Source organism: Anser cygnoides, chromosome Z, assembly GCF_040182565.1.
Source record: "Anser cygnoides isolate HZ-2024a breed goose chromosome Z, Taihu_goose_T2T_genome, whole genome shotgun sequence".
In the NCBI taxonomy this organism is placed as follows: domain Eukaryota; kingdom Metazoa; phylum Chordata; class Aves; order Anseriformes; family Anatidae; genus Anser; species Anser cygnoides.
In genome coordinates, this window is record NC_089912.1 from 55,994,132 (window position 1) to 56,066,220 (window position 72,089).

At 37.5% G+C, this 72,089-nt stretch overlaps 3 long non-coding RNA genes across 8 annotated transcripts; 1 reads left to right on the forward strand and 2 right to left on the reverse strand.

The window, feature by feature from the left end:
* Window positions 1-13,332: 13,332 nt before the first annotated feature.
* LOC106037304 (uncharacterized) lies at window positions 13,333-16,094 on the reverse strand. The gene is made up of 3 exons (XR_001207935.3): window positions 15,296-16,094; window positions 14,298-14,478; window positions 13,333-13,693 (listed from the first exon to the last, which is right to left on the reverse strand). It is a non-coding gene; the product is annotated as an uncharacterized lncRNA (long non-coding RNA).
* LOC106037289 (uncharacterized) lies at window positions 15,774-37,560 on the forward strand. 6 transcript variants are annotated; one of them, XR_001207925.3, is made up of 5 exons: window positions 15,816-15,867; window positions 24,424-24,468; window positions 25,626-25,775; window positions 27,720-27,815; window positions 37,419-37,560. It is a non-coding gene; the product is annotated as an uncharacterized lncRNA (long non-coding RNA). The 6 variants fall into 6 exon arrangements; XR_010827769.1 differs by having other exon boundaries at window positions 25,626-25,681; XR_007158826.2 differs by having other exon boundaries at window positions 15,820-15,867; window positions 25,630-25,775.
* Window positions 37,561-49,990: 12,430 nt separating this feature from the next.
* LOC106037302 (uncharacterized) lies at window positions 49,991-56,958 on the reverse strand. The gene is made up of 3 exons (XR_001207931.3): window positions 55,939-56,958; window positions 50,630-50,707; window positions 49,991-50,274 (listed from the first exon to the last, which is right to left on the reverse strand). It is a non-coding gene; the product is annotated as an uncharacterized lncRNA (long non-coding RNA).
* Between the last annotated feature and the right edge of the window lie 15,131 nt (window positions 56,959-72,089).

Sequence of the window (72,089 nt, forward strand, 5' to 3'; positions counted from 1 at the left end):
AAGTCCATTAAAACCTTCATCCTAGAAGCTTGATTCCTAACAACCTTGAATTGATGGGGAGACATTTTTGGCCCAAATATGACTTAGGAACAGCCTACAGGGAGAATCTCTTGAGGATGCTAATACTAAAATATATCATTATTATACCTTTTTCTTCTTCAGATTTCCGAGTCTAAAGGAGGATGCAAAGGACCATGAATTCTCATCTAGGTGAACATTATGCTACCAAGTGATCCCCTTTTCCAAAGGAGTTCCTACCTCGACCCTCCAGCTCATTGTCCTGATGTTCTGCTCAGCCTGGCAGACTAAAGCTGCAGCAGGGTCCAGAGTCTGTCACTACATATAAGTTGATTTATTTCGTACTAATGAAAAGTTTGATATAAGACAAGATTTAAGGCAGGCACATAAGGTGATTTGTAAAAATGTCAACAGTGCCTAAGATGACAGTGGTCTCCACGTGCACATTTCTGTGGTTACAGGCTGATAACAAAATGACAGAAATTCACCAAGTGCCTCCGTAAATCTCTTTACTGAAACAGCAGTGCAGGAGCTTCCCAGGAACTGTAACATTACAGATGCAAAAGCTTAATCTCTCCCATTGCTAGCCTGCAGCTAGACCATCACTGTAGGTGGTGCTGTGGGAAGAGTCTATTGGCAGTCAGGTCTCCACAGGGGGAATAAGGGAATAAGTAACAGGAAGTTACCATGCTTCACATACCTGACCCTCCTCCTACACCCCCGCCCCCCCCAAAGGAATTTTTAGAGATGCTAAAATGTTCAAAAAAAAAAAATCCTTTTTCTTCTTCCCAACCTCTCCCAAGAAGGAAATCCATAATGGAATGATTTAATTCTCAGTGCAGATTTTAAGTTTTCATTGTGAAATCAGTGATGATATATATACACATATATAAAAAAAAGGAAAAAGAACAGGAGAAAAAATAAAAAAGAATATGGACACATTTAAAAGAAAGAGAAAAGCATTGTAACTGAGATATTGTAACTCAACAAAATGTAGGCAAAAATAAAGGTACAGAAGGAGGAAGAGAGACTATTCTAGATTTCAAGGAAAGATAAAGATGCAGTGAGGAGATGTAGATGTAATGGATTTAAATTGCAGCAGGGAAAAGAAGATTAATATCGGATATGAAGGAATTAGGTAGAATACTTCCTTTTTACAAAGAAATTGGGTTCTCAGCATAAGAGAAGGAAAAGGAAAAGAAAAAGAAAAAAAAAAGAAAGGGGAAGGGGGAAGGGGAAGGGAAAGGGGAAGGGGAAGGGGAAGGGGAAGGGGAAGGGGAAGGGGAAGGGGAAGGGGAAGGGGAAAGGGGAAGGGGAAGGGGGAAGGGGAAGGGGAAGGGGAAGGGGAAGGGAAGGGGAAAGGGAAAGGGAAAGGGAAAGGGAAAGGGAAAGGGAAAGGGAAAGGGAAAGGGAAAGGGAAAGGGAAAGGAAAAGGAAAAGGAAAAGGAAAAGGAAAAGGAAAAGGAAAAGGAAAAGGAAAAGGAAAAGGAAAAGGAAAAGGAAAAGGAAAGGGAAAGGGAAAGGGAAAGGGAAAGGGAAAGGGAAAAGGAAAGGAAAAGGAAAAGGAAAAGGAAAAGGAAAAGGAAAAGGAAAAGGAAAAGGAAAAGGAAAAGGGAAAAGGAAAAAAAGGAAAAGGAAAAGGAAAAGGAAAAGGAAAAGGAAAAGGAAAAGGAAAAGGAAAAGGAAAAGGAAAAGGAAAAAAAGGAAAAGGAAAAGGAAAAGGAAAAGGAAAAGGAAAAGGAAAAGGAAAAGGAAAAGGAAAAGGAAAAAGAAAAGAAAGAAAAGAAAAAGAAAAAGAAAAAGAAAAAGAAAAAGAAAAAGAAAAAGAAAAAGAAAAAGAAAAAGAAAAAGAAAAAGAAAAAGAAAAAAAAAGAAAAAGAAAAAGAAAAAGAAAAAGAAAAAGAAAAAGAAAAAGAAAAAGAAAAAGAAAAAGAAGAAAAAGAAAAAGAAAAAGAAAAAGAAAAAGAAAAAGAAAAAGAAAAAGAAAAAGAAAAAGAAAAAGAAAAAGAAAAAGAAAAAGAAAAGAAAAAGAAAAAGAAAAAGAAAAAGAAAAAGAAAAAGAAAAAGAAAAGAAAAAGAAAAAGAAAAAGAAAAAGAAAAAGAAAAAGAAAAAGAAAAAGAAAAAGAAAAAGAAAAAGAATAAAAGAATAAGAATAAGAAGTTACTGAAAATATCTGATTTTATTTTTTGGTGGAAAAAATTGTGCTCCCACAAGAGCACATTTTTTTTGGAACTATAATTACATATTGATAAATTCCAACCATATTTCCACGTGGACACCAATTGGTTTACAACTGGCTTCTGAAGGGCTTTTTTCAAGAGACAGAATGAGCTTCTGTCTCTCTTAGAAAGGCTTCTGGCATTGGAAGTCTGGCGAAGCATAGGCTGGAATTTTTTTCAACGGAGAATATCCGTGTCGTGAAATCCTCTCCGTGCTGGAAAGGACTGCCTACCAGCCCATGCTAGTTTTGCCTGTAACAATACTTCGATTTCATGTGTAGTACTCTTTGTCACAAATCCAAGTAGCTGCCCAGAGAACTCACTTAAGACTGCACAAAGCCAAGAACACCTATGCGTGCAAGTTGTCAACATCTTCTTGTGTCACTTAAAAGAAAATGCATTCTACATTAATTGATCTTGTACAGAGTATAAATCCTTCATCACCGTGCACCCGTTATCGTCCATTAATTGCTTTCTCATCTGTGGGTAAGACAGAGTAAAAAAAAGGAGCATCAGGCCTAGTATGAAATACCCAAAACACATTTTGTCTGCAATTATTTTTTTCATAATACATACAAATTAAAGGTGCTCTCAAACTTCAGATAAACAGTGCAACTCTTTGTCATCAATGAAGCTTATCATTATTTCAAAACCAGTCAGAAGCATGGTAGTTTAGCAGCAGAATGGCTAACAGAATTCAGGCAATCCCAGTTATTAGATGACACCTTCAGAACCTTTAAAATAGCCCCCAAATCTGTGCCTATACTTTAGAGTGGCTGATGCTGAGATGAACAGATTTAGGGACTTATTCTTAAACCATTTGATGCATATGTTAATTAATATATTCTATCAAAGAGCAAAGGCCAAAGTCAGCAGAGTGCTTATGATCTCATCTGCCCAGCACAGTGCTCATGCATACACCGACCTTCGGGATCTCAGGTTCTCTAGTCAGATCCCAGGGCTGCTGTAAATGCGAAAATGAAGAGCAAGACCACAACTGTGAAATTTGTTACTGTCCTGGTTTTAAGGTAGCCATTTTTCACCATGATGGGACATCAGGGAGAACATGGAGACAGCTGGGGTAGACCCTTTACAGCAAGTTCTCTGAACTGAGCATATTTACTGTACATATCAGTCATAACGATGTGCTCCTGGAGCATTACAGACATCCTGGCCAGAGAGTGTTGAACAAAGAATATGGATATAAAATGGGAAAAGGTGTACGTAAAAAAGAAAGAGACAGTAGTATACACAAGATATACAGTTACTCCTGAGAGGGCAAACCAAAACTTAAGATGAACACATATGGAAGCAATGATGATCAAATGACCTTTCCCCGGGTTACAAGTTTGATGAAACCCCTACTAACCCTCATTTCACAGACTTTTCTCCTTCTATTTGTCCCTGGAAATACAAAGAATTGATTTTACAAGCTGAATTTCCAGGATCTACTTTTCAGAACTACTTTCATGATCTATCAGCTATTGATGATGTTCACTCTAGAACATGAGGGAAGATTTTCCTCTCCCTCAACCCCTCTTTCCTTCTTCTGGTATAGACAGACTGCCAGACCTTTTCCTGTTTCTTTCTTTGCTTACTTATATATATATATATATATGTATATATATATATATATATAGAGAGAGAGAGAGAGAGAGATACACATATATATACACACACATATATATACACATATATATACTATATACACATATATATACTATATATATAGTAACTATATATACACACACTATATGTATCTATATGTATATATAGTATATGCATATATATGTGTATATATGTGTATATATATAGTAACTACATATATATAGTATACATACATATATATAGTATACATACTATATGCTATATATACTATATATAGTGTATATATATAGTATATATATATTAGTATATAGTATATATACTATATATTATATATATACTATGTATATAATACATATATATAGTATATAGTATATATACTCTATATATATAGTTACTATATACATATATAAACATACATATATATGTGTGTGTATATATATATATATATAGAGTAACTTCCACTTCATGTTGTCAAATCCTGAGTAACAAAATGTAGGTAGCTGGTCTGTTCTGAAAGGGCTCTCCTTAACTCTATTTTTGTAACTTCAGATGAACGATCCATGGTTTTCATGGAAGATGTAATAAGTTGATGGCACTTGGGATATTATTCCTGTTACTGTTAAGGTAGAAAGCACAATGTTGGTGATTTACTGTGTCGTATAGGAACATCGCTGAGGTTTCTTGCTTCTTTTGGGGAGCTTGGCAGCAGTGACGTAATTGGCTGACCCTTTGACTGAAGTAAAGGGACTGAAGTAAAAGTACATATGATACAGTGAAAGCATTGCCATATATTATGCCATACCTAACACACACTGATTGTGTGAATTGATAGGAAGGTGCACATAAGGAATACAAAGAAAAAGCTTCCAAGAAAATTAAGATCAGGTGCCATGAGTGGGGAATCTAATATATAATTTAAACAAGTTCTGATCATGTATTATATAAGGGTAGCACAATGCCATAAGATTTTAAGGTACTTGTCTAAATAGTTCCCTAGATATATTTGACAAGCTACTTCTTCAGAAGACATGAAAACAAGTTTGAGCATTAGAGCAGTGGCTACATCATGTGTGACACTACAAGGGAAGGAACAGGTGCTAGGTTTAGATAGGCCTTTTAGGCCAAAAATATGTGGGATGAATCTTACTGTAGGACACAAGACAAAAGAAATCAATGGAGCATCTCAGATGCCTAACACAGGTTGAGATGCACGACCATTTGGAGTTGCCAATTTTGCCTTTGACTCAAAAGTTACATTAGGACAGTCTTAAAATTTAAACGTAAGTTGCAATTAGTCTGCAGGAATCTAAATATCTTAGAACTTATGGAAAGAACAAAATATTTATGATGTAACTGATCATGTTCACTTTTAGATTTCTACAGTGGAAGTCTACCTCGGAACTAGTCATGTGGGCTCCATTATAGTCTAGGAGCATGAACACATTTTTCTGATACATCCTACACATTTTCTTAAGAATAAGATGAATCGCAACCTTGTTTCCCTCATTGGCTGGAGTACCGAGACAAAAAGATATGTGGCAACCTCACTAACGTCTACATTTAGTCAGATGAACCCTAGCCTTAATGACCAAGTGGAAGCTAGCACACTGTCTAAAAGCTATTTGGAAGTGTCCACATTATCTGAATTGTCTTGATCAAATAAAAGTAGGTTAGTGCCTCAGTTTCCAAACTCTTAACCAAGTGACAGCTGGCTCCCTCAGGAAGGATGCTAAAATTTGACTGAAGATGGAGAATGAAAACCATCACTTTTCAGTAGAAGGCCTCTCTAGGTCATTTGTAAGGCAAGCTGAAATAATTTTCTTGAACGCAGATTGCAGAAAAAGATTCCAGTCTTCAAAGACCATTTTTTGTTGTTGTTGTTGTTGAAAACATACATTTTTATTGTAAGTAACCACTGCTGAGTGACAAGGGAAAATTCATATTGAAATATGTAAAACATGTTTTGAATTGATTGATTTTCAAGACCACTGAGTAGACTGCACAATTAGATTGACATTAACAGATTTATTCCATTTCCATGATTCTGTCCAAGCTTTTCAAGCTGTTGCATAAAACACATACACACACACACACACAAAAAAAAAACACTTCTAAACTAATTGAAATAAGATTAGGCATAACACTAATGAAATTAAACATTAAACATGAATTTAATAAATATTAATAAAATAAAAAATAAAACCGATTATGAAATAATATTCTATCTAATCTTTCTACCCATCTAATCCATCCATCTAATTTATACACAACCTGTGGAACCAGATTTTCTTTCAGTGTATTCTCCCCAAAACCTGATACTATTTGGAAGACAGGCATACATATTAATTGTAGTGTATGTTACAGACAGAATGCTCACTCTTTCCAAAAAAGTCATAAGCTTTTACATCTGTTTAGTTACCATGAAGGTTATAAAATAGATAAAAGGTTCTTTGCTCAATACTTAGATTTTACAGACTACATATTCTATGTAAAAATGGGGAAACAGGAAAACATTTTGCTTTGGCCTGTTACTCGATATTTAAGGGGGCATATTAGGGCTCACAAGCATAGCCAAATATTACATCTTTGTGGACACTTTTCACCTCATACATCGAGGTGCCAGAGGTATAAAAATGGAAGCAAGCAATCATTTTAGCTTTGGATTCTCAGTTCAAATACAGGGTGTCTACACATACTGCTTCTACAATTAGCAATCCATAACAAAGAGAATGTTTTGGTCAAAAAGAAGGCAGCTGAGAAAACTGCAGATAAAATGAAAAAAAAAAAAAAAAAGAGGGAGAAATAATTGCAAAAGGACAAGGTGTGAAGAAGGTGTGAATAGATTCAGAACAGAGATCAAGAAAGGGGAAGGTCAAGATATCAAAAGACACTAAATGATAAGAAGTAAAACCAACTCAATGAAGGTGTTCGCACAACTCCTTATCTGCAACTGTGCTATAATGTTGTTGCATCTGTCTGTTCCATTTCTTCATATTTATTGTGTAAATGATAAGTTTCTACAACCACATTTCAGCTTCTGTTTAAGTGGGCATGATTTTAGTATATTCTGGATACTCAAGATATTTGGCAGTGACAGATGAAAAAGAAATCTAGACAATCTAGAGATTATTTTTTCTATACACTGATTTTTTTTTATTTTTTATTTTTTACCGTGAAAGTTCCCTTCAAAAGGAAGTGAACTTCTTTACATGAAAAATATGAACTTCTTATATGAAGTTCTTTATTTTTCTTTATATGACAGATGGAGTTTAGGACCATGGAAATTGATCCAGTTCCCTCTCTGAAATCTAAAAAAATAATAAAAAAATAAAAACAAAACAGATAAACAAAAAAAAAACGCTTATTTATTCTCCTTTCACTAAAGCCATTCTGATTTATACCAGAGTGAGTGTATAATAAGTAAATAAGTAAGAAGGGAATAAAGACCCAAAATATTTTACTTGCTTCCTTCAAAAGATTTGTTAATAACATCCAAGTGAATATTACTATGTATATAACAAAAGTTTTTAAATTGTTCTTGTATGACTTTTAAATGTTTAAAAGATTTTTATGGGAACTAATACGACTAGAAATTGGTTTCCATGGGTCATTACTGAATTTCATATGCATTAATATATGGTTCTTATTAACTACTACAACATATGAAAAATCAAAACTAACATGTTTTGTCTCTTTTGTGGGAGGAACTAGCAGCATAATTTCACTGGTTTCTGTGGTATTCAAAGTTGGTTAATTTCAATGGCATAACTTTTTGCGTCTCTTGTAAATAATTTGAAGTCAAAGTTCTCATGCAAGCCATGAGGCCCCAAGATATGTAAAGCTACAGCCAAACAGTAAAGTATTTTGATGCAAATTGAGTTTTCTGTGAAAATTAATGAATCTGAGACAGATATACACTATGTAGCAAGATTCCCCCAAACCGAAAATAGAACAGCAATAAAAATGCCAAGAAGTGATAAGACAGCAATAACACATGAGAGATTTTATGTATCGCTTGGAAAAAATAGTTACTGTAAATGAGTGGGTGTTCTTCTCATGCTGCATTTTCCCTCCTTCTTTCCTTTTTTGTTTGTTTGTTTCATTTTCCTTGATTGCTCAACAGAAACATGTCTGCAAAATGATGGATTAATTAAAAGAAACATACAGCTCCAGTTCCCACCACCACTCTCTCTTTAAAAAAGGAAACAACTTCATCTCTATAAGATTCCTTCCAAAGTCCTCATTATTACAGTGTGGTGGGCTTTGAAAGTCATTTACATAATAGCTAACAAAAAATGTACTCAGCAATACACTGAGCCCACTAAACACGGGAGATAATTACACCAGGAGTATGATATTCCACTGCCAGCTCCATTTTCAAGATACATTTATTTGCCCTGTACACAGCCCTGAACAACCAAACAAGCATTAGCATACCGTGTAGGTGTGCACTATTACAACTTACATGATGGGGGAAGGGAAGAAATACAACACACTATTCTTGGCATATATGTACCACCTGAATGGTATTTTTCATTATCTCCTGCACTGGGAACATTGTATTATTCCACTGGGAAGTCATAGTGAAGAGGATATAATTATCAGCAAAGTAATGGGGATCCTCTTGCTAATGGCCAGCTATTCAAATATCTCAATATAATCGCCTTGCCCAATCTCTCCCCATTGCCTACTCTTCTGGAGAAACTCATCATTTTCTCCACTTACTCCAGCATAATGAATTCATTTTGCATTTTCTTTGTGAGAAATTAAGAGGAATAGCAATGTAATGTGTTGACATTTGAAATGCAGCATAGAAAAGTTTAGACTGGCAATTTAGTTTAATCGCCCACTAGCAGAGAGGCTGCTTATTAAATTAATTCTTGGTGTACAGGACATGTATTTCTCAGTTGATCTCTTTCATCTTTTTCATCCACGACCCAGTTCATTAGAAAGAAAGCAAAACCAAATACATGTCAAGCATTTTAGCCTCTATATTACCTTTTATGATCATTGATATTGACGGAGAGGATGAGTGATGGGTGAAAGTAGCTACATGCACCCAAGAAAACACAGCTGAAAAATGGTAGAAGTTACCATTAAAAGTACCTTTAAGATAAGTCTACATAGCAAAGTACTGATCATTCATTGCTATAAAACCTCTTTTGGTACTTTTCCCAAGAGGATGAGTTCATCCCTTGCTTCCTGGTGCAATTTCAACATAGGCATTCACTCCTGCTTATGCTTACTTTGAAAATTTAAAAGGAAACAAAATTATTCCCTCCCAAGATCAATTCTGTAATAGTTATTGGGAGTGGTAGAAAAACAGCTTCACAAATTGGATTTTTGAAGTGGAGACATCAGAGGAGCAGCTGGGCATATCTTGGTGGTATTTTTTTATTTTGTTGTTTTTGCAAAGATAAAAATATTTTACACAAAATACGAACGTAGGGTATGAAGTTGTGCTCATCTGAGCTTAAGATGTCACTGCACTCTGTAACTTGTAGAAAACAGTGGAGATGGGCAGGTCATTCCAAATGAGGATAGTGAAATAATTCAATTTCTTCCTACCATATAAACTTCTGGGTAACATATATTGCATCCATAAAATAATTAACAAAATTAATGACTGATATTTTCATAGTCTGGAAGCCTTTCAAGTGCCTCAAAACAGTAAAAATGCACTTTATTTTCAAGTGAGCAAAAGCACTTTTAATGTGCTTTTTTAATGTGAGTAATTTTGGAAAACTTGAAAAGGTAAACATCATTTAACTTCTTCTGACTTGATTTCAATTAAAAAAAAAAAAAGCAAAAAGCAAAAAAAAAGCACGGTTTTAAATATGCAGTTAGCCCTACTGTTAATGAGATAGTCTACATCAAGAAATATTACCTGGAAAAATATCATCATTTCAAAAAGAAAAATACAAAATAAACCTCTCAGGTAATATAGGTTGATGGTAGTGTAAGAAATAGAACAAAACAAAATGGAATAGATTGTGTTTTCATTGTATAGGTTGCAAAAGACCATCAGATCATCAAGTCCAACTGTCAATCTGACCTACCAATTCCCATCATTAAACCATATCTTTTACTGCCACAATTTGAATGTTTTTATCAAGGAACTTGATATTAAAAAAATACCAGAGAGGAGAAGCCAGTTCTTTCTTACCATTAAGTTCAAGGGAACATTAGCAGAGATTTCTAGAAAAAAAAAATATGGAGAAATCTGGGTATGGTCAAAGATTTTCATCACTTCGTGTGATGCACTATTTCAGAACCTTTCTAGATAACAACCTTGCTGGCTGCCTGCATATCTGAAGCATATTGCTGTTCCTGAGCAAAAGACTGACCAGGACTTACACCCCCCATCATCTTGAAAGAAATAGAACAAATTCTAAATTCTTCTCACATCACCTTATTTTACATTGGCAGATAATTCCACTGGCTTTACTGGAATTACTCGTGATTTACGTTGATGGAAGATTCAACTTCCATGGTTTTATGAATTTCTTCCTCTGGTAGTTTTCTTTTTTTAAAAAAACAAAAGTTGTGTGCTGTGACTTTCTGGCTTAAAACCCCCCACAATTTCCCACAAATATTATTCAGAGCTCAACACATACTATGCTGGAGCAAGATGCCAACAGCAGGTCCTTAACTAAGCTGTTGATTTCTCAGAATAAAATAGAGTTTTCTGCTTGAAAAGTCCTGCAATTTCCTCTTTGTGCCAACAAGCCTGTTTTCTCCCTCTCTCTCCTTACATGTACTCTGATATTTTCTTCTCTCTTGCAGTTTCCAAGTCTCTGAAATATTGGCATTTTTTTTCCCTTGCTGAGGAGCTTTATGAGTATGCAGGCTGCTCGCCGTTATTCCAACCTGCTGTACTTAACCCCTGCAAAGGAGACACACTAATTTTCACATCAGAGCCTACCAGTTTGTAAACTTGTCTTACACCATTAATTTCAGGAACCTTCCAATGTCTTTCAATGGGAAATTAGAAGTGAAACGTATTTACTTTGTGGAAACAGCGGCCATGCCACTGACAAAAGCAACAACTCATACAACTGTTAAGTTGTTAAGAATAGAATTTCTTCAGTTACAAATGCGTACATTGTCAATGGTGAGTGAAAGGAAGAGGCAAAAGGGAGAGGGGGAGGGGGAGAAAGGAAAAGAAAAGGAGAAGTGCCACAATAGGCTCCACAACTTTCTGTTAGTCAAAACCTGTCAGCATCCAGCCTGCATTTCCAAATGACTATTGTTAAAAAAAAAAAAAAAAAAAAAAAAAAAAAAAAAAAACAGACTGGTTCTATTGTTCATCTCCTAAAGAAAAAGAAAAAAAAAAAAAAACTTTTTAAAGGCTATTTTTAAAAGAGCCTATTTAAAGTTTTGGCAGAGCAGGGAACCTAATTACTATATATCATTTTTTCTAAATGTAAATGAGAAAGAAGTTAAAGAATGAAAGAGAAAAAGAATTCATGGTCTTTCTGGGTTTGAAAAGCCCCCCTGCTGCTTACTGCATCGCATTTTTATTGGTCCTTCCTTGGTGCAATTAAATCCTAGGGTGCATTTTCTCCATTGAGAGTACAGGGAGACATTGTGGGCACGATGGGGTGCTCTGGTGAACTGCAAACCAGAAGGCAACAGGTCCCACGAAGAGGACAGTTATATTGTGGCATCTGCTGATCACTGCTGCTTCTGCCTCAGAATTAAAAAGATTGATGAGGGAAACACAAACCCAGACCCTACCTGCTGTTTGGGACAGGTTCTGACATAAATAAATATTCCAATATAATATAAATAATTCCAAAGTAAACCAAAAAACAAAACAAAAAAAAAAAAAAAAACAACAAACCACCACACACAATACCTGAGGATCCTGAATCCACAGAACGGTGCCCAGGGGTTACTGCCATACAAACGATGTTATTATTAAGAGATGACTAGTCAACCTGATCTGAAGTCACCTATGGGTGTAATGGGTCCATGGAGGACACTAAGTGGCAGTGACAGCAGTGCTCAGTGCAGTGATGGTCATGGACCCTTTTCAAAGTCTCCACATATTTTTCTTTTCTCCATCTTTCTGTTTCACAACTTCAAGATATTTCACCTTTTCCTCATCCCCTCTTCAATCTGCAGGGTACTCTGTTCCATCACTACCCAGTTCCTCATTTACATTATGCCTATAGATTTTTAAGGCTAAGTTGCTGTCTGTCCCAAAGAGAAGAAACTACATTCTCATGGTCATGCCCTTCAAAAGACACTCGGGGGGGAGCATCAATAAAAAATTAGGGGGAGAGTTCAATAAAAAATGAACTGCAAAGATGCTCACCTGCTAGATTTGCACAGCAGTTCTCACTGCTGCCATTGTACAGCATTTGCCTCTGTCTCAGCTGGATATTTCTTACCTCGGGATATGTACAGAGGTACCCTAAGGCATCCCCCCCAGGTCAGGATGTAGAGTTACAGACAGAGGGATAATGAGGAGCCACGGGCTGTGGTGTTTTTCGGCATGCTCTTGTCATGCAGTTCTCTACATCTCTATTTCAGCAGGCACTGCTGAGTGCCACATCGTGTCTCCCTGTCAGGATGGTTTGCTGGATCAGGCCACAGCCCCGACACAGCATGAGTAGGGCTGGTGGAAGGGAGAAAAAACAAAAGAGACGAGGATACTTACAACTACTTATATTTTTAATTCTTCTTCTTTTATTTTTATTTTTTTCTTTCTTACAGTATTTATTGTTTGTATTTTAAAGCCTGGGTTATGATTGTATCTGCTAGTTATTGCTAAATCGCCCTGTAGGAGAGCTCACTACATGAGGGTTTTTTGTTTGTTTGTTTGTTGGTTTTTTTTCTCCTGTTCGTAGGTTTACTTAACTCCATGCCTCATACCAGCTATGCTTTAAGTCAGTCTGTGTCTCACACTGGCCATGTTTTAATTCAAAGACTGAACCCACCGGCACCATGTTGTTTCAGTGGCACACATCAGGCTCTTATTTTATAGAAGTGCCAGTTATCCCAGCTGGCCCCCTGCTCAGGAGCCTGGATAGGAGAGGTGTTTGCAGTCACAAGTGATATGTGTTAGGTAGGAAGAAAATTCACTTTTGTGTATGCTATCTTGTACAGTCATTTAAACATGATTTGGTACATTAATCTCTACACATCTTTTTCTTTTAAATAGGGTTGTCAACCCACCATGGTATATATATGATTTCCAGCTTAAGTAAATAAATTTGGCAGAGTTTTTAGGGGCTCTTAAATGACTTAGTCACAGATGGTTTTGATGGCTATGTTTATAGAAATAAATTATAAAAATCCCTGGGAGTGCTCAGTCACACCGAGGCCAAAAAGCACAAAATGACTTGCGTTCACACTATTAATCCATACACTTAGCCCTAAGAAGAGGGCAGATGCATTCAAACTGTCTTTTGTGCCTTTAATTGTGATCATTGCTCTGATCAGCAGTGCAGAGGAAATATTTGGGAGTGCGTTGGTTGGTCTGGACAGAAACCAGGCCAGGAACACTTCTGACAGCAGTGTAAAACAAAACAAAACAAACAAACACATTAAATGCACAGAAGTTTAATGATTAATTTACTGATACAGATACAGCCAAAGTGACAATTCAGCAGGATGTTCTGATGTCTTCTTTTGATTGGGGGGTGAGAGGAAGGGATAGGTGTATAAAGACATATCTAACTACCTTAATGCATGGCTTGTTCTTTTTCAGGATATTCTGCAGTAATCATTTCCTCAGACTAATAAAGCTAAGGATAGTTATATTTTGTTTTTTCTTTTTTTTTCTTTTCTGATTTAGGCATTGCAGAAGGCCCAAATGATCTTCTCATCATCTTTCCTGAAACAATGAGTTTATTCACATATTTTTTAAGTTACTATTATATCAGAACCCCCCCCCCTTTTTCTTTTTTTTTGGTCACAGTTAGATTCTGAAAGGAAGATAGCAGGACTGATCTTGTCCAGGACTAAATATTCAAAGTGTAAAATAAAATGACTTTAGGAAAAGCCCTTTTCCCAATTACTTCTACTCATAGAGGAATTTTCCATTATGGCTCTGAAGCTGATGCAATTTTTATGCATTATAAGGCCACACTCTATCAATTTATTGCCCCTCAAATGAGTGCATTAATATTGATGGCAACTAAACATATTGCAAACATGTTCTGCCCATTGATGCCCTGGAATAGAGTCATTATCCCATTTTATTCTCACTGCAGTGGTGGTACTGGTCCGTACAGGGAATAATCTGAAAGAAGAACTCAGAACCAAGTGTCTTCTGAGATCAAAGGTCGTATCCACTAGTAGCAGTTCAGCTCTGTTATAGATTCACAGTCTAATATTTGTCCCTGACCTCTTGAAATTCATAGCAACTAAGAATAATTATCCCAAAATACATTTGGGGACTGTGGTGGTAGCATTCATGGATATACACACTTACTGACCTCGATGGACATATGCCATGGAGTCTCCAGTGCCTATTATTCACATCCTCAGGACAGAAAGGAAAGGACAGTTAAACATGATTTCCCACTATATCAGTTTTCCTACTTAGCTCTGTAGATGCTTGCTTGATGCCCACGAGCCTGAAAGGAAGCAGTGATCTCCTGATCCTCTCCAGAACAGCTGCAACAGAACAACAGAAGTATCTCACTTGCTGGGCCATGATTTGGAGGAGAAAGAACAGGAGATAAATACACTTGATGTATCCAGAAGCCTGAGAGGCAAATCCACACCTTTGTTCTCTCTCAGTACCTTAGGTTAATAAAAAAACCTCCTCCTATCATCATCCCACTTGCAAAGTCCAGATGTTATATATACATAAATAAATATATAAATTCTGTGCACACTGTGTATTTTACATATATTTAATATGCACTTTATATATACACCTATGCACATATAAATATGCACTAGCAAAATCAGTATATTAACAAAGTCTTTTGGTCTTGCATCCTATGCAAAGTTAGGGGGCTTTCCATATGCCTCAAGGATTAAATACACAGGAAGAAGTCAACTTCTATCTTGAATTTCAGGTTTTTGAAGCCACCATACATAACTTAACCAAAAAAAAAAAAAAGGAAAAAAAAGCAGGGGCTTTTTGTTTGATTGATTGATTTATGTTTTTGTTGTTGTTTTTTTCTTTTTTTTTTTTTTGGTCACATTTTTTTTTTTTGCAATCTCGCTTACAGAATTTTATTCCTGGGTTTTCTAGGGGCCTTTTGTAAGTAGAAGAAACTGAAAATAATACCGGCAGGTTAAGTACATGAAATAAGAAGCTGGGGGGAAAATAAAATAAAACAACAATAATAATAAAACCCTCTTAGCTTGAAGGTTTAGAAACTCTCTGCAACTACCTCTGGAAGAATGAGTAACATCAGGGTCATAAGAATACTTCTGACCACCTGCACGTCAGGAAAATAGCTGCCTCCTTTTTTCTCACCTCTTCTTACTGTTACTGCCTCAAGGTTGGGCTGCAGCTGGAGATATGCCTTTGATCCGAGATGGAGAGAGCACTTGTGCAGACTGCAATAGCAACTCCTACACCTCTGAGAAGCTTACACCTGGTGTGGGGACTCCAGCCCATGAAAAAGCCCAAGTGTAAATAATCTTATTCACAAAGACCACTCCTTACAGTCTTGCAGTCCTGTTCTAGTACATAGTCCATGTCTGTGTCAAATGCAAGCTGCCGCTTTTAACCATCAAATCCTGAATTCATTTTGACCCTCTTACTTGAGGGACCTTGCCTCTATGTGACACTGGAACACCTGGGGTCCAGTGAGCTCCTGTCATGTGAAAGCTTCTCAGGATATTAATTAGGAACAGGACCACCAAGGTTTTCTCAGTGAGATCCTCAACTCCAGCACCTAAAGGGTATTTCATTCCATTGGTACCTTCACAGCGCATCACAATGCTCATCTGTTCCCCCGGGGTGACAGCAAGAAACATCACAATGGATGCTGTGATAATCAGTACTCATTGCTGTGGGAGGCAGGGACCTGGTTTCCAAAGTTTGTAAGTTCAGAGAAGTCTTATATACTTAATTAAGTTCGGGTTGGTGTGATTTTTTTTTTTTTTTTTGGTACTAGGAAATGCCTTGAGTTTAACATAAGTAATTACCAGCTTGAAGTAACAGAAATAAACTTATTTCAGCTGCACTGTGAAGGCAAGAAAAAAATTTGACCCATTAACATTGTTGCGCTGTGCCCATTAAGTATTATTTTGATGTTGTCTTTCTCTCTTATCAGTAGTGCTAATTATGAAGCATTATTTGTGGAGTACCATCAGTGTGCTCAGTGTTGTAATCAAGCAATCAAGCCTGAACTGGGGAAGGATGTTCTCAAGTTGGAAAAATTAGCTGAAAAGCAGAGTGGGAATTTGGAGCTACGTATTCTCGTGTTCGAAAGCTGCAGGCAGAGCTTCCACCAGAGACCAACAAGGAATCATTGCAGGGGGCCTCATTAAGATCTCGAGTCAGCAAAGCACTTAAGCATGTGATGGAGTCAAAAAGATTTAAGAACTCAGTTAAAGTTAAATGACAACTCAGGGTCTAAATCAGAAACAACATACGTTATGGTCTATGTTGCTGGAATATTGTCTTTTCTGAAAATAAAGATGTGAAGAGGTTAGGCTTTCTATAAAGTCAGTTGTGCTAAATGTAGCCTCCCAAGTTCTACCTTCTAGCAAATCTACTAGCAAAGCTAATTGTGATGATTGTGAATTGCTAATTGTGAAGCTACTAGAACTGCATGAAAATAATCTCTTGTTTTCCTTTCCTTTCACTTCTATTCCCCACCCAGATTTACTCTTGGTTACATCTTCCCTTCCTGTACACAGCTTTCCCACCCCTTAAATGGAGGAGACTGCTGTCAGTGCTTGTTGCAATATAGTCTGAAACAGAGAGATCAACAGATCTGAATGTTATGGAATAAACAATATGCCTGAAATTAAATAAATAAAGACAAATATATAAATAAAACAGAAAAGCAATTCAGAATAGATTGATTAGGGAGGAAAAAAAGCCCCTTAATTTAAATCTTAGTAAACCAGGTATAATTTATAATTTTTTCCTTAGGCAATTTAATCACTTCTCAATAACAAAACTGATTATTTAGCCACAGACAGTTCTGCTCAGAGTAGTCACTTTTATTAATAAGATCCAGTCTGATCTGATTAGAAAACAAACTTCAGGAACATCTCCTATTACCTTCCATTCATCTCAGCAGCAATTTAAAGTGCCACTGATGCCTCATAAAAACAAAACAGATAAAAAGCAAAAACAATCAACCAAACCAAACCACAACAACAACAAAAGTGAAACATTTTAGGAGCACTCCCACCAATATATTAACTTTTCCTTTTTGCTTCCCTCCCTGCTTTCATTGTGGCTACTCAAAAGGTACACATTTGTAGATGACAAGGCTGTCAATATTGCACCTTTTGTTTCAAGTAAAAGGAAACAGAGAGATGAGCAGCTGCCTGGAAAGGATGAGGATTTTGCTTTATGAATGGCACAGGAAAATTTTTCAACAAGCTTTAAATGAGAGCGATGTATAACCTAGGTTTCTCATTGGAGGTACTGACCGATATACTCCTGGAGCATGCTCATTCCTTCCTTCCTTCCAAAATGAACTGTTTTAAAAACAAGCACTCTACAAAAGCAAAGCTGTGTCGCAGTTGGAGTACCAAAAACACAGGCACAGCTTCTTTTACTGCCGCTTTACCAAGGATAGCATTGTTTTCACTCCTGAGTATGTGCAGCTTGGAAATACACCCTCAGATTCTTGTGCGTGACCTTTATTTTCTCTTTGTTCTCCTGACTTCAGGCATGGGGAACTCCTAAGCAGAGTGAAGCTGCATTAGCAGGTTGGAATTTGACATACAGAAAGTGATGGGCAAAGGGGAAAGAGATATAAAAGAATCATTTAGGTTGGGGAAGACATTCAAGACCATCAAATCCAACCATCAACATTGGTTTACCAAGTTCCATAACTAAGCTATGCCCACTAGTGACAGAATGCAGCTGGCAATGTAAAATAATCTTGGGGGAAATAGGATGGAGAAACCAAGGCATCACAACTCTTTCAAGGGTTCAGAAGAGAGGAAGCTCTATCTTCTGAACGATTTTGTATCTGTGCTCTTAACAAACATAACTGAGTGAGCCACATCCACACCCATTAGTTAAATGTCTAACCTCCCTCTCCAATCCAGCAGCTCGCCCAGAAGAGCAGTGCCAGCCAAAGGCTTGTCTTCTCACAGAAACAGTCACAGTAGAAGATCCAGCAGTAAATGAGCAAGGAGAGTAGTTCCTGGCTCCTCCCAACCACAAAGCTCAGTGCTTGCAAATCTTTGGGGTACAATGCTGCCTCTCAATCAACTACTTGTAACTGCTTTTATCCTCACTCTGGTACCAATTAGTACCTTGTTAGCCACACAACTGCAGTGCCTTCACCCAGAGGTCACCAGACCTCATGGGCCTAATTCTCCAGTCAGTGCTCGAGACCCAGTCAGAAATCACTCCATTAAATCAACAGCTTTAGAGAAGCCTAAATAAAAGGGGAATGAGGTGATCTGCAACATTAACCCCTTTTCCTCTCAGTTTTTCAGCACATGCACCCTTCATCCATCTGTCACTACTGCGAAAGCAATTAGCTAATAGGAGCGTTTCTTCTAATCAGGGCTGGGCAACAGCAAAAGCAAGAACAAATGCAACTCCTGGGCTATTGTAGTGCTCCTCCAAATCCTTCTGGAACTACTACATTTTGGGAAGAGTAGTCAGGAAACTTGACTGATGTAGTAACCGAATCAGCAGTATGCTAAAAGTTGTGTATCTAAATAAGTCATTCATGATGACTGCTTTGTGTTTTGGCCTCATCAAAATTCAGGCCTACTGCAGAATGGGGAGAAAAGCTCTGGGAAGTGAAATGAGAGCAGGGAGAGACAAATGTAAATAGAAAATGTGTTTCTGAATAGTGCTGCAGGGACTAGTCTGAATATAAGCTACTGGTAAATGATGGTGTTTCACTCAAAGAAGGATATTGTCCAGTGGTGCTAATATAAAGAAATAAAGTTTCAAAGAATTATCACAGCATAATATTGACTCAAAAGCACAGTCTCCAAGACTTAAGCTAAAAGAAATCTCCTCAAGAGAGGTGTATATGTAGCTATGAAAAGATAACATTACCACCTGCATTTCGGGACCAATATTATACCAACTTTTCATCACAGTAAATTCAGTGTTTGATGCAGAAGTAAAATCTGATACTTTGCTGCTGTAGGGGGCTGGAATATAAAAGAATTTTAAAATTCTGTGCATCTGGCCTAGAAGACAGCTTGAATTTAAGAAGAATAGAGCGCACAAATAATGCATGTTAAGGAGAGCTGAACTAATGAGCAAAAGCCAAGAAACAATGACTTTTTATCATACAGAGGGCTGGTGTTATACTTAGGTATACAGTATTTTCACACATATGAGGAAAAATGGTATTGAAAAATGCAATGGAAAAAAAAACATTTATTGGATCTACTGGCCTTTAGGGAAAGAGAAAATGCTCAAACCCTCACTAAGCAGCCCATTCTTAAAATGTTTATATTTTAGTATACAGACCCCAAAATTTTATAGCATTTGGAATGCTACTCCATAACTTTCTATGAAAGCCTTCTGAAAGACCTTTCTGAGAAACACAGGCTTTCATGATCTGTCAAAAATGCTGTTGTTAAATGACCAATGTTATAAATTTAGCACATATAGGTTCAAATCTTGGCCATGCCTGAGTCATGCTGTGAATGTTGTACACTACTCAATGCAGACCTTGACAAGGTCCCTGATGTTTCTTATTTCTACAGTTGTTTGGAATCAGGAGTTTCCTTTCTTTCTTTCCAGACGGAAAGAAAAAAAAAAAAAAAAAAAGAGAGAAACTTGGGTAGCATTATTTAACAGCAGTTTATTTTAGGGTTGGCTGTTTTACTGCAGAGATCTCAAATAGAATCAGCTGAGCTGGTATTAATACCTATACAGATTGCTGAAATCTCAATTAATTAGAAAGGAATCAAATGAGTAATGCATTCTTCTTAGCTCCGATGACCAAGTGAGGAAGCAACAGCTGTATGTAGAAGTGCCAATGGTGTAAATACATTGAAACAGAAGGATGTCTGAGGCAGGCCAGAGTGAGTCACAAAGATGCAGTGCTAAAAAGAGAAAGAAAAAAAGATAGACCAGTCTGAGAATTTTTTTTTTCTTGCATAAATTTAGTATTTGCTAGTTTGACTTGCTAGTAATAGTATGTTACCTGGATTTCTATAGTAATACAACTGCTTTTACAGCTAAAGTGGGTGACTAGAATCAGCAGAAATCCTTGTGTCTGTTCCCTGCTTCACTACTAAATTTGTTTTATGGCCATAAACAAGTCTGTAGAACTGAACTTGTCCAAACAGTGTAGGTTGGTTACAGTCTTAAGACTGGGAACCTACACAATGTCATGAGATTTTCACCACAGGATCAGTATAATGAGAATACTGTGTCCTAATAGCTCTTTTCCTTCACTGATTTCCTCTCTCTTCCTTATTTGTTTATTTATTTGTTGGTTCAGGTTTACTTCAAAAGAGAAAGATGAGGAGGCAGGAATTACAACGAGACAGACTCTCCCACAAATTGCTGCTGCCAGTGTTCTTGTCTCTGACACTAGTTTTTTTTCATTTTATTCATTACATCTGAAACTCGGCCCCACTACTGTTAACTAGCCTATGGCAGCGAGATGAGGAAATAGCATTTTCAGTAAGCTAGAGAAAATTCATCCAAAAATATAAGCTGATGTTATTAAGTTGGTTGTTGATGTAGTAGAAGTACTGAGGCTTGCTTGTTTAGATAGTTTGCTGTGGTCAAATTAAATATGCCTGAAATTTGAGTGGAACTGTAACTTACATAAAAGATGACAATTATACCCCATGATTACTTTTGTGCTAAGGAGAACTGTGACATTTCAGTCTGAGTAGCTTCTTAGGCAATGTAAGGATGTGAAAAATTCTATTCGTCTTTTGCTTGAAGTTAAGGCTGTGTGAAGTTGAGGCTTTCTCTCAGAAGCTTCCTGTGATGTGGTAATACAAGGAAAAGTCATTGCTACTGTGACCAGCTCACCCATCTGTTATGTTGTTGCTTGTTGAATGAGCGCACATTTTCAAACACTGTAGTTAATACCTCCCCAGGGTGTAGACTAATGCCAAAGTTCCCCTGAACCACGTGTCCAGACAAACTGCATGTCCCTGAATGGAAGGTAGGGGAGGAAAAAAAAAAAAAAAAAAAAGCTCAAATTTTATCTAATTTTATTTGGTGAAAAAAAAAAAGTAATTTTCACAAAAAGTGTATCACAACTTTCTTCCAGGCACAGGCAACCAGTGATTCAATGCCCCTTCAGTTCAGAAGTTCTCACATTTTTTCATCTTTTCTTTTGGGTGTTAGAGAACTTCTTTAATTAGTTCCATGGCCATCATTCCAAGCCAATATATATGTATATATAGGCCAATTCCAAGCCAATTCCATATATAAAATATAAAATAAAATAAAATAATAAATAAAAAAAATCTTGTCACCTCACTTTTAGATGAGCTATATTACGACGAATAATATACAAACTTGTTCCTTGTAATTTTTAAATTATTATTATATACAGGTATATATATGTTTATTATATACATGTATAATAATTATTTTATATATATGTTTAGTACAGAAAAATTAAATATTGGAAATATCCCATCATATAACAAAACCATTTTTTATCAGAAAATATAACTCAAGTGTCAACTCGGTAGTCATATGTGGTTTACTATATAGGCACCTTTTCAACTGACAATGAGAGCTGACATTACTATAATGGAAATGCCCAATGTATATTTATGGAACATTAATTCAGTCTATAATATCGCAGCTGTCAAAATCTACTGATGTAGCTTCCATTTCACACGTTTTCGTTTTCTTCCTGATAATTCACGTGGAGTTTTCATGTCAGGGCTTTAAAAGGAGATTAGTTAAATGTCCCATTTGAACTATTTTCTTTGTCTTCACACTTTATCTTAGCTAGTCGAGGTGGACATTTCAGCCTTTTCAAAACAGACTTAATGAAAATGCAACATCTTTAATGTAATAGGCTTCTTCTGTGTAGCAAGAGGAACAGGGCACAGATAATACCTTATTAACGGACAAAAGAAGATTCCCATAAGTGGAGGATGCTCACAGACTTTCCCACTCCCCTAGGGAGAGATTTGAATAATGCAAGGTTAAGGGGCTTGGCATGTTACCTCAGGACAGCTGTTCTAGCCCTGCAGAACAACATGGAAGAAACAGAATGGCAGATCAGGGGAAAGTGTTACCATACAAATAACACTCGCCTCGCTGGCATAGCGGTGTGTGCAAGGTGCAATGCTGGGACAGATGGATAGTGAGGAGTCAGGAGGGAAAAGCAAACAGAAGAAAATCATAAATTGGAATTGGGGAAAACCTAAACAAGTGAAGTTACGGGTCATTTACCATACCAAGCAACCTCCTCTTGAGTTCTGCTGGGGACTGTTTGTCCTCTAGAGCAATATTGTGATTAAGTGAGACTGCTTGGGGTAGGGGGAAGAGGCAGGAAGAGACTGGTCACTCGTGGAAGTAATTCAGCCTCTCAAGAGGGACAAAGTTGTGCCATGCTTCAGAATTACAGACAGGAATTTGAGGGCACTGCAATACCCAGAAGCTAAGCCTGCTATGGGGCGAGGGAGGATGATGTGAGAAAAGGAATGACCACGTTAGCCAGGTGGGCTGTCATTACTGACACATATATTGTGGTAGTCACTATAATCCATCAGCCCCACCAATAAGATTTAGGCAATTCTAATAATGCGGGAGTGCTTGTTTATAACATCTGGACATACAACTTTATTCAGGCAAATGACAAGTCCCTAAGTACTTTTTGCTTGGGAGCAGGGGTTCTACGGCTCAAGGAACAGAGAGATTTGTCTTGCCTTTTGGATCCTATTTTCTTTTCCATCTTTAATCTTTTCCTTCTAATCACTTATTGCTATCTACCATCTCTCTTTTTGACTGGTTTTACGTAAGTCTTCCTGAGTCATTACATGCCACCTCTGCAGTTGTACATCATTCAATATCTTCCTGTAAATTTATCCTTCTATACTCCTCACTTTCCTAGATTGTTTTGAATTTTCACAACTTCCTCTTCGCCATCCTATCTTTGAAGCGCTATATGATCTCAAAAGGAAAAAAAAAAAAAAGTCATCTTTGCTCAGTCATGTGACATCTTCATGAATGTATATCAACATGACGTTTTTGTCATTGATCCATCACGTTACAACTCGGCTTCTGTCTAATTTGCTGTCTATTCCACAATGTCTGATATGCAGATATAATTACATGTTAAGGAAGCCATAATACTAGGGGATGAACACATTTGCTGTTATGTTTTGAATGAGTCTGTTATCAGTACTACTTATTCATGATGAAAGATGAAAAACAAAGACTAAAAAAGGTATGACTGTCTGTCAACATAAGCTGGCAAAACTAGTTTGGTTTAAAGAGGCTGAAATTTGGCCCAAGTAGCATATTAATGGCATGGGAGCTTCAAGACTTCTGCAGGAATCTTGTACCAGAAAGTAAGGTCAGTCTTCTAAAGCTGATGATACTCCTTTTGTGTCAGATGAACCTGATGTCCCTTATCTAAGTTTGATTAAAGATTGACTGACTTATTCCACCTTAAAAAAAAATAAAATAAAAATGGGAAAGTATGCTCCACATCAAAAAACCTCATGGCATAAGAACATTCAGAAGCCATCAGCTTATGTGATGTGAAATGTAATTAAATGCAACAACAGCATGACATCAGCAGTGGATAATTTTCAGACTTTAAATGTCATTCTCTCCTTTTAAACTCACAGTTGTTTGAGGTTTTTGTCTCCATTTCACAAGATAGAGTACAAAACATTGTGACATGCTTAATATTTCTTCTGCCAAGCCGTCCATTCTGATTTCATTCTCACCCTTTACGGAGTTGTTGATTTCAGCCTGCATTTGGCTGCCAAAAATGCGATTGCACACGCAGCACCAAGAACAAAGTGAAAATGAATTATGCATAGGGAAGGAAGTTACATTTGAGTCAAAAAACTTAAGACTTCAGCACCTCCAAATTACAATATAATTTAGGAGGGAATACATTTAAAGAGATAGCAATGGACTGAGGGGAGAAAGGGTCAGCCATGTCAAGGCTTAATATAATTTACAGTAGCTTTCAATTATTTATTTTTAAGAAGCCACTGAGCGTACTGTATCTTTTCAGGGGTAATGTCAAAATATGGATATTGGGAAAGAGACATGAATAATAGTGACAGGTTGTTATGCATGATAATGGTATACGGGGACATTTAAAATATGGATCGTTCACCAGAGCAAAAAAGCGCATGTCATTTGCTCTGAGAACATACAGCTATATGCTTAGTGGCTCTTATGCACTGTGAAAGTTTGCTGAACTTGAATTTTTTTTTCTTTCTTACTTGTTTTTGATTTAAAACTTTTTCGGTCTGAAGCAATGGCCAGGGAGTTCGGACTCAATTCCCACAAAGGAAAACCAGGTAGGGCTGTTTGCACTGACCCAGATAGAATAAAAGGGTTTTAGAACTTTCAGTTCATGCAACCACCAATGTTTTGCTTTTTGCTTATTCATTTGATAACATTATCTTAAAGGAAAGTGTGTGGTTTTTGAAGCCCTGTAATGAGGTTTGGAAGATCTGTTTTCAGTTCCTTGACAGGCTTCTTTCACAGGAATGGGCAAATTACTCAGCACTGACTTCCCAAAATGCTTTTTAATCCTTGGAATCCCTGTTTAGCTTTTGCTTTAATACTATAAAGATTGAAATCATTTGTGCTTTGGTTTCTACCTGCAGATATATGCATAATAAGAAACTCCTATGCCTATGCACCTAGAATTACAGCCTGTGCCTAGAATCCAGAAGGATTCTGAAGCCAGGAGAGCTATTCAGGTGCCTCCAACTCTCATTCCACTCAGAAATAGACCTCCTATTTCTCTCTCTGCATCATATCTGCAAGCCTCAGGCAGATCTCAGGTAGCCATTCCGCCAAATGTATTCAGTCATCTGAAATCTGGCTAACTGTCTTCCCTCCACCTGCCCTGTATGAGCCATTTGGCTCAGCTTTTTCTGATGGTGCTTGTTGGATCAGTCTTACATAGAAGATTCCTGGGAGAACTGAATCACATTTTTCACAGACATGTTGAGTTGGTTCTGAAAGCTAGTCATGAGAGTAACAATAAGCTTTATTTCCTTAGCACCATTATTTTTTCTATTTCCCACTTAGGTGGCTGTCTCACAGTTTGGGGGCAACCTGTTTGGACTTGACCAGTGCCCACCTTGTCTCCCTAGTCTGACCTCAGCTGCCCTTGTTTTGAGCAGGAGGTTGGCACCTCCTCAGGTCCCAGCCTGAATTATCCTATGATTCCATGGCCCGACCTATGATATATATATATATAAAAAAAAAAAAAGGTTTATAAATCCAGGAACCTCTGAATTCTCCGTGCCACAACTTTTTGACAGATCAAGGCCCATTGGGACTGATCAGACTTAGATAATCAATATATTTTATAATAAAATGTAATACTTAATAAAGTATTTTATACAGCATGAACTTGTACTTAATACTTCCTCATTTGAAGTCCCCTGATTTCTACACCACTGTCTTCCTCTCTTTCCTTTTTCTGCTTTTTCTTACCAAGGCAGAAATGCACTGAAGAATACGTGATCACACAGTGGAGATTCTCTCCCTCCTGAGGTATGAGCGTGCCAGTCTCATAAATCTCACTTTGAGTATTTAGAGAAAGATCTTTCAGCTCCAAAGGAAGTGCTGCATCTGCTGAACGTTTAAGGTAGAGTGAATACACTAGCTCTTCCTTTCCATGTTGATTTTTAAAGGGGAAAAAAAAAAAAAATCACCTTCTGTAGCTCTGAATTCCAGAGGATTGATAGTTTGCAATCTAGTGTAAAGAGAGGGAGGCTTTTCAGTTGAGGGTTAGTATTTGCATTAAAATGAATCTTTTGGAGTGCTCTGATGGTTTTCAGTAAACCACTCAGATTTTAGCTCCTGAAGATCCTGTTCTTATATATGTATCTGTCCCCATACACTGTATAAAGACCCTGCTTGCCTTGAAGCTTTGGCATCTGGTGGTACCCGTATGAGTTCAGTAGATGTCACCACTCTCATTATTGCCAGTACTACCAGTGGATTTCATTTGATTAGTTGTAGATCTTACTCCTGAGCTAGTGGATTAGTTTTTGGATCTCTTAAGAAAACAAGGAGAGAAATAGTTATTGCTAGGGCACAATGCACCTTATTCTCAAGTAGGTATCTAAAATATTTCAGCTTGAAGAGATTGTTTTTCCTAATTCTTTTTTCCCATAAAGACAACCTCAAAACTAGCTGGGGAATAAACACAGCATATATAAGCACCTAAAATTAGCTGAGACAGATCATTCTTTATATCTTTGTGGATTTAAGCCTTTCGATTTCTCAGAGGTAAATTGTATTTGTTCTAAAGAGAAGTATAAAGAGACATTGTGGGATTTTTTTTATTATTATTTTTTATTTTTTTTTTTTCCGTTTCATTATTTAAGCCATTAGGAAGGCTCTGACTATATTTTATACTTTTAGCATCTTTTTTAGTTTGGCTTGGCTTGGTTTTGTTTGTTTTTTTATTTATCTGTTGCCCGTTTTGGAGAGAAAGGGGCTAATGTTGAGGTTATGCTGTCCTGTTAGCTGTCATGCTGGTAGCAACAAGGGATGGCTGGAATGGCGGAGATGTTTGGTGTTTCACTCCCACGGGTGAATTCCTTTTATACATAATGATAGGAGTTTTTTTTTTTTTTTTTGTCCCAGCAAACTAACATAACAGGTTTGTATTAACATCAGCAGGTAGTTCTGAGCAGACCAAGTGGTATCATTGTCAGTGCATATAAGCATGAGCTGAAATGACCACTTTTCTCTTAGTCATTAGTAACAACTATCTAAAGACCTTGTGAATTGAAAAGGAAATTATTTACTAACCATTTAATCTTCTGAAATTCCTTATTGATTTTCTAGTATGATCTTGTCTGATAAAACAACAACAACAAAAGAAAAAAAAAAAGAGAGAGAGAAAATGGGAATTATCTGATATCTGGTTCATCCATAGTTCTTATTTCTTGGGAAAGAAAAACATGCCACAAACATAAACCAAATCTTAGATCTAAATAGCTGCTTAAACATGTTCATTCTACATCGACTTGTTCTTTTTATCTTTCTACATTTTTCAAATAAATATCACTGTGTGTGGTCATCGCACATGAAACATAGTCCATGGTGGTGGAGAGGGATGGGTTCTTCTATTTTGAGTTTCCACAAGCAGTGAACTCTGTGACCATCATCCAAGAAAAGCAGGGACAAACAAGCTGTCTGTACCCTCAGGAAAGCTCTTTGCATACTTGGGAAGAAATTGCGATGCTACTGTTCTGACCGCCCCCATAAACATATGGAAAACTGGGAAGGGAGAAGTGTGGGCAATTAACAGGCACCTCACCTAGTCCCAGCATTCCTTGTTTCTTCTTTTCCCCTACTTAAGACAAAAAACAACAAAACTAACTCAAACCAGAAGCAAACAGTTCCTCACTTTCTAGGGTGGCCTTGCAGAGATAAATACTGAGTTCAAAGTTGAGAATTGCAAGAGACTGATAAAGGGATGAAGGGTAAATAGAACCCCATTCTCCTTTCAATGCCTTACTCTGTTCCCTTTGTGAGAACGAAATTATCTGATGCAAAGCTGTTTCTCTTATTCCAGCACAGATGAACTGTAGCCACTCTCATTCATCACTCAGCTCAAGAGTGCTGCATGTGTAAAAAGATTGGCCTAGAAAGCTGGAGCTGAACCATGACGGTAAGATTTGCCCAGTCTAGTTTCTTTTAAGGCAGGACATTGAAATGCGACTGCTCAGTAATGCTGGCTTTGCTAAAGTTTGCAGCAGCAGTCCATCATGAACAGCAACTGCACAGCAGCCAGAAAAAGTATGGTTTTGTCCTTTACCAATATTTGACCCTATCAGGCATGACTCCAAATGTGGTCCGTTGAGTCAAATACCTCATAATGAGCTTTTCTGATGATCTTCATTCTGTGTTTGGATATGCCAGTCTGTGCCTTTCAAACTTCAACATTTTCCTAAGGAATCCTGCAAAACTCTTAAGGCTTAATGTTCTCTCACACTCTTTTCTCAGGTGACTCTACCCTTCAGGACGATTTATGCACACCTGTCAAAAACTGCTAGATTTCTATCTCTCTTTCTTTCTCCCTCTCTTTTCTTCCCGCCCTTTACATTTCACAATGGGTTGTCACTCTTTAACAGTTTATTTTCCATAAATACACAGTGAGCACCATTTCTTCAACACTGGAGCATAGCCTGCTTTCATATGCAAATCCTCTCAGTCAACAATGTAGCAGGAATATGTTTAAACAAGAATAGAGATAGCTAATCAATGTACTTTCCTGAAATTACCTGTTCTTGATTTGCTGATTTTGCCTTTGCTTGGTCCTTGATCAGGTATAACTCTTACAAATGTCTGGGGAAGTTTAGTTTGTGAAATAACTGAGGGAAATGTAAGTAAGAGTATTAGCATATGATTCTGTTTTAGCCTATTATTATATCACAGATATCACAGGAGTGGACTCTTAAGGGTATAAGTACACTGCAGCCTTCTTACTGACATCCTCCTATTATCATCACATATTTCCTCCAAATAAGGTTTATGTTACAACTTGATCTGTAAATCTGGGTGGTCCCACAGCATTATACAGTTATTCCAGCAGTAAAAAAAAATGATAAGTATTTCAGATCTGCTTTTCCGTCTTCCCATTTAAATCAGTTACATTAAAATGTTTAAATTTGACTATATTACTTTTTGCCCTACTCATATTTGTTTAGAGGGGATTCTGGTGTCTCTAGGTTAGCCAATTTATTCTCAGATCTGCAGATATGTGTTCAGAAACATGAACATTTATTTCACATCACTTATTACATGTTGAGGTTTAAGTGCCACATTTCCAGCTGTATAGTATGCAACAGCTTTTAAACAGTCCTATTGTGGCAAAAGGCTTTCTCATTATTTTGACTTCCCGATGCCCAATGAAAATGCATTTATTGAATGTTTAGTATCCTCAGCTTGTCCTGTGCATCCTAAATTCCTTCTGAATGCTTTCCTATAACACACTTCACTTCATCTAGCTTCAGCCTTTTAAAAATTAGTTGTCCAGTCTACATTAGCCATTCATGATCCTCCTATAGTCAATGGAGAAAGAAATGGACAACATCAGAGAGTAATTCATTTTATCCTAAGATAATTTCCTAGACTCCGTGATCAGCTTCTGTGTGGATAAAGCTGGTTAAAATAAATACTTCCCTAGAATTCTGAGTCTGATATATGTGGTCATGTGTTCTATATATGTGTGTATATATATATATTTATCTGAGAGCACAGTACAGATATTGGAAGGTTACTGAAGCTTTTGGATAGGTTGTTCATTCAAATAAATTTTGAATGGTTATAGTGCCACTGTACTCTCTTTCAGTAAATCATTGTTCCTCTAGAATGCAACTTATGCTTTTTACAATTCTAGGTATTATCAGCATCAAATAGGGATTGCTCCAGACATATCAAGGGACAATCTTTTTATTATGGAATATTTTTTGGCAGGGTACTTTTGGTGTTTTAGACTGTCATATGCTGTTGGCAGAGCTACAATTGCCTTTTCAGAATCCTCTTTGATGTCTTGAATAATATTGACCAGTATATGACTTTCTCAAATACAATCCATCTTCCTCTGGAATGAACTGGTGTTCAAATAATGATGCCAAGTACTTAAGGATGAGGTACATATATTATTTATAAAGCTGGCATACTGAAGAGATAGTCCTGGAGTATTTCAGCTTTGAATTATTCTCCTCTGACTTTCAGAGTGCCACAATTGTTATTTGTTGCAATAGCTGAGATTTCTCCAGACAACCTAAATGAATTAAATAGTTGAAGTAAATAAGTCTCTACTGTTGGTTCAAAATAATCTACTTGCTTGGTGAAGATGTTAGGCCTATCAGCTTTTCTTTTCCTGAGAGAATGAATGTTCCCATCATCTTGCTGAACTCATGATTTCTGCTAGTTGTAACCTAACTCTTTTAAGCAATGTACACAATTTGAATTCTTATCACAGGTCTGACCTCAGAACAAGCTATCACACATGAGCTAACTTTAATCTACATAGTTTTGGCAACCACAGCAATTTTATCTGTAGTGGCATGCAGTTTGGCATAATCCAGTAAAGGCTGAGAATGCATCGTTATCTGCACTGGAGTTGCACTAGTTCAGATAAATCTGCTATATAAACCCAGCTGCAGTTAAAACATACACTTATGCTCTCCTATAAAAATGTTCTTCTCATTATGCTGTGTCCACTTCGCATCTTGCTGATTTTGTCTCAGACACATGCACAGTTTTATTCATCCAGTTACTTACATGCTTCTCATAGACCTTTAGAAATTTAAGGTAAAGATTACAAAATCCAAAACTATTAAAAATAAAAATCTATTGGAGATTATGCAAAAACACTCCATTATTTGTTGAGCACAGAGAACAGAAAATCATGTTTCTAACATATGTGTCAAGTATATGTCCAAGAAATAAATTCCATCTCTTTCCTTATAAATGTTGGACAGTAAGAACAGAAATGAAATACCTGTTGCTTTTTTTTTTTTCTTTTTTTAACTTACCAACATTACAAGATTCATCTCAGTAAGATATTTTACATCCTTCTTTAAATATTCAGACTGAGGGGGCTAAGATTATCCAACAGTGTTAATGTCAAATTTACTTTGCGTGAAGTGTATTAGAACGGAAAATTCACCTTAACAAGGATCAACATTAAACACTAAAGGACTTGCACTAAACTACATTGATTAACTTCAAAGATAGTGAGAAAATACGTGCACATTCCAGGCTGTCATTTTTAAGGTACTGTGAGATTCTGTATGTATTCCCCAAAAGCTTCTGTATCAGAAGCATCATGATTGCTTGCCAGTATAAGCCCTGGTCAGACCTTTAGCTTCTGTTTGGCATAGGCTTCCTGGGGACAAAGGGGTATGTCCAGGGTTAGAATCGTGATCCTGAAATTCTCTTTACTCATTGGAAAACATGACTAGGGAATAAAGTTCTTGCATTCAAAGGCTCAAAAGCATGCTGGAGTGACAAGGGGATTTTGCATGAACAGTCAAAACAAAAGCATTTCCACATTAAGTAAGCCATTTTCCCATCTTTCATTGATCACAGCAGCACCCTTGTGTGTCCTTAAGGATTCAGACACAGTTCCCTGTAACTGTGAACAGTTACAGCTGAAGCAGTCCTCTTGCTGTCAGTGGGGATGTTGAACAAGTAGCGGTTCCCTGGAATGAATAAGCAGTGCACAGCTGGTTCTACATCTCCTCAGTAAGCAATAAAATAGAAGTCAAAACCTGTGGACGTGAAGACCCTGCGCTCTGCTCACTCCAGCAATAAACAAGGAAATTTTACAGTGACACACTGAATGGGTTTTTCATCACTGCGCTTGTGCTGAGAGACTGAGTTGGACTCAGTTCAGGTAGCAGACCCATTTTAGTGAAACAATGCTTTGGGGCTTATATCAGAGGGCAAAATAAAACATAATGCTTCCCTATCTCCAGCTTCAGAAGCAACTCTTGCTGTGTTTTTCAACCTCCTTTTGAGGTTTCTATTGGCAGAACATCAGTCACTTTATTTTTACAGCACCACTCTTCATAGCTCTAAAAGTGCTTCATAGAAGCCAGTAACATCCCAATTTTGAACACCAGCTGACAAATTATGTGTTCAGAAAACATGTCTCAGTTCTTTATTTCAAAACCTAGTTGATCTCATTTAATTTAAAGTAGTTTTTTTTTTTTCTTCTTCTTTTTTTTTTTTTTTTTAATATCTCCTTGTAGGTTGCATGGTTAATTTACAAGCAGTGTTCATACAACAGCAAATAATATTACTACATGTGCAAATATGCTGCTTTGCTCTCTTGCTGTCCCTCATATAAACATATGATAAATACAAATATATGTATAGTACATGCAGGAGTTGAATACATTAAATTAGAGACACAGGTTCTTACTGATTTTCTCTTGCACTTTTATTTCCGTATCAATCTGCTGTGCAGTGTCCTTCATTAAATAAATTGTGCAATTCATGATTTAAGGTTCTATTCAATGTAAGCTGTTTTTTAACACAAAAAATAATAATATATATATATAGTAATAATAATCTTGATGCCATTTTTTCCAGAGATGATGTGCACTTTCCTTGAGAAAACTCCTGCAGAAGTCAGTGATTTCTTGTTTGAACTAGGGCATTAATATCATCTTGGTATGGTTTTCTAGCCGATGGTCTTGAGTACATCACTGTGGTGCAGACATGTCCCATACAGTTAAAAGAGAAAGCACACACCATCCAAGTGTGGTTCAGAGAAACTAAGTGCCAGTGACTGAATAGATAACTTGCATATCTCCATGAACTTAACTTCAACAGATAAGACAGGAGGACACTTACAGGTGTAACATGGGAGACACAGAAAGGCAGGTATGAACCCAAGCTGTTCCCAAGCTGGAACCAAGCTGGAGAGTACCACTCTCCACTTGAGACTAACAATCTTCTTAAAGCAGACTGGTTGAAAGAGGATGATGCTTCCTTTCCAGTTTATTCTTCTGGTCACAATATTTCCTTGAGAAATGGGAGAAAACATACTCGAAAGCTTCCATCAGACCAAGCTAGAGATTCTGCATCCCAAGTAAGCTTCATTATCCCTTTCGTGAACAGAAACAGTTCCCTAGCCTATGTGTTGCAGCTGGTCTATTTAATCTTACCAGGAAGGCATATATGTCATGTTGGACCAAAATACAAGTAAGCAAGAGTGAGTTAATCTCACAGAGATATCTTCCTGGATTTTAGAGTCTCTTTTTATTTCTGTTTACATGTTATATCAAGGAATACTATCCCTTAGTAGTGAACAATTAAATCCAGATTCTGCCTGATTATTCTGCCTCTGGGTTGCACATTTTATGTTGTTTTACTGCACAGTGACCCAGATTTAGCAGCAGTGATGGAATACATACTGGCCTCTAGCTATTCCTTAATATGGTTAGTAAAGAACAATTTTGGAAGTGAAAGCTGTGGCTTCCTTCACCTACATCTGAAGATAGATCTGAAACCAGTTTTAGCATATCCTAGGATAGCATACAGACTATGGACCAGTGGTATAAAACCACAGCTTTGAACAAATACCAGAGATTATTCCTTGACAGGGCAGCCGTATGTAACAGGCCACCGAGACTGAGGAGTCAAAAATAGCACAATGGGTTGGTAGCTATATCTGATATCACTAGCTAGACAGTCATGCCTTGACCACTGGACCAACAATTCCTCATGCATTTGATATTGATGGTTATAATAACCTATCTGTAGTTTATTCTTCAGTGTGCTGTGTAGACACTTTTTTTTTTCTGTCTATATATTACCAACTTTTTTTCAAAAGGAATTTTCTCTTCCATTTAACAAACTAACTTAAAAGGAGAAAAGTAAATGATTCATTGAAGGCAGAAACCAAGTAACTGTAGCATACAAAGAGTATTTTGTTACAGCAGATATATCTCTATTTGGACTTCTGCTATTATTAACATGTGCACTTAGAAACATGAAAAAAACCTTAAAGACATATTTTTGCAGAGCCCTAAAGCTGATTAAATCAAATGCAGATGTAGAATTGGTGCAAAACAGATGCTGAAAAGCCATGTCAATATCCTAAAGGAATCCATTTCCTACCAGAAAGAAACTTAATTTCTACTATACAGAATTTGATTATGTATTGTTACACCAAATGTGATTAATGTTTTGTGGTGATTAATCAACTGCAAAATATATAATTATGCCATCTGTATTTTTCCAGCTTCTTGTCACTTAAGAATTCCACTGGGGAGTGGGAGGTGGGATAATGAGTACTGGTGGCACTTAGAGTGCTTAAAACCGTACTCCAAAAGCCTAGGGAATCTAGTAACAAAAGGAACTGGCATTTATTCTAATAGCAAAACCTCTAAGCGTATTAAGTAAGAACCCAGAAGACCCATTGGCTTGATAGCTACTTATGTGGAAGACCCAGTTCTGGGGTTCAAATGGCCAGGGACCATGAGAGCTTGCTCCAGTTCAAAGGTAACCCATTAAGCCCCCAGGGGAGCACTCAGAAATTGGCTTTTGGACCACCTCCTGCTGGCTGATTTATGAAACAGCCCTGACACTGTTGCAAGGATCATTGGCTGTTTTGTGGTTGCAGGCGAAGTGAGGCATATTTCCAGTGGCAGTTGAGGGCAAAAAATAATAACAACTGCTTAACATGTTAAAACAACCTTTTTCTTTTTTTTTTTCTTTTTTCTTTTTCTTCTGTGATCAAAACACTGGGGTAGACTCAGACCCAAACTAAGGCCCACAATGTCACCTAACAAACTGGAGAGCTGCTTTTCAAAAACATCACGCAGAATTAAGATAAAAAGCAAAAGAGGTAAAAGTAAAGGTTCCATAGACAAGTTGGTCCTAACCACAGCATAGGTTAGTGATCTGTATCAGACTTTTGTCCACTCTCAAAGTAACACACATCATTTGGGAGATTCATCTTTAGTGTGTTTGGTGCTTGCAGAGCAAGCTGCTATGCAGAAAGCATGAAGACTGAATCCAGAGTCTTAAAGATTCCCAAGTCTATAGGAAAATCGTTCTGGTTACATTTTGTAGCCTACTTTATTTCTAACAATTCATTATCTTTTGGGGTTTGATTGGTTGTGTATTTGTGTGTGTGTGTTTCGCTTTGTTTTATTGATATAAAGACTATGTAAAACATAGTTTAATTATTCTTCCCTTTCTCTGCCTTAGTTAGCATTGTTGCAAATTAACATATTGGAATACCCCAAGTCCTTTAATGTGAAAATGATTTTGATGACTGTGGAAATCAATTTTCAGCTTGTTATGCAGTGCTAGAGTTTCCACGTGGCTTTGGGCAAACACATTAAGTACGAACTTCAGAATCACCTGCTTGCCAGAGGCATTTCCAGCCTCAGTATGCCAAGAGGCACGCATCCCAGGGCTGGGTGCATAGGCTTTCTGCTGATTCAACAAAGAATTAAACCTGGATAAGCTTGAGAGCTGGGCCCATGTGAACCTAATGAGGTTCAACAAGTCCAAGTGCATGGTGCTACACCTGGGTTGGGGCAATCCCAGACATGAGCACAGACTGGGAGAAGAACTCATTGAGAGCAGCTCTGCAGAGAAGGATTTGTGGGCTCTGATGGACAAAAAGCTTGACATGAGCCAGCAGTGTGTGCTTGCAGCCCAAATGGCCAAGAACCCCAGGTCTGGCATTTAAAAAAGCTTGCCAAATAGACAAATGCTAATATAAAATTCTAAAAAAGGGGGAAATGTGCTCATGCATAATCATCTAGGGAATTTTTGACCATCCAGTGGTAGCTGTTAGCACTCAATTGTAATTTCGGAAGACCATGGGAACCCAGTGATGTGGTATCATATTTACCATCTCCTCTTCTCCCCTCTGTGGTTATCTTGGTTGTCAGGAGTACCATGGGCTCTGACAACACATGATTGCTTAGGTATTTATGTACTCACCCTACGGCTTTCAATATATAGTCCTTCATATCTGTCAGCCTTTCAAATCTCCCTGGAAAATTATGGCTTTGGCTCCCTTCTTATTTTCTCTCCCTTGTGTATGTAACTTGTAACACCTGTGTGTTAGGTCTGTCCCTCCTGATTGGTGTTAGCTGGTTCAGGCCTCTTGCAACTCCTCAATAAAATCATAGTGATGGTACTGAAGTTAGTCTGCAGCATAACTCATGAATCAGGGGAGAGGTACAGGCTGATAAAGGAAGAGGAGTATTTTGCTAATATGAACGCATGTTTTGGTAATGAGCAATAACAGGGGAAAAAATAAAGTACAATAAAAGATACATGACAGTTTGAGCTTGGGTGATATATACTTGGTTTTAAAGTTGTCTCAGTGGGTTTATTCATGGCTGGTAGCTAGTTTGAATGCAGCAGAACCTGGTGTAATGGTATGAAATATCAGTACAATTATGTTTTAGGGTCAAGCACCTTTTTAATATCCTTCCTGGTTTTAAAAATAAATAAATAGGAAAAAGGAGATGGAGAGAAATATAAAACCAAATAAAATATACCTCTAAAATAAAGAACAGAAAAAGATAATGAAAAGACAAAAGTATCTGGAATTATACTACGCCATCTAACATGAGACAGTTGGGTAGATGCAGTATCCTATTTTGCCTCCCTCCCTCTCATTCTCTCCTTTTCAAGGCTCCTTTAATTTGCAGAACTTTCTGAGCAACAGCAGAAGCTAGTCTCAACATATCACCTTTGTCACCTTTTGTTCCTTTCTTAAGTATTTACAACTTATTAGTCAAAACTATTGTTTTTATGTTGTTCATGGTACAATTTGGATAAAAAATATTAATTAGAAGTGTGTGTGTGTGTATGTAAGTGAAGTAGTAATGAGTGAATGTGTACTATCAGCAGAAGTATTTGCGAATTAAGAGTAGTAAATCTAAGATAGAGAAGTGGTTACTGAAGGATCCTTTTATCATCAAATAAAACAGACACCACAAAAGGATGATTCAGACCACAGGTGATTTTCCCTGGAATTTGCACCCTAATTGTCACCTTAATAGAAACAAGGAACAATTGCATTGATTTCAGCAGTGGTGAGATTTATAATTTACTGCGGGGAAGTGAGAAGAAAAGTTGGTTCCAACATGCCCTCTGTATTCCAGCCATCCTTTCAATACAAAATGCTGAAACTCTAAAGATGGGACAAAGCACTATGAAATATACTGCAGGGAAACCACCTACACTCTTCTATGGCTGGAAGCGAAGAAGAAAAGTCTGATGATCCAAAAGGTCATTTCCATTGCTAATTTTTGTGATTTCCTGCCAGTCCTTTTCTCCAAGTCTTGATTAAATATTCAGAAAAATCATTACTTATACATAAACCTAATCATTTAAAGGTGCTTCAAATAGAGCAGACTACAAACACTTTGTTAAAGGAAGGAGACATTCAAAAAGTATTGTATCTTTGAATCTCAATTAGGCTACACCATTAACGAAATATATTGCAATTAAGTTTACATCCCCTGCATGGTACTTGTTGCCAGATAACATAAATCATTCAAATGTTTTTTTCTTTCATTCTATCATGATTATTTTCACAGTATGAGTTCATCTTTTCAGATGAAATATAGTCAAACATTATTGAATTCTGAAATAATAATTTAAAAAGTTAATGTACCTAATTAAATAATTATCAGTTCAAACTTACAATTAGAAATGAAAACAAATATCAAAACTATGTGTTGTAAAGGTGTTCTTTTTTTTTTTTTCTTTCCAGATGGATATATGTCCCAGGACTGTTAATTCCAAGAGTGCTATGACGGGGGAAGCATATACTTCTCTTAATTTTGTTATACTAAGGACCTACATGATTTCAGGCCATCTCCATATGCCTCAAGCTTGATCCTTATACTGTTCCATTAGTCATTTTTTTTCTATCTTCAGAGTGCCAAATTAAAATAATTTCTCCAATAAATTAAAATAATTTCTTCAATCTTGTACTTCAACATACCTAGTCTATCTCCAGTAATGGAATATACACTACATCTCAAACTCTCACTCCAGCATAAAAATGCTGTCTTAAAGCTGATGTTTCCTTCTCTTCCTTTCATTTCTTCTAGATTTAGCTTTCTCCCCATTAGCAAGCTCCAAGCTCTCTGCACAGGAAGCTACTGTTCTAATTGAATCTGCTTTACAAATCACACAATTTCCAGTAAGGTGTGCCAGTGCTATATGTATTCCAAGTTTGAAAACACATTTTCCACAAAAAAATGTGCTGTGCTCAACTTTTCAGTCCTTTTGTCTTATTTCCATCATGAATCATATGTCCCACCTTCCTCTTCAGCCTGCTAGTACATTCATGAGTTATAGAAATCACGGATTTTTGGGGTTCCTCCTGACTTTGAATCCTAATTGCTTTTGTTTCTGGGAACCCATCCTGGGCTTGACTATGACAGTGCTAAACAGGCTTTTTATTTCAGCTGTAGGACTGCCTCCTATGTTTGCTGAGCACTGGTGCCCACCTCATGTTTTTTAGCAGAAAACTCAATAGACTGTGAATTAATTAGTTTGGGATTTACTGCACGCCAGAATGAGACACGCACAAAGATATTTTAAATTGTTGTCTCTTGCTGGCTGTCTGCGTGATGTTGATTCACACCCACCTGCCTTGCCTGAACATCTTGGCTACAGGTGGCTGTGTTTGCACTAGTGCATTTATAAATCCTATCAGAAAACTAAGGTCACCTGCCACAGCTCCCTGGTAAAGAAAAAGAAAAAAATGTTTCTAATTCAATAGTATAAACTCAAAACCAATGGTTAATTTTCCTGGGTACATAGTATGATTAAGCACACAGAGAAGGATCTCTCCACTACCTGAACTTTCTTTCTGACTCACCGAAACTCTTGTGGGTTTTTCACAACAAGCCATGTAATAAGGGCTGACTATTCAACAGTTTTGGTAACAATGGTCAACTTTTTCTTTTCTTTTTTTTTTTTTTTTCAAAGAATTTGTGATACACTGATATCTCAAAACAACAGAAAGAACTAAGGGTTCTGAGGGACAGCATAGCAACTGTAGTGACACGTGACATACCTCGTGGGTAAGAACTGATAGTTTCTTGAAAGGAACAAAGTCACCCCCTGCAAGTGTCAGGTTCCTTGAGCTGTGAAATCCAGAAAGCACCATAAATGATCACCTCCCTCAAAAAACCAGCAAGTGAACTGACTCACCCTGACTCAGGGCAGTGCAAATACGGGTTTGTTCCAAAGAGATGGCACACTGGGAAAAAAAAAAAAAAAAAATCTGGTCTAAGTAAGAGTACATTCACAGGAACTAAATTTACCCCCTAACTATACCCCCTAACATCAGAACCTTGTTCTGATGGTGATGGCTCATACTCTCCATCATATTTGAAAAGTCCTGGCAGTCAGTGAAGTCCCTGATGACCGGAAAAAGGGAATCATCACTCCCATTTTTAAAAAAGGTAGAAAAGAGGCCCCAGAGAACTATAGACCAGTGAGCTTCACCTCTGTGCCTGCCAAGATCATGGAACAGATTCTCCTGGAAGCAATGTCAAGGAGGTGATTGATCAAGACAGCCATCATGGCTTCACCAAGGACAAATCTGGTGGCCTTTTATGATGGAGTGACTCCACCAATTGACAAGGGAAGACTGACTGATGTCATCTACCTGGATTTCTGTAAGGCCTTTGACACAGTCCCACATGACATCCTGGTCTCTAAATTGGAGAGAGATGGATTTGAAGGGTGGACTATTTGGTGGATAAGGAATTGGCTTGAAGGCTGCACTCAAAGAATTATGGTCAATGACTCTATGTCCAGGTGGAGGCCTGTAAAAAGTGATGTCCCTCGGGGGGTCTGTCCTGGGGACCGTGCTCTTTAACACCTTTATCAATGACACAGACAGTGGGATCAAGTGGACTCTCAGCAAGTTTGTATATGACACCAAGCTTTGTGGTGCAGTTGGATGAGGCCCTGAGCAACCTGATATAGTGGGTGGCGTCCCTGTCTTTGTCAGGGAGATTGGAACTAGACGATTTTTTAAGGTACTTTCCAACCCAAGCCATTCTGTGATTCCATGATATTACCACAGATCCCAGACTTTTCACTGGTTTGGTGCTATAACATGCTAGATTTGGACAAACACATACACACATTTTGAAAGACATTTTAGTCAGGGGTTCCAGTACTGCATCCCAAGTTGACCTTAAAATTTTTTAATCCCCTCCCCCCCTCCCCTCCCCTCCCCTCCCCTCCCCTCCCCTCCCCTCCCCTCCCCTCCCCTCCCCTCCCCTCCCCTCCCCTCCCCTCCCCTCCCCTCCCCTCCCCTCCCCTCCCCTCCCCTCCCCTCCCCTCCCCTCCCCTCCCCTCCCCTCCCCCCCTCCCCTTCCCTTCCCTTCCCTTCCCTTCCCTTCCCTTCCCTTCCCTTCCCTTCCCTTCCCTTCCCTTCCCTTCCCTTCCCTTCCCTTCCCTTCCCTTCCCTTCCCTTCCCTTCCCTTCCCTTCCCTTCCCTTCCCTTCCCTTCCCTTCCCTTCCCTTCCCTCCCCACTTTTCCTCATTACTTATCCTGTGAGTTTTATGGTTTTTGCTATCATATAACTACAAAAAAAGCCAAGGATTAGTCAGTAAAATCATGAGTTATTTCTTCAAGAGAAATGTACCATTGTTGTAATTGTTTTTGTTTTTGTATTGTTTTGTTTTAAATATATAAAATAGTATATAAGACATTTTAAGTAACATTAATTTTATTAATTTTAATTAATTATTAAGTACTTCTTTTTAGTTGGCAATCCGTTTGGCAACAGAATATAAAATACATATTTAGAGAAAAAAAAAAAAAAGCTTTTCAAACATAAAATTCTCTCTGTCAATTTTTATCACCTATCTATAAAAGCAAGAGTAGGCAATATGCAAGTGTGGATAGAGGAGAACTTCATCATACTTTACAGAAAGAACACCTCCATCTGTTTTTAAGCATTTGTTTAGGGGCAATGATAAGTAGCACTCACAGTGCAGAATACCTTGAAATCCAGTTCCTCATTTATCTATTGAGAATCAACAGCAGCAATACCAACAATTAAGCTTTCCTTCAATTACAGTCAGTATTACTTTTTTTCTCAGTCTGGATACAGAATTTCTATGAGTGAAAAAATAATTAAATTCTGCTCTTTTTATTTCTCCTTCACTGTCACCCCCTCTTCCACCATCAACTATCTATAGCAGGGCGTCTATAGTGCTTCTTGTGTGGCTGCTGTCAAAAGTATGATTTTTTTATTTGCAATGAGCAGAACTTTTTACAGATCTGCCAACCACCCGTCATATGCTTATGCTTTTATTCCAGTATCAGAATACGGGCTGAATATGTACTAGTTGAGAAAACTAGAAATAGAAAAGTTCCTTATAAGTATTCATTTGGGTATGCAATACATACTTGTTTGGATAGTATATATAAGTCCTCTTGTATGTTTACAAAAAATGGTCTGCAAGTGTTTTCTAGGAAAAAGATAAAATATTCATGTCAAAATGTATCCATACTCTATAGATATCTGCAATTAATTCTCGAATACTTACAGGTAGTTTGTCCTAGCTGTGAAGTAGCTGTGCCTTTCAGGCAGAGATTCCAGATGAGTTTGAGAATTATGTCAGTCATGACTGAATCATTTTAATGTCTTCATGATTTTTTTTTACCATGTTCTTTGCTTTCCATTTAGCTAGAGGTTTTGATTCTCAGGGATATCCCAGCAATTAGGTAGTCAATGTTAATAGAAACCCAACCATGATGTCAGAGGATACTTGATTTGTATCTCCATTTGTAATCTGAAAAGTGAGAACAATAATAAATGGTCTAAGTGGACAATTAGTGATGATATTAATTTACTAATAAAGGGAATATTTAGACAATAACATTTGGTAATAATGTATGACCTCTCCATGGGCTGCAACAAATTTACATAAACTACTCATACAGTAATTCTGAGTATGACGGATTTACAGTTTCTTCTAATAATTTAGAAATATTATGCTTATTTTGGTGTTTTGTTTGTTTATATGCAAAGAGTGAATTAATTCAATATCTAGACTGTCAGGAAAGACACCCAGGAGAGTGGAGAATGAATCTCTGACACACATCTTGGTATATGCTTCATACCATAGACAGGTCTTTCACATAGATGCCCTATATCAGCCTATATCAGCCCTGTTTTATCCAGGAAATTTTCTAACATATAATGATGTTCCTGTCAAGCTGAAAATAGTTGTGGGGGAGAGGAATATAGACCTCAACACCAGTCTGTAAGTATGTAAGATCAGGGAAGCCATTTCAAGGATTTTTTTTTTTTTTTTTTAAGGATACATGGATAATAGGGAAAACTGAAGCAAGTTTTCTCTGGGATTAGAGTACATCAGATTCAGGTAACTTGGTCTGGTGGTCATGCAGTCAGTCACATTACTATCATGGGCAACCTGAGAATATGACAAATAATGACAACCATTATATTTTGTTCAATGTGTTGGACCTTGCATAAACCAAGCCACCCACTCTCTGAACTGGAATTGCTTTGGGTCCCTGTCTTTGAAACATAAACTAAATACAACATTAATGCATGCACAGTGTTAAATACTTCAGTAGTTTCCATATTAGACTTTCATCCCGCTTTTAAAGGAATATAATATGCTAGCTTACGATATTTTAGTCCATTCTGTGCTGCTAGTTCTTAAGAAGGAGAGTTGCATAGGCCTTCGTTCATTAAAATAAATCAGTAAATTACAGAAGATAAGCACAATTTTATAACCAAAATCTAATCTGAAAGTGAGAACTGGTTGATTCTGTTCTCAAACTGTGTCTTCCTAAACAAATTACTATATGGTAATTTAGTATACAGTCTGATAATGTTACCTACATTTTGCATATACTGCAGAGTATGAGCATGCTCAAGGACAGCTATCAAAGAGAAATACTATAAAGATTCATTGACATTACCCCATGGCAATATCTCCATGTAACTCATATCCTCTGAAAGCCGCATGCACGATATAAGACCTGAAGAACATAAAAAGAGAAAGTCCAAAGAAAGGATTAAAAATACAGCTATTCTTGTAGTTGTGATATTGAGTAACAAATCTGTAGAAATCCAAATCTGTTTAAATATAAATTCATGAGCCCAAGAAGGGGCAACTTTTGAATAAATTAGTCACAGTGAATAGTTTACCCAATTTTATTATAATCTGGAAGTGAGGAACTCAGTATGATATCTTTTTTACCTGATTTTAATGTCCTGAAGCATTTGCCGTGTTGTTTCCTTTGTAATCAGCAGCCTTTTTTTACAGGCAAGCAGTCTCCCAATTTAAATAATACACAATAGAACAATGTGCTGCAGCCGTACCCTGTCAGTTCAGGCACTGTAGCCTTCATGTCCTATTAATACCTGGGTGAACTTTAGAGTTGCTTCAGCAAGCACATGGAATTTTAGTCTGAATATGGTTTAAAAGGACCTCTCAAATTTAGTCTATTTTCATAAACAAGGCTGTTTTGCAAGATTGTTCAATTTTCTTATTTTGAGACACTGTCCCGAAAAAAATGATCAGAATATTCAGTTACATCACTGTATATATCTATACAAGCAGACAGACAGACTAAGTTAATTATCTCAGCAGAAACAGCACTGAACTAGTATCAGTCCAGATGAGCTATGGATCTAAGAAATTCCTCAAACCCTTTTAAAGCTAGTTGTATTTGTTAATATTTTTGTTAAAACAATTGATACATTTCAATAATATCAGAAAAAGTTGCTTACATGAAGTATCGCAGTGACTTGTACTAAAACTATGAGCATTGCAGACATTATTTAACCTTCAACACAGTGACCACAAAGCATAGCTTTTTTCTCACAAAATAATTAAATATCTTAGACAGATTTCCTGACCTACAAATCATAAAAAACTTGGACAGGTTTGTATGCCAGTGTTCTTGATTTTTTAATAGGAATAGAGAGTTTGACCAAACTCTGTCACATCAGTATTCATCACTCATGGCTCAGGTTGAAAGGGTAAAGAAAAACAAAACAAAACAGAAGAAACATGAGAGGAAGAGGAGATCAAAGGACCAGTCACGAAAGAGGGGAAAAAATGCTTTTCAAGTGCAGAGTAGTTTTTATCTTGGTAATAGATTCTTATCAAAAACCTCAAGCAAAGCAACAATCACATTGTATGGATATAGTATAATTTAAAAAAAAAAAAAAAGGATAAATATATGTACACACACATATATGTATGGGTTCGCTGCTCATTAGAAATAGCTTTTTTTTTTTGCCTTTTTTTTTTTTTTCTGAAAAGATACTTGAAAACCAAAAAGAGACAAAGAGGAAAATTTTCAAAATTAGGTATCTTAGAAAAAAAACTGCATTTCTTAAAAGAATAGAAGCATGGTCCATGGCTGCAGTGCCTCAGGGGTGTTCCTGCCCTGGCATGGATCACCCATGAGCTGCAGTTCCTCAAGGCTGTCCCTGTTCCAGAGTATCTCTGCAGGTTGTAGGATGACTGGTATTCTTGTCCAGATCTTGGAATGACAGAAAAAGGCAGACCTCAAGTACGTAACCTCTTGGTTGAAGAGTGAAGAGATTTCTACCCTTTTGTTGTAAAATGCATTGTAGATATGTGGTTGTTGAAGCATTCAGCAATGCAGGGTTTGTAAGGAAGACTTGGCACAAGAATTGGGGAAAAAATTGGGGGGGGGGGGGGGGCGGGTTAGGCAGAGAAATCAAGACAGCAGGGAAAATGGTGTTAGATTTGAAATGTTGTTTAGAAAAGTTTGGCCCTGTAATGAAGTTAACTTCTTGTGAGGGTAAGAAAGGGGGAAAAAATTGCTGGTGAGTGTAATGTAGCACAGACTTTTAGCCCATAGATGGATTTCTCTTAGTGTTTATTTTGCATGACCAGTGATAAATGCAGCTGAGAAATGAGCTACTGCACAACACAAGGGAGAGGTTTCTGCTTTGTACCTTACTGCTAATCTGAACTAATATCTGCAGGGCTTCTTTGTCCATCCAAAATTTTGGTTGCTGCCTGGATGGCCTGGTCTGACTGAGGGAGGTTCTGTGTTTCCTTAGGAGGAGAATCTAGGTCTTGCTCACTGTCTCCAGCACTAAATATAAGAAGATGTTGTCTAATAACTTCAGGCTTTCCTCCATTCTACCAGAATTGATGTCTTTGGCTTTAAAAGTGACCACTGACATTTGTGAATGTTAGTAATTGTTCAAGATGATATTACTTGCATTCTTAGGATAAGACTAGGAAAAAACATTGTTTGCTACAGTCATTTGCTCTGAAGGAGTAAAAATTGCTCATTCATAAATTTTTTATGGTCTATGAGCTGTAGAGACCATTTAAGGTCAACACTTCATACTGTATTAGATAAACATTTAAGAGGTAAATACTTCTACACAACTTTGATGCGAGCAAAGAAATAGGCCATGAAAACTCAAGAGAACGGGCTTGATGCTTCATGCTATTATTTTTACTGAGCTAAAGCTTCAGTAGTGGAGGTGTTCAGAGCCTCATATTTAATGTACAAGCATCAAAACTTGATCAGAAGAAAATTGCATTGATACAGCTATAAAAGGAAAGGGTTATATAGTCTAAGGATTACATGATCTCACATTGTGGTACCAGAACCATCTTTGTTCTTGCTAATATCAGTGTCAGGGAGAACTGGGAAACACAATAGCTGAGGTCTAACCATGACCATGCCTCTGTCTTCCCATCCCACTGTACCCAACATCCATAACCTGTTCCGATATCTGAATATGGATATCTCAACTATAACAAATATTTTCTGTGTTCATCTGTCTGCAAAGAGGTGGTTCTAAACACCTGAGTCACCTTATAGTGAATAATAGAAGTGGATGCTTGTATCAGTTGATGGACTCAACAGAAGTGATGAGAGTCACCTGGGGGATCCCCAAGCACTTGCATGTTGATTGGAGTGCTGGTTAGAAAAGATAATAGGAAACACTTAGCATTACGTACATGAATTTAAGCACTTCTGCCCACGCAGCTATCACTAAACTGAGTAGAGCTATCTGTTTCAAACAGTGCAGAAGATCAGAGTTCAACTTCCATAGCATATCCCGATGGTTAAAATATTTCCTGAAGTTCCTGTTTTATACAACTGACAGTGCTTCCCATGAAGCTCTCTGTCTCTTTCTGAAAGTGGGCGTCACCCTGGGAAGAAAGAACTGTGGCATGGAAGAATAAAGGCAAGATGGAGGTTGGAGGTGGAGACTGATGATTAAGATACTATGCTGGAATAGTGTTTCTGTCCCAGTTTCTGCTCCTTAGGCAAAAACATTTTATGTCAAACAGCCATTGGAAGTGTCCTGCACGTCTGGCACACATGGACATTTTTCTACTTATATATATTTACACATCCAGAAATACTCAAGGAACAGTTCTTAGAACGTGGTTCCCTTTCCTAACTTTGTGATCAAACATTAAGCAATGGCAAACATTCTCTTTTCATTCTGGATTCATGACTTGTTTTCTCACCTGAGGAGCTGCTCAATCTCAGGCTGGAAGAAGGTGTTACATCACTCTCTGATCTCTCTGGTCCCTGTATCCTGTAACTTGTTGGGTAGGATACTTAGATGGGAAACAGGAGATAAAGACTTGAACCCTTGGAAAATATTATTATTATTATTATTATTATTAATAATAATAATAATAATAATAATAGACTTCTTGGTTTATTTTTTGCTCTTTTTCCTGCAAGTATGCCTTGCTCTCTGCCCTTACTGAAAGCTGCATGCCTGTATTTTGCTGTTAATGAAAGCAAGTGTGCTTAACATGCAGAAATCACTGGAGGTGGGTATGCCCAGAATTTCAGACACCTTTCAGAGTTACTACAAGTTTACACAGATGTCGGGGTGAAATCCAGAGAATTTACAGGTTCATAATGTGTCCTTCTGCTGTACTGATGGCACTTAACAGAAATACTGCTCTTCTGAGTCAGTGTTTCTGAGTATAGACAAGTTTATTGTACCCATTCCTGCTTTTGCTCTCACAATAGCCAGTTCTCTCAACACCTAAATGTCCCTAACAGTAAATCAACATTATATGCTCTCATCAGACTGTTGAGCTGCTTAATAATTAACTGGGATAAACACATGAAAATCCTCACTTTTTTTTTTTTTTTTTCATGCAAAATGTCCCTATTTCAGCTTCCCCCAATTGTCAGGATTCTTTAGATACTTCCATGGCCTTTTGATGCAAATATGATAAAGCAGCAACCAGAAAATGTTCTTCACAGGGTGCGGGAGAAAATGAACATTAAAAGACTGAAAGTTTTGCTTTTGATGTTTAAATGATTTGTGGTGGCAACCTCAACTGTGCTTTAATGATTATTTTACCCAATTAATTTCCTTAGATATTTTTGCTATGCTTTAAAAATACATGCTCAAAATTTGATTGTATGTTCATTTTCTTTTCTGAAGTCCCTGTTGTGTTTTCTACATTCTGAACTGCAGAAATGTTGCCACACTACATTCTATTTGTTTTGCCTTTTATGAATCGTAAAAGGGTATATTATCTTCATTTGTCTTCCTTCTTCCTACTTAAATATGTACAAGATTATTTCTGAGGATGAATAGGGAGAGTAAATATATATAACAATGTTTTGTGTTACTGATGAGAAATTGTCCTGCCCTTACATTAGACAGGGTGAGAACATTGTAAACTGATAAAACAACAGAAAACAGAGGTGATATTTAAACCACAAGATCTTGATTCAGGTCCTTCTTTCTCACAGTAAACAGTAATGGACTCTGAAGAGGTCAAAGAACTTATTATGTACCAAAAACTTTTATGTCACTTTTCTAAACTTCTAAACTGCTTCTTAAAAAAAAAAAAAAAAAAAGATTTTTTTTTTTTTTTAGAAGAAGGGTGTGCACACTCCTTCCACGGATTATATGGACTTCATAATAAGGGAAAATAAATACTTCTGTACCCCAAAATGGTCTTTATATCATCTCTGAGAAATCTTTACACTGTCTTACTCCACTTGGCATTTTTAAAGGACTCATCAGTAGTAGAGCCAAGATTTTCCCTGTTGTTTCTGTAAAATACCCGGGAGTCAGGGAGAAACTCAGAGAGGTCTCAGTTCAAGACTCTAGAGAGTTCAGGGAAAAAAATAGCTAAAATCCCTGTCGGGACTTTAAAGTTTGATTTGTGAAATCAATAGATTAAAATAACTGAACCTCTATAAATCAACTAACCAGGAACTAGGGTTAATGTTCTGAACATATCCAAGATGGTGTAAAATGCATAGAGTGAGAGGGATTACTCATGGGTCACAAAAAGAATAACAAGTGATGAGATGGGATTAGGGAAGTGGACATTTCCACTTGATAAAGTCTGTTTATCCTCTGCAATGATGATCCAGTGAACAGAGTGAGGGCAGCTACGCTGACTCATTTATAGATGATCTGAACAATGCATTAATAAATGAGCTGTAAATCACTCCGTTTCCTGAGTTAGAAGGAAAACTGGTAGGATCTCTTAGTGGAATAGGTATTTTACCTCTCCGATGCCCACAATTCTATCACACACGGTCCCTTTCAATTATCAAAGCATCACGTGCACATTTCAGCAACATGACTCCCATTAATGTCAAAGGGAGACTCAAGATTAAAAACCCCAGGCATCTCTTTTAAAATGAAGGAATTAAAATAATGTATCATTTCTCCACTAGAGAAACCAATTCCCCAAATATGAGACCCCTCTGCGTTTCCCTTCAACAGGACTACCCTTGCTTATCCCCAGCACCCAAAAATAAATACTGAGACCAGATTGCAATTAACCAAGAGGTGCTGAAGGTGGGAAAAAAAAAAAAAAAAAAAAAAAAAAAAAGAAAAACAGAAAAGCAGAGACTTGTTTTTAACCATTAAGTAAATTGAAGACTTTGCTTTTCCAGGGAGAGCGTGATTTAAGGGCTAATCAGCACCATGGTCCTACACATTATCTAAGAAATTGGAAATTACTGGCTACTAAGCCCAGCTCTCAGAAGCTCCAGGGGGAATCTCTGCAAGGCCTCTGATAACTTTTGAGTCTAGGTTTGAATGTTCTTCTCTTCTTAATTAGAAATTCATCATGTGTGCATTCGTATATATGCTTGCATTTCTATATATGTTTATTGCTGTATGTGCACATACTTCCACACATACTTTGTCTCCATATGGATGCACACACATTACAGAATACATAACTCTTTACTCTAATAGTTTGCTTTTTCCCTTGTCATGTTCAGCAGATTATGCTCTCTACACTCTGTTTTCCTTTTGCGGTATTGGCAAAGACTTACAAATGCCCTGTTTGCTTTCTTTTATCTCATTACATTATTCAGTAGTTTTCTGTATACATACATTCAGAAACATCAGCAAATAACTTACTTTCAAAGAGATTTAAGGAAAGCAAATGTATTTGTTAAAGAAAGAAGCATAACACTTACTCAAAGCATAAGCAAAATAGCTGCTCAGGGCAAAAGCTTACTGAGGATACCAAAATGACTCTGGTCCCCCTATTTTACTAATGCCAAAAGTCACCATGATTTTCATACCTAAAGCAGTCAACAAAGAAAGCTAAGCTTACAGCTGATGTAGTAGAAGAATTTGAAGAACAGTGCAGTGCCAGGGCTGCCCAGCTGATTTCTGAATATAAGGTGCCTTTACTTGAATAATTTGGTAAGCTAGCTATATGAACTTCTTATCAATACTTGGATTCTTGCTGTAGGAAGCTGAGAGCACTACTACTGTGCTCATAGGTGATTCCCTCCAGGGGAAGCAAGGCAGAAGGCTCACCAGAACTCCGTTTAGAGTTCACCTCTGCAATGTGATGTTTAGGTCCCCAGCAGTTTGCTTTCTAAGGCAGGTGCAGCATCCACCCAGGACTGGCACCTGGCATAAATTGCATCACTGGTAAAGTTACAATGTGGGCATACGATACCAGAACCATGATGAATTGGAGCCCAATTACGTTCTGTGGTATGGTGACTAGTTCTGTGGACAAAGGGAGACCAGTGATACCATAAATCTTGTCTTCCGAAGATTTTCAACACTGCTTCCATGTTGCATCCTTGCAGCCAAACTGTGGAGGTGCAGACTGGGTGGGTGTTGGGGCCCTGAGTGCACTGTCTGGCTCTACAGCCTTCCCTCCTCTCTCCTCATGGGGGACTACACTAAGGGGAGATTTTATAGCCTCTTCAGTTGCCTAATTGGAGCGTACAGACAACAAACCCTTCATAGAGGTACCTACTGGAAGGTTAAGAGGCAACAAGCACTAGTTTCACAAGGGATATTCTGATTAGATAAGGGCAAAATCTTTCTGTGCCAAGGGTGGTCAAACACTGGAATAGGTTCACAGAGTGCTTGTGGGATCTCCATCCTTGAAGACATCCAAAGTTTGACTAACAGGGGTCCAGAGCAGCTTAATCTGACTCTTCCCTGAGTCAGAGGTTGGACTAGATGATGTCCAGCAATATCTTCCAGCCTAAATTACTTCATGATTCCTTGATTTGGTATCAATGGCAGAAAAATAAATGTTTATGGATCCATAAGCAGATGCAGCTGAAAATGAACAAAGAAATTGTCAGTTTAGATGTGCCCAGCACTGTTTTCTGGCACTGAGGCCAACTGGCATGGAAAAGGCTATGTCCATAATATTAAATGATTTTCACTTTCAAAAGGAGGTGGCTGTGTGCAAACTAGTCCCTGGCTTGTGATAAGCCACACCTGGAAATTTGGTATCTCAAGTTAAATGGGACAAAAGGGTGTTGGGGACCACTATTAAAATATAGTTTTATAGCCAATTTAACTGTAGTACCCAGAAATATTACCAGTAACTCTTTAGTTTATTAGAATTGGTGTAGTCTTGATGTTAGAGGCCTGTATATGCCCAAAGAAAACGTAGGAAAATATTTACATTCCTGGGAGTTATCACAGGTAGGGTATCCAGAGTGATAGCTTCTCCAGCATTACTGTTTGTCTGTTTCCTTGTTTTCTGAAAAACAAACAAACAAAAAACTTGACGGTGTGTTGTTCCTTTTCTTTCTCCCTGTGAATTGTCACCCATAGCTATTGATAGTATATATACCTAACTCTCTTAAAGACGTACATAAGATAATGTTTACATGTAGACTTCCTTTGTTGATTCAGTTTATCTACAAAATAGGATATTCCTTTCTGGTCATTGTCTATGGAACCTAACCAGGGCTATCATCTGTGCTTCGGCAACTTACTTCAGTGAAGGGCAGTTCAGACTCCTTGATACTTCTCCAGAGCAGCTTACCTCTTTTGGCAGGGATTTAAGTCCACTGAAGAGTTTTTATATCTGCCAAAGGACTTCATTGCTACTGATCTGTGCTGGATTTTGACAAGTGACCTCGGGGTGTCTGTCTCTTCAAGTTATCACTCTAGTGAAACTTATTTCCTTATTTTCAATAAGTACTTTTCCTATAGAAATTAAATCAGGCTACCTTGTAAATAAATATAACAGGAGAGCAAAAAAAAAAAAAATTGTAAGAAAGGTTTTTTTTTTTTTTTTTGTTAAGGGACATCCCCATTTTCAGTTCTATGATACTAGTATAAATGGTATTATTCTAATAAACCAAGTCAGAATTTCTGCCATTCCACAACACACGTAACTGGAGAACAGTTATGCCTCCAGATTGTTAAATTAACAGAAGTGATGGAAAATGCAGGTGCTGGCTGCTGCTATTCTTCATTTGGAAATGGAAAAGGTTTTTCCCAGAAGATAGAACTGAGAAGGATATATTCATTAGAGTGTTGAAGTAAAAATCATTTGGCAGAAAATACAGGTAGTATGGTTGATGAACAGAGTAGATTCTTCGTCTTGTTTTTTCTTTCTCCTAAACAGTAATTTTATTTTTTTCCTTTTGACTCCTTCTTTAGGGTCATAGAAAGAACAAAACAAATTCCTACAACTGAGTAGACAATCAGTCAATCAAATAAAAAAACAACACATCAAATACATTACCATAACACGCTTTTACAATATTATGCAGACTCCAGATAGACAACCTAAGATAAGTTCATAACCTCCCCTTTGGAATGAATCAGAATAGCCACTAAAATAAGAGAACTTTACAGTGTTATAAGAATGACTTTATGAAAGAGATGTCATAGTATGAACAGTCATAACTCCATCTCACTGGGAATGAAAGTTTCAATCTTTCAGAACTAGAAGCAGTAATACTGAGGTAATGCTTGGGTATTGCTACACAGAAATAATACTGAAAGGGAAATGTATCTTGAGAGTATATGGTACGTTATCCATGATCTGAAGCTTATAAAAAGGGTTCTGAAGTATGCTGAGTATATTGCCTTTACTTGTTCTGGAGCTGCTTTAAAAAGAGGTAAAAGCAGCTCACAATCCAATTTCTTGTGTCTATCTACAATACGTGCAGGATATGCAATGGGTGAATTTGCATGCAAGATCTGATATATTTTGTTATGGAATTATACACTGTTATTCACAAAGACTTCAATTTTATCTTAAAAAAAAATAAAAAAAGGTATGTATGTATGGTAAAGCAGGAGTATATGCACATCTGTAATCAGTTGTCTCACACTCAACTCAGAGGTTGTCTTTATTGTCTTTGTACCTGAAGTGCCCATCAGGGTTAAATCCAATCTTACTTTTTTTCAACAACAACTGTAACAAGTTGCTGTGGTGGTAAGCTGAGGATATTTTCAGTAATAGTTATAGAGACTAATAGATCTGAGAATATACTTATGTAGATGAACCAAACATATCATTCAGATATTTCAGGGCTTGGTAAAACAACTCTCCAGATGAAACTAAAAAATAGACTAGACTATAGAACATTCAGACAGGAAGAATTTGCCATGCCAAAGTAAGGTTTGAGCCCAGGTTTGAGTTTTGGCCTTTGTAAATTCCTTGATGGATGCCAGATTAATATTCTTCATAACAGTTAATGCCTGCAAATAGTAATAATGAATGAATACAAACATGTTAAATGAGCTCCACTGGGTATGAAAGAAAACAGTCTTCTGAAGAAGCAATGACTTCATTGCATTGTTGGGTGCATCATTTCTACACTGAAATCAGGAAAGCTTAAGGTCAAGAATTAGGTCATAATTTTGTTAACTCTTCACAGGATTGGTCTTTGGGCATAAGATGATAAAATTAGAGGATATAGAGCTACCCTGGGAAGACAAAAACTTGACACCAAAAGTGCGTTGACAGCTGCCAAAGGGATTTAGGAGTGGTATGAAATTTCATCCTTTTGGGACATTAAAAGAAAGCTCTTTCTAAGTTCACCATTTTAGCTTTCCCCACTGAAACAAAAATAAATTAAAAACATGCAGTCACACAGAATGAAAACATGCTGATCAACATGAACAGTTCGAAGGAAAAAAGCTCCTTTATTGGTAAGTATCTGAAACTCTCAGATGGTGAGTGTTAGCACAGGCTCCATAGAGTGTTCTACCAAAACAAATAATGCACTTCAGTTTACTACCTGGGTACCCATCTCCCTGCCTCGTTAGATATTTGCATGACACTACAACAACCTGTCTGTTTAGGTACTGGGAAACAGACACAAAAGGACAGATATATAACTAAGTTTTTCTTCTCTACCATGTCCACAGTCATTTCCAGGCTGCTCCTTCAGATGCGTACATAGCAGGAAATATAAAATAAAATAAAATAAATAAAATAAATAAAATAAAATAAAATAAAATATATATAAGAAAATAAGAATCTCTAAATAAGAAAGAAAGCACAATGAGGAAGCAGAGAGAAAGCAAAGATTGTTGTAAGAATCTAGTAATGAGAATAATTCAACGTTATTATTTCCTCTGCTTCTATTAAACGTCCCACCAAATATTAGAATGATTACTTACCAGTTTCATTATGCTGATGACATAGGATATGACTAAAATCAAAGTCTTTTTGTGCTGAGTACTTTTGAGCATATAGGTCAGATTCATCTCTCTCAGTTTTGGAAGGCTGAAGTCATCTGACCTATTTTAACAACCCATTTTAGGATGAAATGAACAGCCCTGAGGAATAAGCAAAAGTGCTTATATCTCTCCTTTGCTTTATAAAAGGATTCTAGAGTGACTTGTTCATACTGAGTTGTCTAACATGGATGTCTTAAACTAAGTGAGATGAATTTTTCCCATTCTTTTCTACTAACTTTATCACTCCAAAAAATAGACACCTCATCTAAGCTAGTTACCTAAACTCCCTCTGTAGTCAAGGGAGAAAAATAAGTACCTCCTGAGGGAAATCCTTTCCACATTACCTGGACATCTTTCTTTGGAGAGGATGAGTCCTCTTCTAGAAATGTTTCAAGCCTGTGGTGTAATTGCCTAAAGTAACTAGGAAAATAAAACTAATATTCACATTTGAAAGAAATTGTACAGCATTGAAGAGGCTTTCAGGGTAGGACGTAGCTGCGTTACCTGAGCATTCCCTAGGCTTCCAACCTTAGATGCTATCGCACTGGGGGAACCTGGTGTGCTGGCTCTAAGGAGCAGTATGGAGCGCAGAGTGGAGTGGAGACACCACAGCTAGGCTCTGTGACCAGGTGGGGACTCGATTGTTCTTGTGCACACCGAGACCGATAAGTTGCAGTTTTTGCTACCCTGAGCCAACGACCTGTCATTTTTTGACAAATGCTGTACTCTAATGTACTTTTGCTCATTATAATAGCATTATAATACCAAAACAAACCTCCATCCCAAAAGCTACCCACCTCCAAGGTGCAACCACCCCTCACTGAGCACGTGCTCTGAATTTCTTGGAGCCTATTCCTTCAAACAGAGATAGGAAAACTTTTCACCAATCACTAAGATATAACTAAGATATGCTAAGATATGCTTGACTGGAGTCACTCAAGCTCCACTTAAAAGACAGAAAGCAATATAAATTGGCCTAAAAGAGAGGGGATATCAGGGAAGATACCATCATGAGGGAATAAACCATTACAAGGACCTTCTGACTTCTGGGATCAGTCGACTGGTTGAGCCTCTCTTCCCCCCCCCCCCCCCCCCACCCTCCCATCAGGATGCCTTTGGGTGAGATTTGAACACTTGGTTATATTGGGTGTCTCCACAGAAACTCAGAAATCTCTATAGAGTCTTTGTGCCTTTTAACATGTTAATTTCCAGGCTGTGCACCTGTGTATTTCATGCATGCTAGCTTGCTTTTGCAGACAGTAAATTATCACCAGCAATCCAAACAATCTGTGTACCTGTTGCTGTAACAAATTGCACTTAACTGCATTGTTCCTAGCCATGATAGTTCTCATTGAACGCAACTAGAGTGAGGGCGTGTTATGTTGTTGGTGAATCCGTGATTGTGATAGTTCAGTGCTCTGAATCCGACCAGACCCATATTGGTTAATGCGTTATTGGTGAATCTGTGATTGTGATAGTTCAGAACCCTGAATCTGACCAGACCTGTAACGGTTAATTGGCTACACCCCTTAAAGTAACAGAGCCTCAGAAGGAGCTGAGCTGACTAACTAGAAATAGAATCATAGAATACAATCACAGAAGGGTTTCGGTTGGAAGGGACCTTAAAGCCCATCTAGTTACACCCCCCTGCCATGGGCAGGGACACCTCCCACAAGACCAGGTTGCCCAAAGCCCCATCCAACCTGGCCTTGAATGTTTCCAGGGATGGGGCATCCACAGGTTCTCTGGGCAACTTGTGACAGTGCCTCACCACTCTCTGAGTAAATAATTTCTTCTTTATAACTAATCTAAATCTAACCTGTTTCAGTTTAAAACAATCACTTTTTTTCCTATCAATACATGCCCTTGTAAAAAGTCTATCTACAACTTTGTAAATAAGCCCTCTTTAAGTATTGAAGGGCTTAAATTCCTTCTAACTTCCAAAGGCCTTCTAACTTTTGGATTACTCAGGCTGGATGGCATAAACTGTTGTCTTACTGAAAGCACAGTGTCTTTTCTGAAGACATCATAATTATACATATAAACTAATGAAGTTTTAATAGAGGAACTTTAATAGAGGATGAATTTCACTCTACTAGTTGGTTATAAGCCAGATAAGGAAACATAAAGTAAGAGCTTAAGAACAACAAGAGTGAGAGAAAAAATATAAGAAATAACTTCTCCAAACCCTATAAGAAATAAATATATTTACAGTTATTCTATGTACAGTTAAATTGAGATACAACTAAGTGTATTTCCAAAAACTAAGTCAGAGTGAGATACCTGGGAATGGTCCCCAGAAGTTCTGAAATGACTGCAGGTTGGCATTTAGGTGGAGAGAACTCCCTCTTGTGAGAGTTAGGGCCTGCAGGAAAGAGTACTTAAAATTGACTGAATTTGAAAATACTCAAGGAAAAAAAAATAAAAAAATCATTAAGATTGATGGCTGACATAAATTAGCAAACAGGTGTTTTGAGTTCAGTTATCCTAATATATTCACATTGATTCCAGCCCCAATTCTGATTCAGCATTTAATTCCTTGTTAAATTCTGATATTAAATTGATAGAAGTTTCTTTAGTCTTTCCTTTTAAATCCAGATAGATAAGACATGGATTATCTTCCTTTTTAATCTCCATTCCCCACCCCCTTCCCCCCCGCTTTATTTCCATCATACTAACAAGCTGCTTACTGAAATCCAAACAAAATAGCTGCTGCTCCAGTCTCATGATGAGACAGTGTATGTTCTTTTGGAGTTAAAAATTTAACAAGGCAAGTAAGCAAGGTACTGTCTTTGCTTCTGCTAGGGCATGAAAGAGAGAGGTGTGCAGCAGTTTCTTCCACACACACGTATTAGCTACTCCTTTATTCTCTTTTTTATTTAAAATTCAAACGAGTGCAGGTTTGAGAGGAAGATATGTTTTGAAGCCAGCAAGACTCACCCCTCAGGAATTTTCGATACTGTAATATGAATGAAAAGCTAGTCTGATGAGTGATAGTCACACACAAGAATCATGCATCCAGCATCTGTATGCATGCATGTGAATATACACACATAATGCCAGTCACTGCCACAGAATAGGCGTGATTCTGTTACTGTTCATCTTCTTGGAATAAAAACTTGACACAGGTATACTTTTTAGGTCATCTACATTATCTCTATAAATTTGTTGAAATGAATGATGCTGTAACATTGTGGAGTATCAGACATTCCTACCACTAAATTTTGGTATCCACTTGATAAATCTCCTACAAAATACAATTATGTTCCTAAAAATGGTGTTGGTTTAAGAAAATCTCTAATCTTTCCCCCCTTCATTTTTCTTTCTTTGTTATTTGTATATATTTTAGGATGTGTGTTTTTTTCCACGTGTTCTGGGGGAATTTAAGTAATGACTTTTTCATAATGATCACAGAGCACTTCTCTGTGTTATGATGCTTCAGTCGATAAATAAAACTGATGGTTTTGTCTGTAATCACTTTAAGAGCTGGAGCTAAAAAAATATAACAAAACATAACAAACAAATAAACAAAAGATCTCCAAGTATTGCAAGACTTGATATGAAATGCAGACAACTGGATTCTCAGCAAAATCATCACAATGTTTGCCTAAACTAGAAAGTAAGGTCAGCTCTGTAGACATCTTGGAGCAGATCAGCTGTCAGCATAAACTGACACAGCTCCACCAAACACATAATAAAAAAAGAGAGAGCAAATAATTTTCATTTCTCTGCTGTATAGGCAATATTCCTAAGATCAAGCCTCTACACTTGGTAGTTGTCACTATTCAACCAAAGGAGAAATCAGAAAGGAAAGAGAAAGGAAAAGGTCTTTCAAGTTTTTCTGAAGATGACCAATGTGCTAGGATATAACAAAGGCAGATAATACTGAAAACTTCCTTCAATTTCTTTCCAGCATGTATTTTCCCTTATTATATTTAACGTAATTTGAGGCTAATATATTTTCCTTCCTTTCTGCTGTTTTACTGAACAATAAATGTAACCAACCAGAAGGTGGATTTGATGGTCCTTGTGGGTCCCTTCCAATTCAGGACATTCTGTGTTTCTGATTCTGTTTCCCCTCCTCCTCCCCCTTCCCCTCTCTCCTTCTTTCCCCTTCTGCTTCCCCCTTCCTTTTTTAATCCTTTCCCCTTTTTCTCCTTCCCATTACAATCCAAACTTGTTTTATGGGCAAAGGGGAAACATACTTTATATATAAATATAAAAAATTATTGTTAGTGTAGTTGAAATTTTGGGAGTCTAATCCAAGATTCATTGTTAGTCAGTATCTTATTATTACAGAAAAGAAATAACAATAATATTAAAATTGTAATACACACACTTCTTAGTTTCTGCCCCTTGCCCTGCTCTTAGTTTAACACTGCCTAGGTTCCTCTGTGTCTTAAAGTTACTGGTTTCTTGTGGTGGCAGGGTATTCTGGCAAGTTGGCAGCATCCAGAGTTCTTGGCCAAGAAGAATATCATAATGATGTTGATATGAGTCTCTCTAGAATCCACTGTGGGTCATTTATATGTTTCCTAACATGCTTTTACACCTTGGTCTTTCTTCACTGGTCTGTACCTCCATGTTACACCAATATATACATATATTTTCCCCTTTTCAAAGGTTAGATACAATTTCTTTGTTCTCCCTGAAACTAGTTTTGCCCATCTCCATGTCTGTTTTTTTTTTAAACTGACAACAGGGGAGTTGCCTATAACTGCGGAGTCTCCAGTGGCAACCTGTGACCCACCTCCTACCACTCCACACCTGCATTTCTCTGCATTGCATCTTGTGTCCCCACTTTACAGGGTTTCTGCTGCTGTACCAGAACAGTATTTCTCTACACTATGCCATTGTGTTAGTCACAAATATCTCCTTTTATATTGAGTAAATGTTGCTTATTGCTATCTATATATAACAGTAGTTGAACAACAAAAAAATAAGTGAAAAGTAAAACTAAATAGCTATAGCCACCTCAACCTTAGAATAATTGCAGTTATAGATAAACAAGGTAAAACAAAGCTGCTGCAAAGACTATGTACTATTAGTAGTTGATACGATATTACAGGGCTAAAACGATACATCATTTCTTCCTATTCTCTTTTTTTTTTTCTTCTTTGACGCTTTTTTTTTTCCCTTTCCTTATTTCCCTTTCCCCCTTTTTCCCTATTTCTCTTTTTCCAATTTATTTCTCCTTTCTCCTTTCCCTCTAAACCTAGCTTTTAAAAATAATTACTGCACTGTAATATTTATACTCCAACAAGCTCTTCGCACGTCTCGGATGTTGCTCCTAAACCTCCACATGACTCTCCAGGTTCCCAAAAGCAGCCTGCTAAAATGGCTGTGGTTTTAAAATATCAGATACACATTCACAAGGAAACATGTTATATTGGCTTTTGCTTTCTTTTTTTTTGTATCAAAGAGGAAATAACGATAAGTAGGTTTGTTTAATAGTTTTCTATTTTTTTTTTTTTTTAGTAGCCTGCAATGAAAAAAGCTATTTTTCTAAGAAAAAAATAATTAAGGCCAAATTGTGGCATCCAGGCTGGTTTCTCAAATACCTCATGTCTGGTCAATAGAGAATGGATTATACTGGTGATTAAGGACAGGGTTAGGAAAGCTGGTTAGTCTCTCATTGCTTTTTTTAACAACATTTCTTTGAGTAGCCTAAAAATTGTGTAAGTAGCAGATTTAGTTCCTGCCCTGACCAGAGAAGATGAAAGGAATTTCTTAAGGCCCACTGAACGCTGCCTAGGCTGATTAGAAAATGAGATCATAAACCTGTTAAAATTTTGGTAAGTCGAAATGAGGGATACTGAATAAAATGAAGCTACATTTTATAAAATACTGCAAAGTAGAAAAGATCAAACTGTACAACAGTGGTTGTACACACACTGTTAGACATACAAAAAGATTTTCATGATAAGAGTGTCAGACAACTTTTTAGTACTGTTCCTGTAATGTCTGAAGTTTGAGGATAAAAGCAGTGATGTAATCATAACTTGTTAAGTTATAACCCCAAAACAAACTTTCCTTCGGGACTCTGAGTTGTTCTTCCACTTTTCAGATCAGAAGGAAATCTCTCAGTAAGAGTACTTGTTGATGATTTCAGGATAGTTAAATTATAAATCTTTGTTATTCTGTGTATAAAATATTTGATCAGGCTATATTTATCAGCTTGGGAATTTGTGTACATACTTTCAGAAATATAGCTATATGAACACTGTCTTGCAAGATATCAGTCATCAGCTATAAACTTCTTATTTTTACCTACAGGTTTCATTTAATCTACTAGATGCTTACAAATCTTTAACAGAATGGAAGGACATTTGACACAACTAGTGTGGTTTTATGGCAAATGAGAAAATATTTTGCAAAGGGATTAAGAGGAAAGAGTAATAGCAAAACTTTATTGTATAAGCTTGCAGGCTACTTGTTAGCTTTTATCCATATAAGCTATTTCAATTCCATCTTTAAATGCATGAGTCTAATTTTTTTTTTTTTTTTTTTTTTTTTAAGCCTTACTCCTAGCTACACTCACATTAGTGAGATACTGCCTTCAGGACAGTCACACTACAGAATGTGGTCAACTGAAACTCACCTTGATAGGCTGTGGGAAATTTCGTGTTTTTACACATCAGTGTGTCTTTCTTGCAATATTCACCTTCTCTATCTAAATTTTAGAGTTCCTGTATGGAGCTCTAACTGCTATTAAAAACAAATCCCACTTTTCTTAAATGCTAAAGTGAAGAATGCTACCAAATACTCCCCTTTAAACAAAACATCCAGATCCACTTCCAAATAATATTAAGACTTCCATTGATATTACAGCAAAATTTTCATTTTTATTATGTATGTAAATTCATCATAGGACCAATGTTCTATCTTTTGCTTCCACATATCACCATATTATGAACTTTGCTGTCAGAGACACATCTGCTCAGTAGGAATAATCTTTTTCTGGGACACAATATAGAACCTATTGTCAGAAAACATACATTAAAACAGGGTTCCTCAGCTGTGTATTCTACAAGTTGTTCTTGCCAATTACACAAGCATGTTGCCTCCTGTTGTGACCCCAGAGCACATATGAAGCTGTGACAGTCATGCTAAACACACCTCAAAACTGCACTTCTACACACCTGGGTTGTCCCATTAGGCTTATTTTCAATGGAGCTACTCGAAGGTCAGAGAGCTCTCCATCGCTTATAGTTTTAAAAAGCTGATTATAACTTTTTCATAGCAGGAAAATCATTGTGCCTGAAGTTTCTAGCTAGACTATAGTTTGATTTTTGTCATCTCACCTTTTTTTCCCCAGATATCAACTATGAATTCTGTAAAATTTTATTTAGCTCTCCAAGTTACTGCTTCTATGTCCAATTAAAGGGAAAAAATTTCTTTCATCAAAAAAAGTGTACTTTTCTTCCAATTATGTTAGAAAGTTTGTTGAGATGTTACTTCTCCCTACAAAAGTTCACTTACATCCTGCGACAATCAGTGCCATAGCAAAATCAAGACAACTGTTACTGTTACAACATCTCCCCACACTGTTTCCACTCAATATTCTTCTTTCCATACTCTTTAAAATTACTCTGTATACTGTTGCTTACTCCTAAATGTTTACTTCATTTCTCCTCAGGGATTACAGGCTGCCTTGTTTACTTTATTGCTTATATAGGCTAGATATGAATATATATATATATATTTTTGAAATCTAGATTATTGGTTTTCTTCAGAGTAGCTGGTATGGTGCTGTGTTTTGGATTAGTGGTGAAAACAGTGTTGATAACACACTGATGTTTCAGTTGCAGAGCAGAGCTTCACAGCATCAAAGACTTTTCTGCTTCTCATGCTGCCCTGCAAGCAAGGAGGTGGGAGCATATGAGAGGTGGCACAGCCAGAACAGCTGACCCAGACTGACCAAAGGGATATTCTGTACCCATGGTGTCATGCTCAGCAATAGAAGCTGGGGGAAAGAAAAAGAAGAGGGGTACGTTCAGCATGACGGTGTTTGACTTCTCATGAAACCATTACATGCGATGGGCCCTGCTTTCCTGGAAGTGGCTGAACATCTACCAGCCGATGGGAAGCAGTGAATATATTTCTTGTTTTGCTTTGCTTGTGCATGCAGCTTTTGGTTTACCTAATAAACTGTCTTTATTTCAACCCATGAGTTCTCACGCTTTGACCATTCTGGTTCTCTGCAGAGTTCTGAATATGTGTGGAATAGGAAAGAAAGGGAAAAAGCAAAACAAAACCAAAACCAAGCAAACAACAACAACAACAACAAAACTACCACTTGCAAATTCTATATTGTGGTAAATTCTGACCATTCAACACATCCTATGTACTATTTACCAGACATAATAATTACTTTCAATGGACAAACAGAGATTACGATAATATAGTTATGCCAGGTGAAGTTGTCTGGTATTGTAAAACTTTGATGATTGGAAAAATCTCCCCCCCCCCCCCCCCCCCCCCCTTTTATTTACTTATTTATTTATTTTTTGCCAGTACATGTGCCTATCAATAAAGGTTCAGAATGCTATCAAATACTTTTTTTTGTGTGTGTGTGTGTGATGTTTTTGTTGTTGTTTCTTTTTCCTGGCAGGGAAATAAATAAATAAATAAAAAGATTGTCCAGCTGTAATATAGAGATTAGTATGCACAGATTGTTTTTAAAAATATTTTGGGATTTTTCAGGCTGAAAGGAAATGTGAAGTAATGCTTTCTTCCTTCCCGCTCTAATTCTTATTGATGGGAAAAATTTCCTCTCCTACAACAGCAAACAGTACCAAAAGTTTACACTGCTTGATCAGCTTGCCTTTCAAATGAAATTCATGTGTTACTCTTGGCTGGCCTTTATTGGCACCAACATCAGACACTCAAAAACTAGATAGATTAGACGAGCTAGCATATGAACATGCAAGTACAGATAGATTGATTCAAATGTAATTTCTGGCCTTTTTGCTGTGATCATCTTTAGTCCCAGTACCTTTAATTCTTTGCTCATTTCTGCATTCGGAAATGTGATTCCATGATAATTCCTCATATTTGTTCACTGGCTTTGCTCAGGTTACCCTATGAATAGGCTTGGACCTGCATTCCTCAAAAGATTTGTAGAAACATATCTGAAAGATGACATTCTTTGCAGTTACACACCCTCAGTCACCACCCAGAATTTATCATGCCCTGCTATCGTGCTTTTTGTTGCCATAAACGGGAATGGGTGCAGAAAGAGTTTTCATTATGGTTAGTTTATCTCTACAGGCAGGAGGCTTCCGAGAACAGAAGAGAAAGTGTGCTCCATCTCAGCAGTGGCCTGATAAAATCCTTGTCATTTGCAGTTCTCCTTTCAGATTTTTTTTCTTTTTTGGGAGCATTTAATCTAAATCATCACTCTTTGGACAGTTCTCTGTGAATCATAATCTGCTCTGATACAACTATCGGTGGAAATGGTGCTGTCAACATTTATGTCAATGCTGAGGTTGTAATTTCTTGACAGTAATGTTCCTCACTTGATATAAAACTGTTCAACTTGGCAGAAGCTCCTGCTCAGTGCTGTTTCATAGAGAGCTTTGCGCTAACCATGCATGTGGGAGGTTGAGAAGCCGTAGCCTCGTCCATGCTGCGCTTACTGGACCTAGTAAGACCTCTCACATTTATTCAGAACAGCAATGCACACAAAAGCATTTTCAAATTAGTGTAACTAATCTGAAACTAAGTTTAGTACCAATTAACATTAGTACTAAAGGTGCTTCAGAAGGAGGGGAGAGGAATGGGGTTGCTCAGTCATCAAATTTCCATCCTGTGTTTACAGGTAAACATGCAATCAAAGTACAGTCTGTAGAGGTCTTTAGAATAAGCATTCCACATATCCCTGTGTCTCACAACCAGCACATAATTGCCGTACATTTCAAAGCAAAGCAAACTTCAATAACAAAATAGCACAATATTACAACATGCAATGCACAGAGACTAGAAAGATCGAGGACACTACCAATGGATTATTTTCTAATCTTCAACATTGTTCTTTCCTTTAAGTGAAGGAACAAGAAACTTATATGTATATTTGCCAATTCCATGTAATGTTTTAATATAAATGAACTATAAAATCCCAGATGTAAAACTCAATGTGGAACAAATGGAGAAGAGGGCTACTTAGATGATCAAGGGAATGAAGAAACTTTCTTAGCAGTCTAGAAAGCTTGGTTTGCTGAGCCTTTCAAAATGAAAGGGATATGAGAGAGGATTGTCTGTCTAAAATAACATCAGGGAAATTTTAATGGAAACATCAGAGGAGGAAAAGGCCTATTTAAGCTAATGGGCAATGTCTGCAAAAGACAAAGTGTGTATAAAATTCTGGAAATAAATTTCAGCTAGAAAGGGGAAGAATGTTCTCACCCATTAGAGAAACCATCTTCTGTATAAACCTACCAACCACAGACCTGGGAACAAAAAAATTGCGATTTATTTTAACATAGAAAGTGAAAAATTTCATACTACCTGCTATTTGCCATAGCACAGCACTTCAGGACCTCAGATACCTTCTCCCATTTTGATCATTCTCTGAAAATGAAACGAATGTTCCCCAGTGTGTTTTTCAACTGCATTTTGAAAATCGTATTTGCTGTAGTAAAATAATTGAACGTACACTAAGTCATACAGCATTTCTTAAAAGGTTTGTTAGTCCTGTGGATAGCATGGACTTCTGGCCTACTGCAAGAGCAAACCAAGCACAGATCTAAAGCCAAAAGAGATGTGCTTGCAAAGGCAAAATATATATAGTAGCTGTTTAATTCCAGTAATTTTTTTTTTCTGATTGCTTCCAGCTTTGAAGGATTTTTGTTTGTTTGTTTGTTTTTAATTAAACAAGCTCAAAGTAAATGAAAAGATCATAATTTCTTTTACAACATGCTGAGTAATAAAGTGATGTGATTCCTTGTTTATTAGAGTGAAACTTTGTTGTAAGTGCTATTTGAAGAAAATGATACAAATTATGAAACAGCCTACATAATATAAGACAAACTTATTGACTTCACCTGAACTTACCCTTTCTGCAACCAGGCAGAATCCCTCCACTAGCTGTACACAAACTCTAAAAAAGACAGGTGATAAACTCTGTAAATATTTATTAGATTGCCTTCATATCCCAGAATCTTTGTATTTTGTAGTCTCCATATTTCAGGGTCAAGCTGGAGTCCTTACGTGATGACTAGAACAATCAGCTTGGTAGACATATATTCAAGCAGGAATTTCACTAGTCCTTAACTTTAAGAGCTCCTCTCATGCACATATCAGTAAACCTTGAAACACTTCTGAGCCAGAACGGTGCTCAGACTTCTAAAATTGTGGCAAAATTTGACAGGTGGCTTTATGGATCATGTATGACTATTTTGCATACAACTGGCTCAAGAGTTGCATTCTTTTGTCTTGGAGAAAACAGGTGCCATGTTGTAACATTAATGGGCAATTCATGTATTTCATGCTGTTAATTGGTTTGGGATAATTACAGATTCTAATTTACTTTTTTTTTTTTTTTTTCCTAAAGTTATTATGCTGCTGCAAGTTTCACCTGATTAAAGTGTTGGCCTGGTTTGGTGTTGCAACATCAGTTGACACCAGGTCATCAATTTATTTGTTAGTGGCCCTGCAGGATTACGGAGCTCTCTGCTTTAATAATCTTATAGGCAGCACATGCAAATCCAATCTATTTCAAACTTTGGCTTCCCTTATAAAAGTCTCTCTCCCTCTCTGAAAAATTGCCCTTATATTCTCTGGAAATATTCTATATGGACTCTGTTTTCCTTCTCTCTCTTACAAAATATGGTATGGTATATAACCGACTTCAGCTCTCTAGCTTTCCTTGCCCTGTAGCTCATGAGAAGCAGTATACTGATTTATCAATAACTGCAAGCTGTATCTTCTGATATCACTTTTATCTGTTATCCACATTTAACTCTTGGCCTCAGAATGGTGTTACTATCTGCAGCATTTGGCCATATTGCTCCAGTCCAGTATTCCGACTTACCTGCATTACTAGGATTACATAGCAGGTGGCTAGGTAGTCTATCAAGAATCAAATTCAAATTGTTTCAACTATGATTAATGAATGTCTGACAGGGTTGTCTTTTTCCAGTCACTTGTAATTTCTGAAAGGCTTTGGATGTGATACTGTAACAGCTCCAAATGCCTCCCACTTCTGTGGTGCTTTTATCACTCAATGTTATTTTCTTAATTTTATTTTATATGTTGGTTTCCTTAGGAAAGAAGTCTATGCAGTTTTGATCCTATATTTATATGATTTTTCTCCAACGTTCTTCGCAATAGCTTTTGATATGCTTGCCAGTTTCAAGCAAATTTGACAGGGAAATCTGGGCCTAAAATGTTAATTCCTAGAAATTTACAGAAAATAGATGTCTGGGTAGAAAACACAAAAATGCCACTGAATATGACCTCACATCTTTGTAGATAGTAGAGAACCCATAGAGAAGAAAGCTTTATAAATCCACCAGCTCTGCAAAAGTTTTCTCTCTGGTAAATTGCTCCTTAATAAATGAGATTCCCCGTAAGGGCTGTACTGGATGGCATTGCAGTCTGTGTCCTTTCTGCTGCTTTGTGACTTCAGGAATGAGACCCAGGCATCACCTGATCCCAGACAAAGCTGTTGCTGCCCAGCCATGTCTGGCTTGCGATGGCCAGAGACAACAAGAAAGGTTCTGATGCTGTGCTGAAAATGAGTGACATACACGCCTCTCTAGGAGGGAAAAAGAGTGAGACAGGAGGCAATTAGGTGAGCCTCACTTCTCAGTGAGTGAGACTTGACATAGCTGCCTTTTGGTCTACAACTCAGTGCCCTTTTCTTATCTGCAGGCCTTTCACCAAGATTAGATCTGTTTCTTTCCACACACTGTCCTTGAAATGGCTAAATCATATTGGAGAGAGAACAAAGTTTTTAATGAGGTTATCTTTAAATACTTCTTGAGTTACTTGTGGATAACATAATTCTAAGCTCTGTATGATAAATATTTCTTCTTTTATGTGTTAGTTCAAGTTAAAAATAGTAAGAGCAATAAGTTAGTGCTACAGCCTTATTTGGTGGGGGAAAATAATATTTATCAAACTCTGTCAGCAAATGTTGCATGTTTTTTTACCAGTGTTAAGAGTGTACTTAATTTCCAAAATTTCCTCCCTTCAGACAAGGTCGTATGGACAGCTCTGTACATAGACTCAGATCTCATTTCCATGTTTGTGCATAACTTCACTGAGATGAAATAGTGGAGGAAAAGATCCTGAGGGTAATGAGGAAAGCAAACGGCAGAATAATGAATGACTCTCAACTTCAGGAGAGCAGACTTTGCCTTGCTCAGGGAATTGGTTGTGAGATCTCATGAGAGGCTTCCTTGATGACCAAAGGGGGACAGGATAGCTCTTCAAGGAAAAAGATTGAGCACAAGAAAGGTCTATCCCAACATGCAGGATGCTGAGTAGCTCTGGCTGTGTCGACTGAGTTCAAACACAAAAAGCAGGAGTGCAGAAGGTGAAAACCACCATGGGCCACCAGGAGAAATACAGAAATGTTGCCTGAGCATGCAGTGATGAATTAGTAAATTCAAAGTTCACCTGGAGCTGAAATTGGTAAGAGAGATGAAGAGCAACAAGAAAGACTTCCATTGGCACATTAGCAGGAAAAAAAAAAAATTGTATCCGCTGCTGAATGAGATCAGTGAACTAGTGGTAAAGGACATGGAATAAGGTCAGTGCCTTCTTTGCCTCAGTTTTTAGTGGTATGGACTGCTCTCCAGCCTTCCAGATATCTGTGCCTAGCAGCAGAGTTTAGAGGACTGTAATACCATGTGTTATACAGTAAGACCAATAAAGAGATCACTTAGGCAAATTTGAAAGACACCGATCCATGGAAGCAGGAAATGGGCAAACATCAAAATTGCCTTGAAGAAAGATGAAAAATCAAACTGATCTAGGGAGCTACAGGTTGGTCAGTTACACCTCAATGTCCATGAAGACTATGGAGAAAATACACCTGGAAGCCCTGTCCAGGCACAGAAAGGACAAAAGTCAACTGGGAATAGCCAGCATCGAGGTCAAATCATGCCTGACTAAAGGGACTGTATTCTATGAGATGATGGTTTTGAAATTGTGCAAAAAGCAGAGTGTCTAGAAGAAGAAAACTAAGATGATTACAGGAGTGCATGGCTTATAAAGAGAAAACTGGGTTTGTTCAGCCCGAAGAAGAGTAGGCATCTTTTTACTGTCTTCAACTGCCTAATAGAAGGTCATAGGAAAGGTGGACCAGATTCTTCTTGGAAGTGCGCAGTGAAAGGATAAGAGGCAATAGATAAAAGTTTCAGCAAGAGAAAGCATCTGAATAAAGGATTTTTTTTTTTTCTCCAACATAGTAATCAGACCAGAACAAGTTGCTTAGAAAGCCTGGGGTATTGCCATCCTCAAAGATGGTCAGAAATATGAAACAAAACCTTGAACAACCAGATCTAACTTCAAAGTTGATCCTTCTAATTGCAAGTGGTTGGACAGAACAATCTCTGGAGGTCCTTTCCACTTCAGACTGTTCACTGACTTTGCAGTCACAAAATCATAGAATGACTGAGGTTGAGACCTCCAGAAGTCATCTGGTCCAGCTTTCCTCCTCAAGCACCACCTAGAACTAGTTGCCCATCTGTTTATAAACAAGGTTGGAGAATCCACAACCTCTCTGGAAAATCTGTCCCAGTATTCTATCACCATTACAGTAAAGAATAGCCTTTCCTCCTATGGGAGATGTTCCAGTCTCTTCATCATCTTGGTTGCCTTTGCTGGACTCTCTCCAGCTGCTCCAACTCCCTCCTGTACTGGTGTACCCAGTACTGGACACAGCACTTCAGGTGTGGCCTATGCAGGGCAGTAGCAAGCAGAGGGGAAGGATCACCTCCCCAAACCTCCTAATGTAGCCCATGGTACCATGGGCTTTAATTGCTATAAGATCACATTGCTGGCTTATGTTCAACTGGGTGTCCACCAGGACCCTTAGGGACCTTCTGCTAAGCTGCTTTTGTCAGTTGTTTCCCCACCCCCCACTCTCCTAATATTGGTACATGGTGATATTCCTCCTTTGGAACAGTACTCTGAAACTCCCTTTGCTTAAATTCCATGAGGTTCCTGTCAGCACATTACTCCAGCCTGTAAAGGTCCCACCAGATGGCAGCATGACCTTCTGGTGTATCAGCCACTTCTGCCAGTTTTGAGTCCTCACCAAACTTGCTGTGAGGACATTCCGACCCATGATCCAGGTTACTAATGAAGATGCTGAAAAGGATTGGACCTAGTTCATATGCCTGCTGTTACTGGCCTCCAGCTAGACTTTGTGCTACTGATCACCACCCTCTGGACCCAACCATTCAGCCAGTTTTAAATCCACCTCACTGTTTGTTCATCCAGCCCATACTTCATCAGCTTTCCTGGGAGGGTCTTAAGGAAGACTGCTGAAAGCCTTACAGATGTCAAGGTAGACAACAGCCACTGCTCTTTGCACATCTGCCTAACCAGTCATTTCATCACAGAAGGTTATAAAGTTGGTAAAGCATGACTTCCCCTTGATGTCTCTCCATGCTGACTACTCCTCACTCATGAGCTGTCCTTCATGTGTCTGCAAATGGCTTCCAGGACTTACTTCATCACCTTCCCAGGGAGGAGAGACTGATAAGACTGTAGTTCCTCAGGTCCTTCTTCTTGCCCCTTTGGAAGATAGGAATAACCTTTGCTTTTATCTATTATTTTATTATGGAAATACTCTCTAACCTGATCCTCTTCTATGAAGGATGTCTTCCTTACTCCTAAATTCTATGACCATCATTCCTCCTACGCCATCTGTTGTTTCTATCTCTGAATGATGTTGTGTGTTAATTGCATTCCTGCCCTTTGGTGAGTATATCTAGACTGAACTCTACCCTTTGGAATTTTATGATTTTCTCATGAAATTAGATCACAGTTGTGAAATATTTTATATATTTATATATTTTATATATGAATATATATATATATATATTTTTTTTTTCCCCCTGATTGCTCCAGCATAGTTCTCAGACTATCTTCCTGGCACTCCAAGCAAATATTTCTTAAGCATGCGATCCTCCCTCCAGTTTCCATGGTATGCAGTTATGACTTTCTGGTTTGGAGGGATTTTCAGCTTATCTCTTACCAAGAAATCTGCACGTTAACTTATGGTCACACATATAGCGGTGTCCCTACACTGAGAGGCAAGGAGAGGCATAGAGACCTATTTAATTTAATGAAGACCATATTAGATATTTTTGTTTGGGGAGAGTAATTATATATGCTGAAATTTAGGGTGGTCTCTCATTTCATCTATTCCTTTGTAACAAAAAAGTACCATGGAATTTAAAGTCTCTAAATTGCCAAAATTGCAGTAATATTCTTGCCAATGAGTTTACTGTCATAAGCATTTGGAGAGAAAGCCCATTTTAAAAGAATATTCATGAAAAACATATTCTGAATACATAATTGGGAGAAATGTCACAGCAATTGTTAGAATTGCACACACTAATTAGAGAAAATACAAAATACCATGAGATTTATGTGTTCCATCAAAACTGAACTCGGATTTCTGATATTGTATATTCACAATGAATTTTGCTTGTGTTCAGTATACAGACTAAGCTTCAATCGCAGAAATCACTCACTGAATCATCAGGATGGAACAGATGCAAGAAAATTGTGATCTTCTTGATGAGAAACAGTAAAAAAAAAAAAAAAATGATAAAGGCACTGGATCAATTATTCACTGCAAATTACGCACTCGGCTACCATGATCATTATAACCCCTTCACATCCTGTTACTCTACACTCCATTATTTCTGCTCACCCCTATGGAGCCTGCCCTTTTACCTTCCTGACACTCCCCCCTTTTCTAGCTGTCAAACAGTGTGTTTCATTCCACTTTTAAAAGATTTCTTATTTCTCCTTTGTGTGCTGCCTGTTTCCTGCCATCCCTATCTCCCCTCCTTGCAGCGCCATCAGAGTAGTAGCTTTCATGCCTAAAATGGTGGGGGAAATGCTGTTTAAAGACCATCTGGCTTCTATTCACAAGGACACTATTGAAAACCAAACTGGTTTCTTAAAGCTCCTACTGAAGTGTAGAAAAATGTTCTTTTTTTTTCCCTCCTTTTAAACTGTGGGATTTTTTATATTTTTTCCAAAGTCTTCAGACTGGTTCCTGAAACCTCTGCTGACAAGCAGAAGCACTGTATGGCTTCCATAATGAATAGTACTAAATAATTTTTAACGAATTCTTCCTTTATCAGCAGGGCTCAGCACAAGAAAGGATTATGCACAGTGAATTTGATATAGAGGACACAACGATACTAGCTTATGGGCTACCTGTTAATTTGTGTGGGCTTACTAACGGTATTTCTCCAATTTACCATTTAGCTGTCTAGGCTGCCTTTGTAATTCTTACACTAAATAAACCAAATATAATCTCCTTCATCATTGTGAGGTAGAGCAGGATCACTCCTATTTTAAATTTAAGCTACAAATTCAGGTAACTTAGCCCAAGTCAGGCAGGAAGGAAATCTTGTAGCAAAGACAGGGGAAAAAAAGAAAAGTGTCTTGCAATCTCTGCCAGCACGTTCCCTGGTACAGCAGATCCCTGGTACTTGAAAAGCACAGAAGAGCTTACCCGACTGCAATACTCTAGATTTCACGGTACCATAAGCTACTTTATGCTCTTAAGACATAAATTTACTTTTTAAGAATTACTGTGACTGGGGAGGAAGGTGTAGGCAAAGGCATATAAAAGGTTTGTGTGGAACAGAAATTAAATGTTATCTTCCTGATTCGTAGTTCCTATAGCTTCCTGCCCACTGTGAAGCAGAGAATGCAAAATCTCAAAACTTAAGACTTACAGCAAACACTTTTCATCTCCACTGATTCTCCACTCCATCTCCTTGTTTATTAAATAGGTAACTAGATACTAACATTTCATATGAAAAATCCTTTCTTTACAGCTCTGATTTCTGTTCAGGGAGGCGGTCATGCACAGATACTGTAAGTCAGTTCTCTATGGGACTACTCTACCCCATTTACAGTCTGGAAAACAGAGATGCCCAAGGGGTTAAATGGCTGCTCTGAAGGTCACATAAGGCAAAATCCAAAAGGCAGAAGACTTTCTTTATCCTGTATGTACCACTCAGTCCCTGTGTTGACTGTTTAAAGGGATCTTCAGGGAGATGAAGGTAGTCACTGTGCCTAGGGATGAATACGTCAATGACAGCAGGAGGACTAAATTTTTTCATCTCCTCTCTAATCACCAGGGCACAGCTACCAGTTTGCACACACAGGAGTATCTGCATCACTTCCTTATCAATGTTCCAATCACGTGAGTCTTAAATCTGCTG